This window comes from Notamacropus eugenii, chromosome 4 (assembly GCF_028372415.1).
Source record: "Notamacropus eugenii isolate mMacEug1 chromosome 4, mMacEug1.pri_v2, whole genome shotgun sequence".
Taxonomy (NCBI): domain Eukaryota; kingdom Metazoa; phylum Chordata; class Mammalia; order Diprotodontia; family Macropodidae; genus Notamacropus; species Notamacropus eugenii.
This window is the reverse complement of record NC_092875.1, coordinates 10,483,141-10,554,343: the sequence shown is the minus strand read 5'-3', so window position 1 is coordinate 10,554,343 and position 71,203 is coordinate 10,483,141. Positions and strand designations below refer to the sequence as shown.

At 45.1% G+C, this 71,203-nt stretch overlaps 1 protein-coding gene and 2 pseudogenes across 3 annotated transcripts; 1 reads left to right on the top strand and 2 right to left on the bottom strand.

Moving 5' to 3' along the window:
• Positions 1-6,267: 6,267 nt before the first annotated feature.
• LOC140502156 (catenin alpha-1 pseudogene) lies at positions 6,268-7,241 on the bottom strand (annotated as a pseudogene).
• On the bottom strand, positions 6,943-9,702 carry LOC140502155 (catenin alpha-1 pseudogene; annotated as a pseudogene).
• Positions 9,703-28,941: 19,239 nt separating this feature from the next.
• DGCR8 (DGCR8 microprocessor complex subunit) lies at positions 28,942-63,547 on the top strand. Of its 3 annotated transcripts, XM_072599762.1 has the most exons (14): positions 28,942-29,046; positions 37,629-38,623; positions 39,145-39,304; positions 41,090-41,232; positions 41,468-41,750; positions 47,978-48,175; positions 48,722-48,823; positions 49,561-49,659; positions 51,642-51,724; positions 57,170-57,270; positions 57,351-57,457; positions 57,628-57,755; positions 59,905-60,018; positions 61,014-63,547. In XM_072599762.1, exons 2-14 carry the CDS (start codon positions 37,904-37,906, stop codon positions 61,095-61,097), a joined length of 2,322 nt encoding a protein of 773 aa, XP_072455863.1. In that variant the 5' UTR covers positions 28,942-29,046; positions 37,629-37,903; the 3' UTR covers positions 61,098-63,547. The 3 variants fall into 3 exon arrangements, with proteins under 3 accessions (XP_072455863.1, XP_072455865.1, XP_072455864.1); XM_072599764.1 differs by lacking the exon at positions 49,561-49,659; XM_072599763.1 differs by lacking the exon at positions 28,942-29,046 and having other exon boundaries at positions 35,710-38,623.
• Positions 63,548-71,203: the final 7,656 nt, after the last annotated feature.

The window sequence follows — 71,203 nt, the reverse complement described above, 5'->3', positions numbered from 1 at the left end:
GAACTCCTGTTACAGTAATTTATGTTACTCCCATACAGGGAGCTCCTGTACTACCACCCCTCCTTCTAACCCTCATCACTAGAACTTTGAATAATGGCAGAAAGTTCTGCCTTCTCTTTATCCAATCAGAAACCTCAGAAGAGCTTACCAAAGGTAATCTAGTCGCTGACTGAAGAAAGTCTGGTGTAAATTATTGTATTAAAGGTCTTTCTAACCATTTAAACAGCCTCCTTCTTTTCCTAAAAACATACCTTTTGACCTGATCTTACCCCAAACTGCTTTGTAAGCCTCTCTATGGATCCTCAATGAGCTTTCCCAAACTCTCTGGATCCTGGAGCTCAGAGAAGTCATCCGTGGAACTGGAAGACACACCATCACTTACCTACGTGTTGTACTCGTACTCTTGAGTGGATAAATAAAACACGGTACACCTGTCTGTGTCCGGGACAGGATCTATCTATGCACACATACATGTGTGTATTGTGTGTGTATATATACATGTGCATAAATGTATATTGTGTATATATACATACACATGTGTATATGTGTGTATATGCACACACATATATGTTGTTGTCCAGCAATTTTTTTAGTTGTGTTTGACTCTTGGTGACCTCACTAGGGGTTTTCTTGGGAAAGATACTGGAGTGATTTGCTATTTCCTTGTCCAGCGAACTTTACAGTTGAGGAGACTGAAGTAAACAGTGTTTTGTCCAGGGTTACACAGTTAGGAAATGTCTGAGGCTGGAATTGAACTCAGGTCTTTCCTGACTCCAGGTCTAACACTCTATCCATGGTGCCAACTAACTATCTGTGTATGCGTGTGTGTGTATGTGTGTGTGTGTGTGTATCTCTCTCTCTCTATCTCTCTCTGCCTCTCTCACTTTCTGTGTCTCTCTGTCTCTGTCTCTCATCTCCTCTCTCTCTGTACATATGTATATGTATATATTAATCTATCCAGTGATAGCAAGGGCCCGAAAAATTTTTGCAACACTAATATTTTTACCAGAGATCTGGAATGGGTTCAAAAGAAGAGGATGGAAAATAGCTTGATCACCAGCAGAGTAGCTCATGATAGAATTCTAAGCATTCTAGAGGCAATAATTGGGAACCTCAGTAGTTTTCAGTCCTATGGAGAGGTCACCATGAAATGTTGGGGTTCACAGATACCCCAAAATGTTGGGGTGCACCAAAATGATGAGGAATAGACATGTAGATGGCAGTGTCTTGAATGAATTTGTTCAGACTGTCTCCAAGTTAACTAAAGGCATTTACTGGGGTGATGTACCCCACGGGCCTTGCTCCCTATGAGAGACAGAGCACTAAGCCAAGTTAGGTGTCTGGTCTATATACAGTTTGACAGGATGGGGGAAGGGGAGTGAGAGAAGGGGAGGAGGAGCCAGGCTCTGGAATGTCACATACAGATAAGCAAAGAGAACAGGAAAGGGGAAGGGAAGAGCTGTTCTGGAATGGCAGGTAGTTGGGGGGCACTTTGTGAAAGCACAGGGATAAATCCAAAGTGGGGGCTTCAAAGCACAGTCTTCTTGACCTCTTTTCTGGCTGGTCACACCACAAATCTTACCTCATATCTCACCTCATGCATCCTGCTCGCTCCATGTACGCTCCTTTCTACCTCGTCACTCCCTTTAAGTCTAAACACAGTTTCACCTTCAGTTGAAGTATACCAAATTCAATCAATCACTAAGTTATCAGGGACTATCAAGGCCTCCACGTTGGGTGATGTGGACATGCTCGGCAAAGCCCAGTTACACTCTTGCCTTCTGTTTGAACTATTTGCTTTCTGGCAAAAATTCCAAATGGTTCTCTGGGGTCTCAGGGGAGGCAAACATAACAATGTCCTCTCACTGGCTGCCCCAGCACCACACAGGAAAGAGTGAAAGTAGCTAAGTGTTGTACGATTGTTCACAACCAGTGGTGTCAGATTCCATAGAAACGGAGCCCACTAATCCATCCGTGAGGATCCCTTCAGGCCTCACAATGACTTAGTTTTCAAATGAAATATTTTCTACTTTTTATTGTAATTTAACTTTATGAAATCTTTCCCAGTTGCATTTTGATCTGGGTCGTGTCCTACTGTGTGCTGCTGCTGCACAGGCTGTGTGCTTGACACCTCTGACGTAATATTCCAAGAGCGCAGTACAAACCAAAATCACAATTATCCAAAAGGACAAAGGCTTTCCAGACTCTGCAAAACAAGAAACATTTCACAAAGTTTCCCAAGAATTTCTGCTTGCTTAGCCTTAACAGGCGCCTCACAGGGCCTTTCTCAGTCCCCAAACAAAAGACAGAAAAGACCAAGAACACTTGGTCCTCACTGACCTTTCTTTCCCTGCTACATGGAGCTCTGTCCACAGGGATCTGAGACCTGGGGATCGCTTAGGCATCTCCCTTCTCTGAGGAAAACAACTGGGTGAAAAACTCTTCCACGATTCCCTCCATGTATACACAAGTCCATCCAACTGGGGTCTGATCAAAGTGTCCTTTTCTACACAGAGCACACCAAAATTCTCTAGGGATCTGTAAGCAAATGCCAGAGAAGTTGTGGAAGAAATAGATATGGGAGAAACATCTTTTCCCCAGAAAAAATAGCCTTCAAGGTCAAAGAAAGGAAGCTATAGGGTTGTGTAACGACAGACTGAATGCCTCCCCCATCTCTTTATTTTATTCAACAACAGGATAAGCCCACTCCTTCTAGGTCTCCACTATTCTGGAGACCTGAATAAATGAGTTCTTTGGCAACTCCTGCAAATAACCAAATTAACAAACCCCAACCCCAAATTTAAGACATTCTCGACTTCCCCCAATCACCCGACACACTGTCCCTGTCATTCAACCTTCCAAATAAGGAAAGTGGTTGAGCAACCTCACCACACTCCAGATCCACAATGCCCTAAGGCTGCCTAAATGAGTATGGTGGATCTCCCTTGGTTTGGTGGAGTTGCTAGTCACTTGACTAGTCACCCATTAGCTGTTGCTAATTAAGCATTTTATCTTCTAACCTTGATTTTTGATTTATTAACCTCCCATCAAATGAACCAAAGTGGGAAGAGTTACTTTCCTGGAGAATTCTAGGCCCTCTGGGTAGAGAAATTGCCCAAGAAGGTCTATGCAAATTTCTTTTGGGTCCTTAGTCCAAAGAACACCCTAGAGTCTCCCATGGATCCTTGCTACTGCCAGAGTACACCAAATAGAATTGCAAACTCACCCATAGGGCCAGAAGAACAGTCTCCATTAGAGAAATAGCAAAGCATGTCAACTACTTGTGGGTTTTAGGCACAGGCCCCCTTACTCTAAGAAGGCACCGAGAATGTGGCTCTCACAAAAAATCGAGTCTGTTTACACACAGACAGAATGATAGGGAAATTTCCATTAGGCAGCAGTGTGCTAGTGAGGCAAACTTCAGATTTCTTCCCTTAAACTTAGTACTGATAACGTTCACAAGATTCAGTAATGCAGGAAATGTCAGCATGTAAGCACGCAAGCAATTAACAAAGGGAAAGGTCACAAAATGACTTCAATGGAGCAATGTGTGAGGGGACACAAACTGGGGTGGGAGGCGGGAAGGTCACTATACAATTATATCATCTAAAATATTTCATTTTTGTCCATTTCTCTAGGATCTCGAAATGTGGGGTATCCAAAACATAAATTCCAGGCAGAGAATCTCTCCCGGGGCCTCTGCAAATGTGAACGATCCGGTTTTATCCTAGACAAGACCCCCCCCCACCCCATGTAACATTGATGACCCTGGCCTCCACGATAGGCAATCTGGACTTACACAAAGCCCCATTACAGTAACAAAAATTAGATACATACTGGCTAAGCGATGATGGACTTTACAGGCTCTTGGCTTTATCATTCGTACAATGGAAATTATACTTGTATTATCAGTCTCGTGGAGTTATGATGAAGAAAGCACTTGGCAAAATTTCAGTCACTCCCATAGAAGTAAAAGATGCTACAGAAGTTAGAATGGCTGAGGATGATGCACCTGCGGAGAAGCTTGATCTCACTCTCGGGAACATTTGGGAAGGCACCAAACCTGCTGCATCTTTTCCCCTCTAATCTCCAGGTGGCATCATGTGACTCCAGAGAAGGGTAGAAAAATCTGGGTCCTTCTCAACTTCAGTATCATGACAGCCTTGCCCAAATGACACATATGCGGTGGCCAAAACTAATTAAGTGCCCTGGGCTCCAGACATGTCTTTGCCTCTTTTGTTTGTGCTTTCCTGGTCTTAAGTATTCTAAGGTAGACATTTCCAGGATCTGAGAAAACCTGATGGTTACTTTGAGAGGTCCCAAGGCCCTCTTAGAGAATCAGGGGAGCATCTCTAGACATTATTTCAATGCTTTTAGAGAGGATGTCTGCCAATAAGAAGACGACTGGCCCAAGCTTGGTTATTTTATCTACAGAGTTGTTAGGAGAGTGCCAAACTAAAGTGAAATGTAAAATGCCTTATTAGCAGTACTGTATACTGCAGTGTATTCTGATCAAGTAAAGTATCAATCTCCCAACAGATTGTAGCAGTACTTCTAAGTTGTTACTGAATTCTGTTTAATACACTCTGTGAATGCACGCTTGGGAGTGTTCTGTGTTTAGCATTCTTTTTGTGTGTAGCAATAAATTACCCTTTTCTACCCTGATTCATATCGTACAGTAAGTACTTTTTTGGGAAGAGCTAGACATGAGCTACTCTAGTCTTAAGTAAATTTTCCCAGGGGTACAGCAGTGGGGGAATTCCAAATCTATACAGTAAGAGGAAGGCGAGACTAATCCCTAATCCCCCTAATTAAAGACAGCACCCCAGCGATCCAGACTGCATGCCTGCTTAGAGATGGGGGAATGGCTGCTGGTTAGGGTCTCAGCCCTGTGAGCACAGTAGCAACACCTCAAGGGTAGAATTATGTACCAGAGGAAGCTCCTAGGCAGAAGAAAGGATGCCATGGCTCCATGGGTGCTTATGATTGGTGATTAATATCACAGAGTTCCCTGAAAGGATCAGCTAGTTGGGTTAGTTCAGGGGAGCTCACAAAGTGCTGAATAAAGGTTGTCCCAATTGTTAATATCACAGGATGTCTTCAAGGGGGTGGCCACTGCAGTGATTGGGACACCCCTTTAATCACGCCACACCTGCCTACCTACCCCCTTGTCCTGGAAAACTGTCAAGCACAAGAGGAAACAGACTCAGAAAAAATTGAAATGACACAGAGCTAGCTATTGCTACTTTAATCAGCCCCTGCTAAAGCTTGGTTAATGTTAGCAAAACTAAGACAGAAAATGAGTGCATTATTTTCTCTTTTCTTAAAGAGCAATTTTATTAATGTCCTGCAGCAAAGTACATTAATAATTTGTAACCAAGCATTAACATTCTCATTCTGTGTTCTAAAGAGAGTAATGAGTTTTCTTTGTAATGTATTACATTTTACTGAATTTCCTATAGATTGTCATTTTGCAGACTTACATGACATTCCTTTCAAAGGGGCTATGGACAACTTCAGTAGACACTTAGCTCCCCAAGATGCCCAATGGGCAGGCTGAGGTGCTTCGGGTCACTCTTTCATTTAATAAACTCTATCTATTTGCCTAACATGGTTTCTTTGAAGACAGCCTTCTCCACAGCAAAGTGTACTAAAGTGTTCTCCTCCAAATGTAAGAACTTTGAAAGGTATATAATAATGATATATTTTCTTAACTATTCCCCCTCCTGAATACTAAGAGTAACAGTTCCTACCTTTTGGTTCACTGACGAGAGCTCAGATCTCTCAATCACCATTCTAAGTTTCTGTCACTGAGACAGACATATCAAGATATATAGTGTTACATGCATACCCTATATCTGATTGTCTACCATCTGAGGGAGTGGGGAGAGAAGGGAGGAGGGCAACGAGAAATAGAGTTGGGAACTCAGAACTTTAAAAAAAGTTTTAAAATTGTTTTAACATGTAATTGGGGAAAAATGAAATATTATAAAAAGCAGGGAACAAAAGATATATGGTGTTAGCCATCTCTGGCTATAGTTCATTTTAATTCAAACTTATATTTTTAAAAAAGCAATTAGAAATGGTACTTCTGTTATCAAAAAGCATCCTTAACTGAAATACATACTTGTTCTCATATTGATAGCACATGGTTGGATTTTTAAAAAATCTACATTCCCCATAGCATCTAATATCAACATTATATTAAGTAAATACATTTGAATGAAGAGGAAATGTCCATGATTTACAGAATCACTTGAAGGAGAGTTAGTTTGGAGAAGATGATGGTAGGTAGTGAAAGTAGCTGAGGCTACTGAAGGTACTGTCCATGGAGCTGAACTCACCAAGGGCCTGCACAAGATTCAAATGCTTCTGAGATGCCCGCTTGATTTTCATTTCATCCTGCTTCTTTCTCTCTCTTCACCAAGGGCTTCTCTTCTGGGGTCTTCATTGTTGAGGACACAGCAGAAAAGGTGGGGGAGACATTCCCTGGGATTTCTGGTACTTGGTGGAGGCCATATATCAGGCTTTCACAGTCTGTACCACAGCATTCATCAGGTTCTTAGCTGCCTGGCTCGGGGACATTGCACCATGCAACCCCAGAGACAACAAGCTCCCCTCACAGGTTCTGACCTTCTGCTTTGACTTTGCTGGGATATTGACCTGATGGTAGTACAGAAAAATGTGTTGGAGATACACAAAGAGGTCTGGACAATAGTCCACAATAATTCTTCTGAACCTATCTATCCTTGATCCTGACTCAGCAATTTTCTTAGCTGAACAAATTACATCTGATGTATTTTTAAATGATTCTTTGCCTCTGGTGAAATTGGCCATCTCCATCATGATCATGCACATCTGTCTGGGCAGGACAATAATATTATTGCCACCCTTATCCCATTTGGAGATTTTGGCATCCCTTGCTCTTCTCTTTCTGAAAACTAGCCACTATTCTTGGGGAAGCTCAGCCCTAATAACTCTTTGATTATCCCACATGCCATCATAGACCAATTGAGAGGCATCAATAAATTCATTTTCATCCCTTGATTGGGAAGGATTAGACCTGAGAACTCTAGCTGTTCAGTAAAGCATGTCATAACTGTATTAAAAAGCATTCCAATGGCCTCCAGAATCTTTTCAGTCTAGACTCCAGGGTCATAGTTATCCATCTCTGAAGTGACAACATGAACGATTGGCTGCCCAACCCCAAGTGGCACCAACAGGATGGTCTGGAAGATCATTAACAGCTCATTCTTGGAGAATAATTAGGCACTTATCTCCATCTTCCAAAATGGGATTCTCTGAAATGGCCAGGAAATTATCAATGGAAGGCAACGACATCTGCTTGGTTTTCCCCACTGTTCTCTAAAAAGATGCATGTTCTTCTGGGCCAGTTTACTTTGTGGTTTTACAGCTAGAGTCAATGCAGCATTAGTAAATCGAGGATAGAGAGCTTCCAGGTTTCCAGGTGGCTTGCTGATATGGGAACCAGCTTTACACCTTCTTCACTGTTTGAAACAGAACAGGCTAAGTGAGCAACCTCAATTAATTTGTTACCGTATTCACGGAAAACTTGAACATACTCATTAACTTCTTTCTTATTTTCATTCTTTGCAGTCTCAATCAATAGTGCCAAAAGTGACATGTTGGGTTTCAAAAATGAATCTGAAATGGGGCCTGTAACAGCTTTGTGAAGCTATCCTGTGTAAATCTTTGGTCTTTTTTTGTCATTTTGTCTGTTGAAGAATTAAGGGCATTATTTCTTTCCTGTATCCAGCATTCCCCAAATATTCAGAGAGTAGATCCTGTAAGGCCTATCACATGTCATAATGGGTACCAGATGAATCTATCACAAGGGCTCCTCCACTAATGATCTCCAGGTGCTCCTCAAGGGAAGGCATGAAATGCTCTACCCTGAAGCCCAGAGGGTCAATAATTCCTTATTTATCAAAGTTATAGAGTGCACATGCCAATTCTGCTTCTTCTTCACCCTGCTGCTAGGAGGCATCACCAGAAATTGTGGCCTGGACTGCATTGGAGATCCCAGATAAAGCTTGTGCACCTGTTTGTATATCAAGTCCCTCTTGGCTTTATAAGCAACCACATTGGATACTAGAGGCAGTCTTGGACAGCTGTATATAGTATTGGAATTTGGGGGGTAGTTTTCCTCTGACTGCAGCCCATTTGATCCTGATGGCCCACGTTTTTCAGTTCCTGTTGTGTTTTGGCTGCCATAACGTTCAACTTTTTCACTTCAGCTTTTAGGGATATATACTGTATGCCTAAATCTTGCTCTGTATCCACATTTCTAAGTTTTAAGACACCATTTTCCACAACTTACAGCTGAATAAGAACTTTGTAGACTTCTGCCATGTCCACCAAAATAAGCAATCAGGTAGCAGCTGAGAACAAGGAGCAGGCAGCTTAAACCACATTGCCATGCTTCTCCAAAGAACAGGGATCATCTGCAAATTCTCCAGAGGCATTCTTCATCAAATCACCTTGTTTCCAAACATTTTCTACAACAGCCACAAAGTTCCTCCTTGAGAAACTGACTGTCTTTGGCAATTTTATCTTTCTCCTCCAAGAAATTCTCAGTCGTTTTCAGATCTTAGCTTGTCTGCTTAATGGGTTAGAGCTCCATGGACGCCAGAATGGTGAAGGGGGCCAGCTGAATGTTTCCAGCTTTTTGTTGAACAGGCCCAGGAGAGTGGCTAACAGTGCCACCTGCTGGTAGCCAATAAATGGGCCTTCTTAGAGCTACTTCTTCTTATTAGAGGGTCCCTGTTACTGGTCATTACCAATGTTGTAACCTGAGTAACCCAAAGTTCCAAAAGGCTTTCAACTACCCAGAACCCTTATCTCTAGACTTTTGGGGTCTCATTTGAAGTTTATGTTGCCTGCATGTACAGCAATCATTTCTGCAGTGAAGGAAATGGGAGCAGAGGAGGAGAAGAAAGAGGATCCCAAGGCCCCAAAGTCAGGTGCCACAGTGGCTGCTTTGTCTCCCACCTGATTGAGTGCATTATTTTCATAAGCCCTTGTATTTAAGGATGCACATAAAATGTGAAGATCTCTTTAGAGCTATCTTTAAGGTTTCAAATCATAAGGCAATTCTTTCTTTCTTTCTTTTGCTCATTAGCAAATGAACCCAGCTGCAATTAGGGGAGTGACTCAGGATGACTAATGGGCAGGGGGCAGCAGCATTCTTTCTCAGACTGAACAATTAGTAACCAGAAGAACAGAGGGAGATTTGGTGCCATAGAGAATGCTACATGGACTGAGAGGCCCAGCAGCTGCCATTCCTTGTGCCTTAAAAACCAACCCTACTCAGAGAGACCTCACTTCCTTCTTATATAAACATAATGCAAGTCACATAAAATCATTACCGGTGCCTCCTGACACCTTTGTAAAGGGTAACATAAAATGACCTCCAAAGAACAAGGTGCTCCGAATACTCTTAGAAGTAAATCCCTTTCAAGGGAGTTCAAGATGGAATCATCTTCCACAGATATCACAGTACTTCTTTTCTTCATTTGAGGTTTATTCTAGGTGAGGCTGAGCATTTAATTTGGAAATCTTGAGATTATGTGGAAACCCCAAAGAAAAGAGGTCTACTGGGTTCAGCATCCTCATGTAAGATCATAGATTAAATTGTTCAATTAAGAAGCCTTAATTAAGTGCTTACTATTTACCAGGCATCATGGCAATCATGCACAAAGAAACAGAAAAAGCCATCTCAAGGAGCTTGCATTCTAATGAGGAGGAGGGAATGCCACACATAACCTTGTGTAAATATAAGTGCAGTGGGGTGCTGGTCAATGAACCCAATCTTCATGAGTACATACCAAGTGCCAGTGGTATTGGGGACAGTGACCAGGGAACTTGCTTCCAGGAGAGTCATGAGGATATGAAATGGAAGGAATATCCTAGGGAGATTTTGGAGCATATTGTGTAATTGGTCCAGGCCTTCACTTTAGTGAAACCATTTTGAAAGCTGTGTGGGGGTTAGACTGGAAGAGGGAGATACTAGACACTAGAAAAATACTAGATACCTAGAACGCAGTGAATAGAACACTCTTTGATTGTCTTTCAGAAAGGCATGGGGTGACCTTTGCTTCTCTCTCTCTGTCTCTCTGTTTGTCTCTCTGTCTTTCTCTTTCTCTCTCCCTCTCCCTCTCTCCCTCTTTCTCTCTCTCCCTCTCCCTCTCTGTCTCTCTCTCTCTCATATCTCTTCTCTCAATTTGACTCTACTCAATGTATCTGGTGCAAGATCTTGCTATAAGGGAAGGGTAATTAGGGTCTCTCTCAAAGGCCAACAAAGTGGCCCCATAAATATGGGCCTTGGAGGTGTCTATGCCTCAACATTTGTTATTTCATTTTAGGTGAAGGCTCTGACTTAATGAGTTTCCAAAGGTCAAGAGAACATGCCTTAGGGAGCACAGGCACCTGAGTCTAGGAGTCAAGTGCATACCAGGTTTGGCAAGCAGACCAGCATCAGTGCCCCAAAGAGTAAAGAGTGACTGTTAAGATCTTTCTTAGCTCATGAACTTGGTGAGACCAATGTTATGTAAACACATCATTCAGCATGAGCCCACTTTCCCCAGAGAGGGTCCTGCCAGGTGTTAGAAAGAAATACTTGTACCTTTGTTCTTGTTAGGTCTTAGAAGTAAGCACCCCTATTTAAAAGCTAATTGATTAAAATGCTAATTAGTTAAATTGATCTGGAGCACAAGTCACTGGTGGCTAATAGTGGAGGGACGCACCTAAAAAAGGGCCTTGAGCTGATGGCATTTGAGAAGAGACCCCCACAACCCTGAGGGGGAGATGTAACTGCCTGCTTTTGGTATAATGAGCCCAGAGAGTACTCGCCTCTCAAGATACATCCACAGTATTATAAGAAATGATACGATCACAGACCTGGAGTTTGAAGGGATCTTTGAGGTTCCCTTGGATTGCGAGTTCCCTGAGGGCGGGGACTGTCTTCTGATTTTCCTTTGTAAAACAGTGCCTGCCCCATAGTAGGCCCTTAATAAATGTGAACTGACTGACTGACTGATTTGAGGTCATCTGGCCCAACCCTCACACGTTACAGTTGAAGAAATAGAAGCCTGAAAAAGTTGAATGACTTCCAAAGTTCCAGAGGTAGGAAGTGACCCTTGCCCTCAGATTCCAGACCCATCACTCTTTCCACTGTTCCACACAGACAGAAAGTAACCATATTACTGAGGAAGGACTGGCAATGGGTAGCCACTGGAGTTTACTGAGGAGAGTGAAAATGAAATCAGACCTTCACTCTAGGAAAATCATTTTGACAGCTGAGTTGGGGTGGGGTGGGGAGAGCCTTGAGGCAGGGAAGCCTGAACCTGGGTGGTGGTTGTGTGAGAGGAAAAAAGGAGAAATATCCAAGAGACATCATGGAGGCACAAATGGTAAGTCTGACAACTGGCTGAGTGTGGTGGATGAGTGAGAGTAGGGAGTCTGGGACAACTCAGAGGGTGTGAACCTGGATGAATGGAAGGATGATAGTGTCCTCAGGTGGAAGCAATGTTCACAAGAGGGGTGAGTCTGGGAGGTAAAACAATGACTTTTATCTTGGTACTGTTGAGTTTAATATGCTTGTGGGATATCGAGTTAGAGATATCCAGTATCAAGTCAGGACTGGCTAAGGAGTCATCTGCATGGAAGTGAAAATCGAGGTGAACCAGGTAGCCTTGGTGGAGGCTGCACCCCACTGAAGGTCATCCCAAGAAGCCCCATAGTAGGAGTGGAGTGGAGAGGAATGAGGAGGGAGACAAGCAGATACACGCTAACATTTAAACTGGTCTTTGGCTCTGAAATGTTCCCCACAAATAACATTCTGCCTCCTACCTTTGTGCCTTTGCAAAGGCAACATGCCTGGAATGTTCTCCCTCTTGGAGCTCCTAGTTACCATCAAGGACCAGCTCCAATGCTAATTCCTTCAAGACTCCTTTCTTTATCCACTTGGTTGTGGGTCTCATTCATCCTCTGAAATTGCTTGGAAATTTTGTTTATATGTTGTATTGGGTTACGTGTATGTATACACATGTATAAGTGTATGTATATGTTATGTATGTATATGCACATTCATGTATACACACATGTATGAGTACGTAGGTTCTGTTAATATTTAATATAAATTTTAGACTTTAATAAGGGCCAAAGTTTGAATTAAGATGAGTCTGAACCTAATAGTCTCCTTTGTTTAGAGGATGCCTACACCTTGGGTTGTGAATAAACAATTTCAAAGGCCTGTTGAGGACAGGATGTCTGCAGTCTGGGTGATGGGACTTTTCCTTACCTTGAATCACAAAGGCATGCTATGGAAGGAAGATGCCCATAGCCTGAGATCACAAAACCTAATTACAATGTGTTTACAATGTGAGAACTCCTTTCTCATGGCAAAATGTACTTAAGACAGTCAATTTCTGTACTAAGCCAGCCAGTTCTGATCCTGGCTCCATAGCGCTATGTAACCGTTTTCTTTATGGGGAATTGATTAATTAATTAAATCATAAAATGTATGCATTTAGCCTGTTGCCTTTTCTCTAACCAAGTTTTCAGGTCAACAGTTTCTTCTTAAGGATACAGACTACCTCACTTTTATATTTGTGTCGTGGAGCCTGGCACATAGCAAACTCAATAAATGCCCATTGATTGGCTGATCAATTAGCACAGCAAGGAAAGTGAGGCAGATGAACGATGAGGTTGGGAGCACAGCCACTGAAGCCACAGATCACAGAATTATACAATTTAATACTTGAAGGGATCCCAGAAGGCATCTAACCCAACCCAGAGCTTAACAAGAATTGACTCTTCATGTCTAATAAATTGGAATCTTCCCAGAGGCCACTGGTCATCAGAATCTCTCTTCTTGAAGCAAGATATTTCACTTTTGGACAGTTCTGATAACTAGGGAGTTTTCCCTTTGTGACACCCTCTGTGAGGCTACTTCCTTGGTTTCCACTTCCAGGCTGGGTAAAAGCAATCCCAAAAAGTCAGGTAACTAGTATTTGTCTCAAGGTTCTAACAGGTTCCAAAGGTGAGCCCCTACCAGCACACTTCCCACTGACAGTCAACTACACTTAATGGACTTTAAGAAAGAATATTTATTAGAATTAAAATGTCTGAGGCATACTCTCTCCTTGTACTCACCAGGTTGCTGTGCACAGTGGGCTCAAATTTAGAGAATGGTGGTAATGAACACATAGGGTCAAATGATAAACTCACAAATCCTTGTTATTGGAACTTCTTTCTCAAATCTAAAACTAACCTCCAAGCAGTCACACGCTTTGAAGGTGCTTCGTCTCTCTGATGACTATTCACTCAGTAAATAAACATTAAGCACCTACAATCTGCTAAGCACTGAGGATACAAAGAAAGGCAAAGACAGTCTGCTCTCAAGATGCTCACAAGCCAGTGGTGGAGACAACTTAGAAACACCTATGTACCAAGAAGATATAGACAGGGTGTTGCACCATCATTAGTCATCTTGACCTATGTTTTGCCATTGTACTCCCTAATGACTGGAGGAGTGAGGCTGAGAACTCTGCTTCATTAAAATGCAATTGTCATTGCTCCTCTTAGAGAATGAGAAGAAAGGATGAATAGTAGATGGGATAAACTAGAGTTCATCAACAGAGGGAAAGCATTGGCATGTCTCCATGCTTGTCCATGTTCATCCTCTACATACAGTCTCTCTCTCTTCCCAGGTATGGATTTGGATTTTTCTTTCTTGGGCTATTTTACTCTCCATTTATCTCTCTGCCATCTGCTAGATGCTTCTCCTGCTGACCCTTTGTCTCTGGTGATGTGGTCAATGGAGGGGCTGGGGTGGGAATAAAGAAGAGGAACAGAGTAATTATCTCTTTTTCCCTGTTCCCCAAGCAATTCATTTCCTAGCACCTGAACCTGGGGTGCTTCCCTTCTGGACCTGTCTAATGATTAACTGACTTACCACTAAATTGATTGCAATTTCTGTATATAGTCTGAGAGATGACTTGATCTTCTCAACCAATCATAAGGTATTTCCTGTGTGGCCCATCCAGTGGCCCACTGTCCTATGGTCCTTTCAGACAGCTGAATGGCTCATCCACACATCTCGAAGAGATGGTAAAAATAAAATCCCTTAATATCTGATTTACTCAGCTGATTGATGGATTGTGGTGTCTGTCTGTTCTGTGATTACATTAATTGGGGTGGGGGCAGAACCCCCAACATTACCTTTTATGCCAAGCCAAACAAAATCTCCAACTTTCTCCAATTTCTCCCAGTTCTGCTTTCACTGAAATCTAATCCCTTTCTTAAGACAAACTACCCAGTTCTTGAAGATAGCTCCTCATCTATATAATAGGTACCTCGGTGGTGTCGTGGATAGCAAACTGAACTGGAAGTCAGGAAAATATGAGTTCGAATTCAGTCTCAGATATTTACCAGCTGCGTAATTATGGGCATTAACTATTGATCTTCTTGATAAACTCAATTCCCTCATCTGTGAAAGCGGGATAACCTCCCAGGGGTATTGTGAGGATCAAATGAGATGGTATTTATAAAGTACTTTGCACTTAAGGTGCTATATAAATGCCAGCTATTGTTACAATTATCATATGGTGACCATGTTCACTTCATTTGATCAATCATAAAGGTGATTCTCTTTTTCTCAAATTGCCACTTCTTAAAAGACATTCAATTTAGGGGATCTCACTTCTTCCTCTAGGAGAACATTTTAGATCAGATAGTTTTGAGTCTTAGTGTTGAGGTTCAGGGGTGCTGGGGATCCCCGAAATACTGACACGCCGGGTCCTGCTCTAATGAATTTGACTCAAGCCTTCTTAAAGCCAAAGGAAAACAAAGTTTATTAAAGATTCGCCATACTGGGTTGACTCTTAAGGAAGCCTAAGCATTTGTTATGCTAGTGTTCACAAGCGGACCAGATAGAATCTCAGCTAGACAGAGTCTGAGCTGGATTGAACCTGAGTGCCTTCATGGAGGCTAGATGGAACTTATATACAGAAAGTCCATGGGGACGATCTAGAGGTCTGGGAGGAGGGTCTAAGGAGGATCTTGATGGGATTGGGGTAAATAGTGATGTAATCCAGGGTGGGAAATAGCTGGAAGCAATTGGGAGGTATCAGAAAATACAGGGCTGGGAAGCAGGTGGGGCAATCGAGAGGTTATTGACAGTGAAAGGTCAGGCTAGGCCAAGTGCAACACATTTGAGTATGAAAGGCCGGATTAAGTGGGAAGATTCCATGGGTGTTCAAGGAGGTTCCCAGAGTCTGAACCCTATCACTAGGAAGTTTTCCTTTCATAGCACCATGGACTGAACCCAACAGTCTGAGTAGAGGTCTGACCCCTTCACCTCCTCCTCCTGCCTTCCTTCAGTATTCAGCTCAAACCTCACTTTCCACAAGAGGTTGAAAGCCTGATCTCCCCCTCCCACATGCCCCTAGTTAGTGCCTTGCCTCCTGAATTGCCTCCCTTTCCTTCCTTCCTTCCTAGTCTATATTTTGTACTGTAGAGTCTCCCCCATTAGAAGGCTAGCTCCTGGAGGGCAGGGCAAGGATTTGTATCCTCAGTGCTTAGCAGAGGGTATGAGCTTGATAGTGACTTGCTAATTTTGTTGGGGAATTCCTATGGTCCTAAGATCCTTCCAAAAGGTAATTATTCCTACCTAGATCTCAAGGACTGGAGTTCCAAAGGGCAAGAGGCAAGACCAGAAAATAAAAGGCCTAATTAGCATCCCAGAAACAAAGGGAGAAAGCCACCTACAGAGTCATACACTGCCTTCCCAGGACATTACTGAGGACAAAAGGAGTCTCTCAGATGAGGCTGCTCCATGGCCACTTTACTTATTGGGGAAACCGAGTCATAGTGGAGGGTTATCCGGTGATTAGAGAGAATGCATTGCCTTGGGGCTTCAGGTTGGCTCTGGGATGCTTTCTCTGCAGTTAATCTCATCACCTAGGGAGTGGACTCCCTTACCCTGCAATTGAATGAAATACTGCCTCAGGGTCAGTCTCTATTCATACAACCTACTTCTTTGACCTTGAAAGTTACTTTTTCTTTTGGGGGCATGTTTTCCCCATAAACTCATAGCACACAGGTTTTCTTCATTTCCTCCACATTTGATTGACCAGGGCAGGGTGTATTATGGAGGTTATCTTCCTGTGAATGAATGATAAGCATTTATTAAACTCTCACTATGTGCCAAGCACCTCATGAACCTGCCCTGACCCTCCAGGCTTACTTTACCAACACAAATGGAGGATCGGTGGCCAGGGAGGGGGATTGGGTGGGTGCAGAAAGTCCCTTTACCACAGAGCTCAAGCAGTTCAGCCCCACACTAGCGTCGGCAGAGAAAGACCAAAGCACTAGGACACTCCTCCACAGCCACACAGCATTCAAAGAGTTCCTTCCTAGTCCTCTCCCTCCCACGTTCCAAGTGTCTGCTGCAGCAGGAATTCCAAGGGCTCCTCATAGCTCAGCTTTCTCCGGCTCCAGCTGCAGACAGTCAGCTCTTGAGTGAGAGGGGGAGGGTGCCACCGGTCAAGGTCTAGGCTGGGTCAGATGTCCTCACAGTTACATTCCCATTCTGAGATTCTGGGATGTGGGGCCTTAGCTGCTACCTTTCACCTCCTTCCCCTAGCCCAACAGCTGAAGGCGCAGCCAATCTTCCTTCCTTGCTATGCTAGTGACTGATTCTTCATGTCTCCTAGTGTCGGGGCTGCACACTCCACAACTGTCCCCTTTGGCCATCTCTTTGCAATCTCCCCCCCCCCCCCCCCCCCCCCCCCCCCCCCCCGCATATCTAGTCCAGAGCACCCCTGGAGCTCCTGACATCATGCCCTGGTATCTTAAACCATTAAGCTGTGGAACCTATCCCTCAGGCACAAAGCCACAAGACCCACTCTGCCAGGCCAACCCCAGATCCTAGACCCTGTTTAACTTTTCACATGACCTCCCATAATGCCCTTGCTTTCTGTGTCTCTATCAGGAAACAGTCAGTACTAGCCAGGCAAACGAGTGGGACCTGTCAAAAGAGAAGGACCTCGGTCCCTGTCTCTGGATATTTAGCCATTTCAACAGAACCCTCCTTATAACCTCCATAAAGTATCCAAAATGCCCCCTGGTCCTTAATCCAATGATTGAGAAAACACATGGAGTAAGACCAAGAAGAATCAAGAAGGCTTGGGTCAAATTCATTCAGGCAGGACCTGGGGTGTAGATATTTTGGGGCCTCGAGCACCCCTAACCTCAACATATGGTTTCCTGACCTCAACAAAAGGGCTGCTCTTGAGGACCTAGAGGGCCACGTGTGACTTCGAAGCCACAGGTTCCCTACCCCTAGCCGTAGTCTCTCAGAGACCAAGATCTCCCCTTCCAGGTGGTAGGGGGGGCCTCTTCTAATGCCACAAGCAAAGTGGCTCCCTCATTGTTAGGGGTCAATCTCAGTTTCACTTAACTATTTAGCATCGATTAGCTTACACAAATCAATCTTTACTTGCAAGGATTGAGGTTAGAGGAAAGTACAAACACTTGTCTCAAAGCTTTTGGACACTCACACACACACACACACACACACACACACATCTCAGTCCCTAGTGAAGTCCAAGGCTCAAACTTACCTGGATTTCTACATAATATCAGTCCCACCAAACTCATGTCCCAAAGGCAGCTCCCCTGTGGCCACACAAATCCTTGTTTTAGCTTCTGCTAGGACAATCACAAAAAGTCGCTCTTTGCTCCTCACTCCATCAATTCTGGGGGTGCTGCCTGAGACCCAACTTTTGGAATACTGGGAGGGGCACCCTCTTAACAACCCTTTGAGCTTCTGGGGTTCTGTCTTGATGTTCCACTCCCTGTACCTAGAACTGAAAAAGTTCAAGCCACGTGGCCAAGGACCATGGCCTCAGATTTCATACCATGGTATGATTTCTTACCAAGAGACTTGAAGGAAGGAGTGACTGAACTCCCACAGATGCAAAGAGCTGACTCAGCCTTTTTAAAGATGGCTGATTGTTCTGACTTCTCCCAATGACATGGTCAGCCAACCAGAACTAGGGGTCCCAAGGCACCTCTGCCATACTTTATCACCCTTCTGGAAGCAGACCCTGAGCATCCTCCATGTAGAGAAGTTGCATGAACTAAAGACACTCCTGGTGTCTAAGCATATGCCAGATCCCCCTCCTTACATGTATGTTGATAAAAACCTCACTAGAGATGCTATGAACAGCTAAGTGGCTCTGTGGATAGAGTGCCAGTCATAGAGTCAGTAGGTCCTGAGCTCAAACCTGGCCTCAAACATATACTATTGGTGAGACACTTGGTAAGTCACTTTACCTCATCTGCCTCAGTTTCCTCCTCTGTAAAATGAGCTGGAGAAGGAAATGGTAAACCCTTCCAGTCTCTTTGTCAAGAAAACCCCAAACAGGGTCACAGAGAGTCAGACAGAACTGAAATGACTGAATAATGCAAATCAAAACCATAGACACAGTCTATATTAGCTTATTTCAGGATCTGGGCTTCCTCCATGTGCCCCTACAGCCCACAGATGGGGAATCCCTGTTCTAACATTGAAAATAGAGTATGATCTGGTCAGGGAATTTCAGAACAGGAAGAGACAACAGTAGCCCCTAGAAGGAATCCCCACTATGATATGCGTGGCATGTGGTCATTCAGCCTTCACTGTAGTCCCTCAGTGATGGGAACCCTCCCTCTGCTGAGGTTGAGGGGTGCTGGGACCCCAAAATAGTGACACACAAGTCCTGCCTGTGTGAATGATTTCCATGCGAGCCTTCTTTCAGCCAAAGATAAGATTAATTAGAACACAATAGAGGGTGGGTGTGATTCTAAAAATCTTCCATATCCACCAGACTCTTAAGGAATCTGGGCATTTGTGATACTTGTAATGACAAGTGAGGCAGACTGAATCTGACCAATTTAATAGGGGTTAAGATGGACCTTCTACACAGAAAGTGGGGGTGGTGGTTGTCCTTTGTTCTCCAAGAGGACCAAAATGACATCACTCTGCTAGAGTCAAGTTTCAGTGTGTACAGCTGTGGCTGATCAGATCAATATGAATGCTCTACCATAGGTCGGGCACAAATAGTCTATGTAAACCTTTGGGATGGATTCTCTAAATTTGTGCATCCTGTGTTTCCTTTGAGCTATTTCACTTCTGCTTTGCTCATAGAGCTCAGCACCCTTGCTGATATGGGCACGTCATGCTGAGCGGTCCTGTGCCAATGTCTCCCATGTCGCACCATCAATTTCAAAGTATTTAACAGACCTTGAGAGGGCCCTTGTGTGACTACTTCTGACCGCCCGCCCAGTGTGAGTTTTCCATAATATGGTGTTTTGGGCAAGTGTACATTTTGCATTTGAACAATGCGGCCAACCCATCGGAGTTGTGCTCTCTGAAGCATAGTTTGAATGCTTGGCAGTTTACTTTGAGAAGGGACTTCAGTGTCTGGTACCTTATCCTGCTGAGTGATCTTCAGAAACTTCCTAAGACAATTCAAATGGAAGCAATTCAGTTTCCCAGCATGGTACTGGTAAACTGTCCAAGTTTCACAGGCAATGAGGTCAGCACCAAGAGTCTATAAACCTTCAGTAAAAGTTGTGGGAACAGAATAGGGGTCTAGATAGAATTAAGGGAGTGGTGGTCCTCTGGTGGGACCAGGTGCAGACCAGGAAAGGACAGTTAATTAACTGGGAAGAGGCGATTGCCCCAGGTGAACACCAGGGACCTGGACCACATGGGAAAGTCCATGGGGCTTTTCCTTTAGTGGGTCCAGATCCCAAAGATATGATTTTTTTCCTTTTGAGGTTCAGATTTCATCCCCATCATATCCAGATGGGAAGATAGATTGATAATCACAGAGTTCATTCTGGCCTTGGTGCCTTGAACCAGATCCTCTGACTCTCCTTGACCTACCTTTACTGTCCCATAAAGCTTCTGGTCCTCACACAACTGCCTGGCATTTTAACCAGCAGCCTGACCCTGCCTCTGATCCTTGGGGCCTTTATGTTCCTGTATCTCTGGGTGCTTTGGGATCCCCTGTTTGTCCTGCCCTCTAGTCACTGTCTGCTGCCTCCTGGGAGGGATCCCTTCCTACCCAGGGGTTACTGGCACCTCCCTGGCCTTGCTCTCTGCTTTCCCAGCTCTCCCTGGCTCCCTGTTCTGCCTTTCCCCTCCACTGCCCATAGTAACAGCTGTGATGTTAGCTAGGCATGAGAAATAATATCCTCTCCCCTCAACAACCATTAGCTTGACAATACAGTTTTATTGCAACTCTGTAAAGGATTCAAGAAGAGGCCAGTAAGAACATTGCCAGAGGGAGAATGAAGAGCCAGCTCCACTGAGTTTTATGTAAAGGTCAAATCCAATTATCCTGGTTGTCCAAATGGCTGCTCTCCATGAGGAGGGGCTTCCTAAAGGACATTTGGTCATGACAGCCAAGCAATCGATTCACAAGGACTTTTTGTGTGCTGGAGATACAGAGACAAAAGTAATATAGTTTCTGACCTCCGGAAACTCATCTTCTAAGGGGGAAGGCCACACATATAAATCCAAGTAGATACAGAATTAAAACCTTGTATGTTTGTCCTTCATTCGAAGAAGACTGTGACATCAGGGAGATGATGACATGACTTGCAGTTGACTTGGATCTGAGTGAGGGAGGGCTGTGCAAGGTCACCAGTCTCACTTTCTTCTCCTGAGCCATCTAGATCCATTGGCCAGATATTTATCAGGATGACTGGAGATGGCCCAGGATGCAATGGGAGGCCCTGGCTCTTTTAGGCTAAGGCCTTTTCAGGTTCTCACTTTGAGGTGCCTGGAAGGATGGCAATCCCCTTAACAGAAACAAGAGTGTATGAAAGTGGAATGCTTGGCATGGAGGGGAGGGAGGGAAGAATCATGAGCTCTGTTTGGGTTCCCAGATTTACACTCCATTGGTTGTTAGAGGTCATCTGCGCCAATCCCTTATTTTATAGATGTGGAAATGGAGACCCAGGAAAGATACCTCCCTCAAACCATACTACTAACCCATTAAATCACAGGCATTATTCTAATAGAGTCTTGAGGGGAGGGGCTACAGAGCCAACTCAGTGGACCTTATTCACCAGTGAGGGGCTGAGCTAAGAGAAAACCCCCCTGAGCTTATACAGGCTGCAAATGGAGGATGGAATAGAGGTGTCCAAGGTCACACAGACAGCAAGTGGGAGCTGGGAGGTATTTTACAGAAGAACGTGGCCCTGAAAAAACCTGCAGTCATCCCGAGATGGTCACCTCCCATGCCAAAGCAGGGGCTTGGAATTTCTAGAGGAGCTAGTGAGCCAGAGGTTTCAAGGAGAGAAACTGAGTCCTGGAGAGGTCCTGAATGATGTTTGATCTCACACAAAGTCAGTTAGTGACAGAGCTGGACTCCAAACAATTCCTCACACTCCCAATCCTGGGCTACTTCCAAAGGATTTCCTCATGATCCTCAGCCCAGGGACCCACTGCCTCCAGGCCTGCTGCCTCTCCTCACCCCCTCCATAGACCAGGAACACGGATGACAGCGGTAGGGAGGCATGAAGAAGGGGAAGCTAGGAAAATTAGGAAGACCAATAGGAAAACCATTCAATTTGTAGTCAGACCAAGTTTAGAGGGAACATCCCTCCCTTCATCCTTTGCAGAGGTGGTGGACTATGGGTACAGGACATAGCATATTCTCAGACCAGGTAGAAGCCATGGCCAGTTTTTCTGAACTGCTTTCCCCCTTAATTTCTTTGTCCCTTTTTATTACAAAAGGTGATTGGGTGGGTAGGCGTGGGGAAGGGACATATGCCTGTATATATATTTGCATATGTATGTATGCCTGCATTTGTAGATGTGTGTATATTGTAGATAGATATATATAAATATATGTATATATTTGCATATATATAACACATATGTATGTTACATATCTATCTATATATTTCTCCTATGATCCTCACAGCAGCCTTCCAAAGAGATACCAGAGACATTGTCATGTATCTATCACTCTCTCTGTCTGTCTCTCCATCTTCTCTCTGTCTCTTCTCTGTCTCTGCCTCTCTCTTTCTGTCTGTCTCTTTCTGTCTCTATTTCTCTGCCTTTTTCTGTCTCTCTCTTCTTTCTGTCTGTCTCTGCCTCTGCCTTTTTTCTGTCTATCTCTGTCTGTCTGTCTCTCCATATGAAAGTCATGTGATAATAAAAGATAACAAAAGATTTGAGTTTGAATACTAGCTCTGTCACCTGCTGCCCATGTGATCTTGGATAAGTCACCTCAGTTCCACAAGACAGTTGGTGATGGGGGACTGGGGCTCAGGAGATAGTCTGGGGCTGGATCTATAGATTAAAGAGTCATCTGCATAGAGATAATAACTAAACCTTAGGTTTACTGATGAGATCACCAAGTAAGAGAGCATAGAAAGAAAAGACAGCCTAGAAGGCATCTCCACAGTTGGGAGAGTAGCTTACATGAAAGATTCAGGCAGGGAGACTGAGGAGCAGACAGATAGAAGGAGATCCTCTGCAGGGCTAGGCCAGGGGCTGAAGAGGGGACCCTTGCCCCCATGCAGACTGGACTACGTTTCTTGGGTTCCTTCTATCTTGGAGATTCTGGGTGGAATACATTTTTTCCCCTTTCTCCTTGCCCAGTCCTGTGATTTCATGAACTTCTAGGTGTGAGAACTCCCTCCACCAATGCAGATGCAGATAGAGGACTCCTCAGTAACTTACCTTCTTAAGAGAGCTGCCTAGGGTGCAAAGAGAAAAAATGACTTACTGAAGGTCACTCAGCCATAGGGGTCACAGGCAGAACCTGAACTCAGACCCCTAGGACTCTCAGACTGGCCTTCTCCCCATTAAGCAGCCTGGCCACCCGGTTCTTCGTGGCCTCCATGAGAAGGAACAGCCTGGGGCCTTCCAGAGCCTTGAGCTCCCAGAAGGAATCCAGCCCCTTCTCTTCTGTTTTCTGGGCCAGTTCATTCTTTGTAAGTCACATGACTGAGTGTTCATGGTTTTCTAAGGATCACGAGATTCTGAGCTGGAAGTAACCACAGGAAGTATAGAGTCGAGGGGTTCCCAACCTGGGGCTTGGCTTGGTCTTGTTTTAACCACTTTGATCATTGCATGATCCTCTAATTGGTTTCCTTGCCAGTTCTAAACATTAGAATTACAGGCCTCTCGTCTCCCCACAGAACATTAGACAGAACTGTGGCTTCGAACAATGTTATCTTCTTCCTTAAGAAAGTAAAAGGAGGGGAGAGGGGGACTCAAGGTGGGGGGAGAGGACAAAGGACCAACTCGCCATCTGAGCCCCCCCACTCAGACCCTCCTCTCTCTTCCAGCTGTAAGATCCAGAACCTCAGGCCCCCTGCCCCTGGTCCCTCTAGGTGACACCATCTGAGGAGCCTCAGTACTTCTGAGTATGTCCTCTTTGGGCAGGAGAACCTACCTGAACCTCAATTCTGGGAGCCAAAACGGAGGCCTAGAGGGAGCTGCGGCCTGCTTTTCTAGCTACACGCTGGTAGGTCTGTCTAGCCCGGCAGAAGCAGCAGATGCCATCAGGAGCCCCATTTTACAGATGGGGACTCAGAATAGGGTTTAGACAAGGTCACCCCAGCCAAGACTTGAGAAAAGGTTTTCTGACCTCAGGACCATGGATGGCTCCTACTGCAGGGAGTTTTATGGTCCAGGCTTGGAAGGTTAGCTCTCCTGCTAAATCTCTTCTCTCCTCAGCTAATTTCCTTGGAAAAGTTGTCTACATTCAGCAATTCTTTCTCAAACCTTTGGAATCTGGCTTCCCAGTCTGTCACTCATCAGTGTCACCACTAATCTCTCAATGACTAAATCTAAAGGCCTTTTCTCAATCCTCTTTGTCAGCCTTCCTGCAGACTTTGACATAGTTGCCCACTCACTCACTCTTTCTAAGCCTTTCTTTTCTCTCTGAGCTTTTACTCTCCTCTGGACCTCCTATCTGTCTGCTTCTCAGTCTCCCTGCCTGAATCTTTCATGCAGGCTACTCTCCCAACTGTGGAGATGCCTTTTAGGCTGTATTTTCTTCCTATGCTCCCTTCCTTGGTGATCTCATCAGCAAACCCATGGTTTAGCTATCATCTCTATGCAGAAGATTCTAATCTATAGATCCAGCCCCAGCCTTTCTTCTGAGCCCCAGTCCCCCATCACCAACTATCTTGTGGATTTCTTGGACTAAATATCCCATAGGCATCTCAAATATAACATGTGCAAAACAGAATGCATCTTTCCTCCCCCACCCCAAACCTGCCCTTCCTCTACATTTCCATGTTACTGTTGAAGAAACCACCAATCTTTCCAACACCTGGGTTCACAACCTTGGTGGTAGTTGTGGGATTAGGAGAATGGAGCAGGAGGGAGAGATGTAGAAACAGAATTTGACAAGACTTGGCAGCAGAGCCAATGAAGGGGAGGAGAGAGCTAAGGATGAGGCCAAGATTGATAGCTTGGGAGATTGGGGAAAGATGGTGGTAATAGGGAAGGCTGAGGAAGGGCTGGGTGGGAGGGAGGCAAGGGCAAGCTAATTAATTGTTTGGGGAATGTTGCATTCTAGATACACTTGGTAAACCCAGTTCAAAATGTCCAATAGGCAGTGGGTGATTTGGGACTGATGCTCAGGAGAGAGACTGAGGCTCCCAAGAATTGATTTGGGGATTGATTACAGAGATGATAACAAAGTTCATGGGAGAGAGTATAGAGAGAAAGAGAAGAGCCCCAGTTACAGCAATGGGGATTCAGAAAGACTAGTCAACCAGGTGGGAGGAAGAGTGAGACAGAAGAGTTAGGACAACCCAGAGAGGAGAAAGTGATCACCTGAGTCAAGTGCTACACGAAGGTGAATGAGGATGAAGATGATCAGATCTGGCAATTAAGAGATGTTGATGACTTTGGAGATTGCCTAAGAGAGAACTGAAGGAAGGGGAAGCCCGGGAGCAGGGAGTGGAGCTCACCAGTCTCAGCCTGGATGTGTAGACACTGATATTATGGCAGTCTAGGAGAATGACTTGTATATTTAGGGGTAGTAGGAAGGAGGTTTGGAGGGGGATTGGTTCATGTGCATTGTGTATCATCAGCACGATTGACTAGTGCAGATTTCCCACATAGACAATCATGATGACACAAATATAATAGAAACTTGAGCATGTGTAGACATGGAATTGGATCTGGTCTGCAAACTACTCAGTAAGGCGAAACCTTTTTCAACTGGCTAGGTAGCTGGCATGAGTCGCATTCTTCAAAAGGCCTGAGAGCCTTGGCCCTGTCTGTTTAGCTGCATTGCCTTGATTCGACTCCTTTGTAGACCATTATTTGGAGAGACAAGAGTGTAAGAGAAGAGACCTTGGGGCCTCTCTCCATCTAGGCCAGGTGCCCTTGAGAAACAAATCCTAATCTTTGATCCATCCTTTTTTCAGGCAAAGGGGTTGGAGCCTCTGACCTTGTAAGTTCAAAAATGACAGAGAGCAAGGCTCTGAGCTTTCCAGCACCTGGATTTTGTAGCCAACTCAGAATAGGAATAAGAAGGGACCTTCAACCCCTGGAGAAGGACTCACTGACCAGTGGTGCCTCTTCCTGCTGTGAACTTGGTGGCACTAATGTCAGACAGGAACCAAGTTACATTTAAACACACTTCCTAAAGACTGAGGTGGTATAGGGAAAAGTATATCACTGAGGCATTGGGAATATTTTTGTCATTGCTATATATTTGAAGTAGATATCCCCTCCTAAAAGCTCATTTATCTGGAGGATAAATGGAATTGAGTCACTGGCACCTAACAGTGGAAGGAACATACCTGGTAGGGGATGGGGTGAATGGTATTAGAGAAGTAATACCTACTAACACCTCAGGGTTACCCTAGAACCCAGAGAAATGATGGAGCAGGCTGGGCTCCAGGACAAGAGGTCAGCTAACAGCTCCTATGCAGGTATATACAGAATTAAATAAAAGATCATTTCGAGGGAGAAGGCGCTAGCAGGTTGGGGGGGGGGGGGGTGTCTAAGAAGGATTTCACATAGAACCAGGTCAGATACTGAGTTATATGACCCAAAGCAGGCCACTCACCTGCAAAATGGAGATAAAAGAAAGCCCCAGTTTATGAGGCTGTTTGTGAGGCTCCCATGAAATGTCTAGAAGGTGCTTTGAGATCAGGCAGCCACAGGATGGCTGGAGGCGTTAAGAGGAGGAAGAGGAGGTTTATACAGGGAGGACAGTGAAGAACAGGAGGGAGAGAGGGGAGACTGGAGGCAGGGAGGCCACTGAGGAGGTTCTTCAATAGAGAACTGATGAAAGGTTGTTAGGAATTGATTCCATATCATTAACTAGGTGGGTCCGAGCTCCTACTTCAGCCCAAGGACCAAAACCTGGAATGTTCTAGGCCTAACTTAAAAGGATCTCAGGATCACAGAGTGAGAGTTGTCAAGGACCTTAGTGGCTGGGTCCAAACTCCTGATTCTACAGATGAGGAAACTGAGCTCCAGATAGCAGGCTCTCTGACTCCAAATCCAGCACTCTTTCCATCCCCCCATGCCCTTCCCTAAATCCTACATGGACTGTATGAGCAGTGTTGCAGATGCCTTCTGGGGTCCACAGATAGATTTTAGGGAACTCAAAAAATTGAATGAAAAAAATACACCTTTATTTTCTGTGACCTTTGGTTGCCTTTGTAAATCTATATATTTTATTTTATTCATTTGAAAATGTTATCCAGAGGAATGGCCATCCACAGGCTTCACCAGATGTCAGGGAGTTGGAGGTGTCCACCTCAAGCACATGAAGACTTCCCAGGGGAATGGGTGGATGAGAAAAATCTGTTCCAGTGGCCATATAGGCGGCCAAAGTAGGTGCCGTGGAGCACTTAGAGCTTGGTCAGACATCAAAGATCCCAAGGTCATCCACTGTATCCAGGCCATAGTCATCATCTTGGACTTGGATGACTTGGGAAGAGAGAGTGAGGCTGAAGACTGTGCAGCTCCATCTCACTTAAATCCCATTCAAACAGAAGTCACCCTGTGAGGTCACTGGTCCTCTGAATCAAAGGATGAGGGTTGTTACCACCCTGCCAGGTAGGCCTTGGAGGCAAAGCCAGGGGGCACCGGGTGGGTGGTGAGGCACCTGGCCCAAGGGATTGCCTGGGATGAAGGATGATGAGGCACTACCTTCCACTCCAACAAGTTTCTGAATCTTCTCAGATTGCTTAGAAATGGTAGCCACAATATCCCAACAGAGTCCGTCACCTACTTTCCTTTTTCTTCTGAGGGAGGCAGTACGAGGATTATTAAGCCCCCATCCACTAGGACCCTGGGCTCTAGCTAGGGATGCTTATTTGAAATATGGGAATTTTAGGAGGGAGGGAAGAAAAGGGGGATGGAAGAGAGAAGAGGGAGGAGAAAGGAGCAGGGACTGAGATGGGAGGAAGGAGAGAAGTGGAAAAGAGATCTACGGGGGTGGTGGAGTGGGGAGTGAGAAGAAGGAATTTCCCTAACTCAGAATAAACAGGTTCCAGTCAGAAACCTGTGTCTAGACTTAGTTTGCCCACCTACGAAATGGGATGAAAGCCACAGGGATGTTAGTGGAGAAAGGCCAGAGAAACTAAGGCCACAGCATCATGGAGGGAGCCAAGAGTGTCCTGAGAAACCATCCCGGGCCATGGGAACCTAGACCTGGCGTTGGGGCCATCCAGGGCGACCCCCATTTTACTGAGGACAAAACTGCTGCTGATGGGAGGCAAGGGGCTTGGCCAAGACCTGGCGCTGGGGCCATCCAGGGCGACCCCCATTTTACTGAGGACAAAACTGCTGCTGATGGGAGGCAAAGGGCTTGGCCAAGACCTGGCGCTGGGGCCATCCAGGGCGACCCCCATTTTACTGAGGACAAAACTGCTGCTGATGGCAGGCAAGGGGCTTGGCCAAGGTCACTTCAAACTCAGGGCCTTCAGATTTCTGTGGATTATTGATCCCCAGGAGCAGGGCCCCAAAGCCCTCCTGGGCCCCGTAGGCTGGGCAGTGGCTTAGAGCAGTGGCTCTGGGGCGGCTGGGATGAGCATTTAAGCACCTACTGAATACCAGGCACTGCACTAACATGAGCCTCCCTACCACCCTGCAAAGCAGGGCCATTATCCCCATTGTACAGTTAAGGAAACTGAGGCAGGGGGTGAAATGACTTGTCGAGCTGGTGTCTGGGAGACACTGCCTTGGAGACGGAGGGACCTCGGAGAGGTCTAACCCCTTTGTTTTACAGAAGGGGAAACTGAGGCCCAGAGCCGTCACGTGACTTGCCCGGGGTTCCCCAGAAAGTGTTGGCGGCAGAATTTGAACTCGGGTCCCCTTGACTCCACAGTCACTGGTCTCCTTGCCTCCCTCTCCCCGCTCAGCGGCTTCTTCACCTTCTTTCCCGTCTCCTCCCCGCCCTTTCCTTCCCCTTCCCTCCCTTCCCCCCTTTCCCCCTTCCCCCCTTCCCCCCTTCCCCCCTTCCCTTCCCTGGTTCCCTCCCTCTCTCCCATCTTTTCTGCCCATCCCCCTCCTCCTCCACGCGTCCTCCTCCCTCCCCCTCCCCCCGCCCAACGGTCCACCAGTCCCCCCCCCCTCCCTTCAGCTCCGGCCCCGCCCCCTCTGCAGCAAACCCGCGCCCGGCTCCCCCACAGTCCCATTGGCTACGCGGCCTGCCACGTCCCCGAAGGGACCAATGAGGGGCGGCGGCTCGCGACAGCGGCTTGCGATTGGCGGAGTCGGCCCTGGGGGCCCGGTGCGTCTCCCCGGAGGCTCGAGCGAGCCCCGCCTCAGCCTGGCTGGCGGTTTAAAGATGGCGGCGGCAGCGCTCGTGCCCCGCGTTCCCTGACGGACGGACTGGGGGGGGGGGGGGACGGACGGAACGACGGACGGACGGACGGGCGGACGGGCGGACGGGCGGACGGGCTGAGGAGAGGAAGGAGCGGAAGGAGCGAGGCGGCGGCGGCCGGAGCGGAGCGGCTCCTGCTCAGGTGGGCGGCGGGAGCGGCGGGAGCGGAGCTCGAGGCCGGGGCGGGGAGAGGCGGGAGCGCGAGCGCGCGGGGAGTCGGAGGGGAGCCGGGGAGGGGGAGGGGCGGCCGCGCCCCGGGGCCCACGCCCCTCCCCCACTGCGGGAGCCCGGGGCCAATGAATGGGGGCGGGGGGGCCCCCTTTGTGGGTCCCGCCACTGCCCCCTCCGCCCTGCCCCGGGGTGCCCCTCCCCCTCCGGCCTGCCTCCCGACCCTCCCCTTCCTCTCCGCTGCCCCTTCGCACCCCCGCCCCGCCCCCTCCCTCCTCCCTTTCATCCGCGTCCTTTGAGTTGATTTGTATTTCAATGGATTTCTCCAGCCGGGGCTGCGGGGGCTTCCTGCCCCAAGGGGCGGCCGGGGCGGGGGCGGGGGTCGCGGGGGTCCCGCGGGGGCCGGGAGCAGGCCGGTCTTTGTCCCGCTCTCCCGCCCTGAGTCCATGGAGAAGTTGTGGCTGGTGGGGGAGGGGCCGGGGGCCGGGCCCCCCGAACCTGCGGGCTCCCCTCCCCCTCCTCCGGCCCTGCCGGAGCGGACTCGGGCGGGGAGAAGTTCTTCTGCCCCAAACTTGGTTCCTCCACGAGAGGGGGCGGGGGGAGCCTGGGGCTGCCCGGGGCCCCCCGACCCCGTGCTCCGTGCCCGGCCCGGCCCGAGGCGGCCGCCGGAACGTCCGGGGCTGTTTGCGGTTGCACGGCCCCTTTTGAAGCCTCTCTCGCGTTCTTTCTGCCCTCCAAACGCTGAAGCCCCGTCCCGGGGGTCCGCTTGGCCCCTCGTGCCCGGGCCCTCGTCTGTGCCTTGGTAGGCCCCCCAACGAAAAGGGCGCTCCGACACTCCCCGGAGCAGCCCTGTGTCCCCTCCGTATTTTAGAGTGAGTGGTGGAGCTCAGATTCTTGGTCAGTCAGTAAACATTGATTAAGCCCCTTCTGTATGCCGGCCTCTGTGCTAAGCCCTGGAGATACAGAAGAGGCAGCAGATGGTCAACCCTAACCCCCCAGGAGCTCGCAATCTAATGGGGCAGACAGCAAAAAAACAGAGAGGTACAAACAAGCTACGTGCAGGAAACAAACAGGGAAAGGCCCGGAGTTAGATGGTTTGGGGAAGGCTTCCTGTAGAAAGTGAGAAGTTAGTTGGAACTTAATGTTCCAAGCATGAGGGACAGCCAGAGAGAAGGACCGGAGCTGAAAGTTGGAGGGTCTTGTTTGAGATAGCTGGGGGTCTGGCCTCCCTGGATTGAAGACTACAGGGTGGGGGGGAGGGTGTAAGAAAGTGGAGAAAGCAGGGGCCAGCTGGGGAAGGGCTTTGAATGCCAAAACGAGCGGTTTACATTTGCTCCGGAGGCAGCAGGGAAACGTTGGAGTTGGTTGCACTAAGTTGCGCTTAGGTGGGTGAATGGAGGACGGACTGGAGTAGGGAGAAACTTGAGGCAGGCGTTCTCCCCAGCAGCTGTGCGGTGATCCAGAAATGAGGGGGGGCAGTCAGGGGAGAGGGGTGTCCCAAAAGTGAAACTGACAGGCCTTGGCACCATATTATAGGGTGTGGAATGAAGAGCTAGAGAGGAATTCAGGATGGCTCCTAGGTTTGGAAGGATGATGTTGCCTTCCGCCGTTGGAGGTCAGCAGAATGTTGGGGCAGGAATCGTCAGCATAGAGATGATACTTAAGTCCATGGGAGTTCACAAGCCCACCTACTGAAGTAGAAGAGAAAGAGCGTTCAGGACAGAATCCTGGAGGTACCTGTGCTTAGGTGTGAGACAGACAGATGTGCGGATAGTTAGGAGAAGAACCCTGAGAGAAGAGAGTATCAGGGAGTGATCATAGAGGTCATGGAGAAAAGGCTGTTGGATTTGGCAACTAAGAGATCATTAGGAACTTTGGAGAGAGCAGCTTCAGTAGAATGATAAGATTTAGAAGCTGGGATGTAGGAGGTTAAGAAGGGAGTAAGAGGACAGAAAGTGGAGACACCTATTGTAGAGAGCCTTTTGGAGGATATTCGCCTCTTAAGGGCAGAAGAGACTAGAGCCCAGGTCTCCTGATTCGGAAGGCCAGTATTCTTTTTACATTCTACTTCAACACTGATATCTAAAATTGCAGTGCCAATGCTAATGGATACCTTTGGGTCTGTTTAATGAAGTTTACAGTATTAGTTTGTTTTGCTTCATGCACATAAGGTGAGGGATCGGGTTTTAGCACCAAATCTTGTCAGTCCAGACTGTACAAAAGAAATAAAGCCTTTTTCTTTCTGAGCTCCTTTAATGAAAACTATGTCTGTCTAAATTAGGGAAGGCCTGCTGCAGAGACCAAACAGTCTCTGGACCATCCAAAAGAATTAGGATCATTGGTTCTGACATAGGCTAAGCAGAATAAAAAGACCTTTTAGCCCACTGATAATAAAACATCATTTTAAAGTCGTCAAAACAGGTTTGATGTTTGTACCTTTTGGCATTTGTGTTAAGCTGCTGCTTGGGTTGGATTGGCCCTGCACTGGGCCCATTTGACCATTCCCATGTAGAAACCTCTCTGTATGGGGTGCTACTGGATGTATAAAAGCTAGTCTTACATCTCTAATGATGGAGAACAGCCATGGATTTGTAAAAGGTTCTGTTGTTTGTATTGCTAGGCTCAGAGAAGATGCTGTGTGGTTATTGAAGAGGCAAAGGCTGTAAGGGAGGGAGCCTTGATCTATGGGAAAGCTTTGGAAGGGTGTTTCTCATTTAGAATAACAGCTTCCAAATTACTGACATGAATGGGGTTTGTGTTCATCTGAATCTCACTTTGGTGCTAATGAGGTGTAGCTTTCACAGATTTGTCTTTGGCCCAGGTAGAGGGATTCAGGTAGTTCAGAACTCTTGCTTGATTGACATCTCACTTGGAAAAGATCTGTGTGCTGATCCAGAATTGCAGCCCCTGAAATAGTCTTTTTGAATTGCCCATGGAGAAAAAAAGCAATCATTGCCTGCCTGATAGCTAACCTGGCGATAAGCCTCCCCCACACATTCTTAGGGTGGGTTGGGAATTACTTGGTATAAGCAATAATGTTGAGGGCTTCATTTTGTGTCAGCAGGGAGCTTGCCACTGCTTCTCCTGACACTAAGCTGATTCAGAAAGGCTGCTTTTGATCAGATGAAACTAGATTGAGCTGATTTCCCACTCTGAGTTTTCTGTCAGTTGAGTGCTGTATTTCATGCCATACACATGTTTTTCATTCCTCTTGTGTTTTTAATTCTGTGGTTTTTAAAGAAAGGCTGTTAACTCTGGAAACATGCAGGAGTTACAGCTCTCAAGGAGCACACTTCCATGACTGTAAGAGATATCATGGCAGCTGTTGGTGTGGGAAAGGCAAACATTTCAAGAATCATTTACCTAACCCAGTTGAAAACAAAAAAGTGCTAAAAACTGACATTGTGGTAAAACCTGATTTTCAGAAAACAAGCAAAGGACCTTTCTAGGGACTGGGATGTATATATTTTTTGAAGCCTCTATAGTGTGACTGTAGCATAGGTTTCTTGAAGTTAGAAGAACATCAAGAAGACCAGTATAAATAGCTGCTAACCGAGGCAAAAAATGTTTGTCTTAGAAAAGACAATACAAAGACTGGAGTACTATGACTAGAAAAAAGATTAATGTTGATCAGTAACTGGAAAAAGAGTGATTTTCACTGTGATAAAACTCACTTTTTCATTCACGATTGTACCAGAAACCCTTGTCAGAAGAAATCCAGGTGAGATTGTAAGATCTTGTCATCTTTATCAGGTTGTATTATATCCACCAACTTTTTGTTCCCAGGAAACCTAGAGATCTTGTCCCCAAGGAAGAGAAGATGATCTCAAATGCATATATCAATATACTTTCTGAGAAGCAGAGTGTATCCAGGATATTCTGAAATGGAGATGGATCAGCTTCAACATGACCTTGAACTAAGCCATGCATTACATTCATATAGCACTTACTGTATTCCAGGAATTGTATGCTAAGCATTTTTACAGATATTATTTCATTTAATCCTCAGTACTATCATGATCCCCATTTTACAGAAGAGGAGACTGAAGCAGCTAGGTTAAGGGGCTTGCCCTGGGTCACCCGTAGGTAGTGTGACCGGATTTGAACTCTGGTCTTCCTGACTCCAGGTTATATCCTGCTCTATCGGGCTCCCTACTTTAGAAATTTATCCAGGAGATATAGGCAAATGTATTTCATTGACTTAGAAACTCACTTAATTTAAATCCTATTGAATACATATAGGCATCACTTAGAAAAAATGTACTTTTCACGCAAGTGCCAACTTGAGTTCCAGAAACTGCTAAGCATTGGGAATTCAAAGCAAGGCAGCAGACACTCAGGAAGCTCCCAGTCCAGTGGGGGAGGCAGCATTCAGATAACTGTGGACACAAGCTCCAGATAGGATCCATCCAGAGAAAATCCGCAGAGGGAAGGTCCTAGTAAGAAAGGGAACTGAGAAAAGCTTCTCAGAGAAGATGAGGTCCTAGTTGAGGCACTGCTGACAGCTAGTGATGCCAGAGTCTGGGGATGGGCTAGCTTGTGGGCAGTACAGGGTCACTGTCAGAAGGCTGGCAAGGTGTGAGAGGGCCACTCAGTGCCACAGAAGAAGATCTTGGGGGTATTAGGGATTAATTTAACAGCTAAGAGGCTCCCAGCAGTCAGACCCCCCCCCCCCAACTATTGTAGTAGTCTAGGCATGAGGTGAGAAAGGCCTGTACCAGCATTGGGGCAGTGCCAGAGGAGAGGAGACCTATTCAGCAGATGTTGGGAAGACAAAATCAACAGGCATTGGCAACAGATGAGAGATTAGGGGTGAGAGCACAGGAGGATTCTGGAATGACACCTAATCTCAGGATTCCAGGGCAGGTCATGGGGAGGATGTTGGCCAGGATTATCCTGTGGAGTAAGGGAGAAGTTAGGGAGAGGAGAGGGCTTCAGAGGAAAGATAAATTAGTCTAGTTTGGGACTTGACAAGTTTAAGAGATCTATAGGGCATCCAGTTTGAAATAGCCAGTAGGCAGTTGGAGATCCGAGTCAGGAAGTTAAGAGGGAGACTAAGGGTGGATAGGTCAGTTCAAGAATCACTGGCATCGAGATAATTAAATCCATGGAAGCCTATGAGATCACTGGAGGGAGAAGAGAATAGGGCCCAGGACTGAGCCTTAGAGGAGACCCACAGTGCTAAGGTTGAGACCTGGGTGAAGGGCCAGCCAAGGAGACTTGAGAAGAGGAGTCCATTAGGTGAGAGGAGAGTGTGGTGTCCTGGAAACCTCCAGAAAGCATCAAGAAGGGGGTGATTTGCCAGTGAACCCTGCAGGATCTTGGGATAGAGCAGTTTCAGGTGAATGAGGCCAGAATCCAAACAATGGAGGATTGAGAGAGAGAAGAAAGAAAGTGGAGATTTATGTAATGGAGATGACCTTTTCAAGGAGTTGAGTTTTAAGATGTTTTTAGAATTCCATCTTGAGACATTCATTAGACATTTGGAGATGGAAGTCTGAATATCTGCGAATCATCAGATTATGGATGATGGAGAATCATCACTGATTGCAGATCACAGCAAAATGAGGTTATTGATAATAAATTTTTTAAATGTAAAAAGAAAGTTTGTGATAAGATAACATGTTCAATTAGTTTATTTTGTTCCAGTCTCTGGTCTCTATTTGAAGCCTCTCCAGGTTGATAGAACCTGCCAGTGTCTGTTTGCTGGGAGATTTAGTCTTCAAGAACCCAGGGTCACTTTTGTGTCCGGTTTGTCCTGGCTCATTAGATAGGGGGTAATGAGGCTGCTGGTTTCCCAGGCTTCCTTGACCCTGCTGTCTCCTCTCATATCCCAAACTCCTAGCCTTGCCTCCGCTTGCTCTTGTCTCCCTTAGTTTCTTGGCAGTGTGGCATCCCATCTGATCACTCATATGAAGCTGATTTTTTCAAAGTTACCTGTGATGTCTTAACAGCCACTGCAGAAGATCATGGATTTAGAGCTGGAATCTAATGGCTTATTTTCATCTGCATCCTTCTTCTCTTGGCCACCTATTCTTTCTGGATACTGCTGGGTCTTCATGAGCCTGCCCCTGTCTGGCTGTTCCGTCTTCATCCTTCTCAAATCCTCTAAGTGTGAATATCCCCCAAAGCTCTCTCCTAGCCCTTTTCTCTTATCCTTTCTGGCTTGGAGATCTCATCTGCTCCCATGGATTCATTTATCTCTTTACCATGACCTCTAGATTTGTAGACCTAGATCTCTTCTGAGATCCAGCCTCAAAAATCACCATTTGCCTATTGGACATTTCCCTCTGGATGACTAAAGGCGTCTCCTACTCACCATCTCTAGAATAAAACTCACTTTGTCCCAATTCACTCCACTCCAGAACTTCCTTATTTCTGTAGACTCCTCACTGGAGAGAGCCCTGAGAGCCACCTTTTGGGAAGCAGCAGCCCCTGTGGAGATGCGTCTTGGAAGCTGCTTATGAAGGTGCCACCACCTGCTTCCTCAGCAGCCACTGGGACTTAACCAATTGAGCTGCAGAAGAAGGTTCTTGGGCCTAGCACAGGAACAGAGTGGATCCAACTTTCTCAGTGGAGACGTTCCCTCAGGGGTGCTGGTCCCTGCCCTCTAACTTGGAGCTGAAGCCTATGGCTTCCCTTGAGCAAGGGCTGTCTTTTTTGCTTGTGTTCCCAGGCCCCGGGGTAGCACTTTGTGCTTATTCCATGCATTCATCCTAAGCTCAGGCTCATTCTGAGCTCCACTTTTTCCTTTTCCCCATATATCTGGTCAGTAGCAATTCTTATTCTGTACCCCGTACCCTAGTTCATGCCTTCATCTTCTCCCTCCTGCCTCAAGTCTATCCTGTCCTGTCCTCCCTCCCCACCCTAAAGTACCCATTGATGTCACTCTGCTTATAACTTCCCCAGCCCCTAGAATGAAAAATAAACTGCTATTTGGCATTCATAGCTCCTCATGGCCTAGTTTGAGCCCACTTTTCCAGACTTGTCACTTCCCTGCGTGCACAAGGTGCAGCCCACCTTGCTGATCCTCACACAGGGTGTTCTAGGCCTGGAATGGGCTGCCTTCTCAATTCCTTCTCTTAGAACTTCAGGCTTCTTTGAGAACTTGGCTGACACTGAAGTACCCCATCCTACCAGAGACCTTTCCTGATTCTCCCCCAGTGTGTGACTCCCCTCATTACCTTGCTTGTACTTTGTACAGATCCTGTATTTAGGTGGGTTCACATCCCCTGTTTCTCCCCATGGAACCTCCTGGGGACAGAGGCTTTTTGCATCCCCAGTGCCTGGCGCTTGAAATTCTGTGGCCATAGACTGTAGCCCAAAAGTTCACTGGAAACTGAGGGAGAGAATGGGTCTGGGAAGCAGCCTTCCACCTCTGCTTGGCTCTAGAGGAAACTGCCTCCCAGAGGACGCAGTAGCACATCTTTGTTTGGCTGCTTGGTGCCTTAGTTGAACACAGTGATACAAACAGTGGAGGAATATAGGTGTGTGCTCCCTGCTCTTGAGGAGTTCCCCCTTAAATGGATCACTTCTTATTCCTCCTAACTCTTTGTACAAGGACTTGTTCATAACTCTCAGATACTCTTAACCATTCTGTCAAGTTGAACACCTTTACTTAATGGCTGCTATGGCCCACCTCCTTGCTAGGCACTGCTGGGCAGTATGAAGGCTTCTGAACTCTGGCTTGCATAAAACCTAAGTTGGGTGTGGGCTTACAGCTCTTTTTCTGTATGAGTATGGGGCAAGAGCTCAGTTTGGGAGTGTAGCCTATATTCACATTGACTTTATGAGTGTGTCCCTTGCCCTCAAGAAGCTTGAGGTCTGACCTGGAAGATAAATGAGATACACACATGCTAATTATAGTTTAAGACAGGGATTATATGCCAGGGGCCAATACAATCATGAATGAAATGATAACTGTGCTCATTTTTAGGTCTTCCAGGTGACTTTGACAGGCCTATTAAATGACACTTATTAAACAATGTGCATTACTTAAACCAAAGATTTGGCTCAGGTTGTCAATATGAATCCCAAAATTTTTTTTATCTTGGGAAAGAATGCATTTTTGTCCCCTCCCCCCCAATTATTTTGTAATGTTATCCCAGGGAAATGTGAAGTGTGACTTGAAACTGTTCTGCTGCTATCTGCATTAAACTCCTGGAGTGTTTTAATGATTTATTTTCTCTTTCCTTTTCTAAAGTGTCCTAAGGTTTCCTAGTGCCTTGTGAGTAAGAGACAAAGTAATTGTAACTTTGGACTTGGGCTGTAATCTGTGTTCTGGAGAAAGAAGAGGGAGGGCTTTCTAAAAATGTTTTACTTAACTAAACACCAAATACTGTGAGCATGTCCATGTGCCCAGAAGAGTGTTAGAAGGTGCTACTAGGACTCTGTGGGTTGGCTGCTTAAGAGAACATCTTGGACAGGGATGAGGTTAAAACACAAATCCTTGTCATTAGCAGATGGCAAGTACCTGTTGCTGTTGTTGGCTGGGTGGCATTCCTTTTGTTAAATATTTCAGCAAAGTGGTGACATTTTGTAACAATTTCTTTGCAGGTTGAAAGAAGAAAAGGAACTTAAGGACTGAAGCCCTGCTCCCCTCCACCTCAGTCTTCAGCTGTTTAAGCTGAATGCATTGTGATTTCCAATAATTGAGACAGTGATTCTAAAAGCTGTCTACATTAATGAAAAGAACAATGTAGTCAGCTTAGCTAAGTCGTCAGTGTTGCCTATTGACTAACTTGATGGATTTTTGCATGTTAGGAGAATAGATTGATATAACTTTTAAGTTTTTGTTCTTTTAAAGTGGTCATTTTAAGAGTATTTAAGATATGGAGACATTGGAAAGCATAGCTCCTCTCCAACAAGAGTTGACAAGAGAATTGATTGTGGAGAACCACCTTTATCTCCCGCCACTGCCTCCTAGCGAAGAGCCTCCACCACCTCCCCTGCAAACGTCCAGTGACGCAGACGTAATGGACGTTGGCTCTGGTGGTGCTGGACAGTCAGATACCCCTGCTGGGGACATGTACGCCCCCTTCGGACCCCAGCTTCTCACCAAAGGATCTGCTCCCTACAAGAGCCGCCTCTGCATAGACCCAGACAACTACGACTTAAGCCCAAGAACAGCTCGCCATGCCCCGTTAGTTCGAAAATTCATCCCCGATCTTAGGTTGCTTAAGGATGTCAAGATTAGTGTGAGCTTTACAGAAAGCTGCAAAAGCAAAGACAGAAAGGTTCTCTATACTGGAGCTGAGCCAGACGATAAGGCCGAGGCAGCTTTTAGCATAAACGATGTCAAAGGAGATTTTCATGTGTGTCCTTTTGATGGTAGTCATGGGAACATAGTAGGAGTAGTGGGTGAAAGTGTAGACAAGAGGGATGAGGAAAATGAGATTGATCAGGAAAAGAGAGTAGAGTATGCAGTGCTGGATGAGTTAGAAGATTTTACTGACAATATGGAAATAGAGGAAGAAGCAGGAGGGTTCACAGCTAAAGCCATTTCTCAACGAGATAAAGTGGATGAAGACACCTTGAATTTCTCCTATGAGGTATGTCCAATCGCTTTTCTGGCTATTAGCGAAATCTGAAAAATCATTTAGGCTTTGCAGTTATCTTTCAGAAGCCAACATTGCAGAGGGAATCAAATTTTCCCTACTCTGCGTGATGGACCGATTTCATTTTGGTAAAAAGAAAATGAGAGGAAGGATTGAAGTTTTATTAAACACTCCTAGTAAAAGTTGTCACTAATAACCTTTCCTTTTTTGAGCCAGTTTAACAAATAACCATTTCAGAAGGCGCTGCTGTGGACTGTGCGTCTGTGGGGTGTTTAACCAATTTGTGGCTTGAGTGTGTAGTGAGAGATTTCATTCAGTTTGTTTTTCAGATGATCTTGAACCCTTAAATGGAGATCCAGTGACCATATTTGAAAGCCACCCACTTCTTTTTCTCTTATTTTGCTATGATTTTTTTAAGAATGGTGTTACATTGCCAATGGAATAGTCAGTAGTATCTTTTCTTGAGGAGATGGTAGCCCTGGGATAGAATGTCTGATTGATAGAGTGTTTTGCAGGATGATTTTGACAATGATGTGGATGCGCTCCTAGAAGAGGGTCTTTGTGCCCCCAAAAAGAGGAAAATCGAAGAGAAATATGCAGGGGAGAGTGATCACCTGTCTGATGGAGAAACGACTGTGCAGCCAATGATGACCAAAATAAAGACTGTCCTTAAAAGTAAGCTGCTCTTAGGTTTAAAATTTCGACTGGCGGTAGCAGAGAGTACACAACTGGCTGTAATTAGGAATATTAATGGGGTGATGTGTATGGTGTGCTTACTGTGTTCAGTCACATTAGACCAAGAAGACTTTTGTTTCTAAAATGGCGCTCCAGCTGGGTTGGAAGGAGGATCACAGGCTCCAAGATTGAGCGTTGATGGGCCTCCAAGTCCATCTAGTCGAACTCATTTTACAGATGAGGAAACAGAAGGCCAAGAAGAACATTAAACAGGTCAGAGCAGAAAGATTTGAGCATGCTTTTGTGCTTTTTTTTTTCCATTCTGCCCTACAGTGCAGAGATGGACTTGAGGCAGTCCAGCACCTTATTTAGGAGAAGAAACTCCACCCTTGCAGAGCTGCTGGAGGCTCCTTAAAGGTCCTTGAAGAAACAGGCACTCTTCCCTTTAACTGAGATGCTGACTCATAGCAAACAGGCTCATTAAATACTCTTGGCCATTGCTTTTATGAGGTCTTGAGAGCAGCTACCAAAGTCTGAATTACAGCCCACAGATGAAAAATGGCTCCAGAAAAAAGGTTCTTTACGTTCATTCTGTGAAAGGAAGTTAAAGCTGGGGAGGATGCAGTTATATGGGCTGTCAGCTGATGGGTATGGGGGGAGACAGAAAGGCTAGCTGGAGTGAGAGGTGAATCCTGCCCATGGATCTTCAGGTTCTGATTTAGTGTGCTCTTGTCCTTTGAGCTTTTCCCTTATTAGTCACAGTAAGGCAGGTGATTCTTAAAATCTCTCTTCTCTACCAGATCTTAGGTTTCCTAACCTCATTTCAGAAGCACAAATGACATCATGTGATGTAAGCATACAGGAATGACAACTCAGAGGTTCCTAGCTGCAGATCTACTTCTTGGGGCTGTGTTATAGGGAGCCTCCATTCAGTGCAGTAGGCTTTTCTCCCCAGTTATTATGGTCCTTGTTTCAAAGATCTTCAGAATGGCACTTTAACTGAAGCTTTCCTGGGAAGTGTTAAATATTTTCTGTGCTTCTGTTCATATCCTTTGCTGTGCCAGTGAAATTCGTTCTATCAGGTCTGGCCCGACTGGAATGGCTTGGATTTGGGGTCCAGATTTTATGTTGTCTAAGGACCCAAGTGATGAATTTTAAGTGATTACTCCTGAGATGTGGAGGGCTGCCATCTATGTAGCAAATAAAAGGGATATCTGCACTAAGGAAAAAACGATCAGTAAAGTAAAATACTGCCGTCATCCTAACCTTTGAGGGTAAGGAGATGGTGTGTGTCAAAAGCAGAAACATTTGAATGAGAAATATTATGGTTTAGAGTAGTGGTATTAAACATTTCCCAATTACAATTTAATGTGCTTGGAGCTTTGCCTGAAGCTGGGGCCTGGCCAGGAGTCTGATACCTGGTTAGGGGCTATAGGGCAAACCAAAAGAATGTTGAGATTGTAGTCAGAAGATTTTGAGTTCCATTTCTTTACTAGGCACTAGCTATGTGGCCTCAGTTTACCCTCATCATTGAAGATCCTTGGGTCACTTATCCTCACTGAGTTGTCAGGTGCGCACTTTGTAGACAGAGCACTCAGTATGAAGACCCATTGTGAAAATCAGTAGGTATAGGTTTTTGGTTTGATTAAGGGTGGGGGGAATATTTTTGTTGGGTCTCTCTACAAAAATTTTAAAGTTCTTTTTATCAGATTTAATTAAATGAACATTTTCTTTCAAAAGCTAAAGCTTCAAGTAATTGCAGGATTTTCTTGTCTTTTTATAAAGGCCGTGGCCGTCCGCCTACAGAACCATTACCTGATGGATGGATCATGACATTCCATAACTCTGGAATTCCTGTCTATCTGCATAGAGAATCTAGAGTTGTTACCTGGTCCAGACCATACTTCTTAGGAACAGGAAGCATAAGGGTAGGGGGTTCGTTGGTCAATTGGTAATGTAAGAATTTAATTTTAACTGTTTAGAAAGACTGAAATCACCTTGGTTATTAGTTTTTGAAGTTAGATCTGTAAATGCTCAAACTTAGAATTGCATGTCTTGGAAATTTTTCGTTTGTTGTAAGACAAATCAGATTTTTTCAGAACTCGGTTTATACAGATTGTGTGCTGGAATTCATGAAACATCACTCTTTTACTGTCTGTCCAGAAACATGATCCTCCCCTGAGCAGCATTCCTTGTCTACACTATAAGAAAATGAAGGACAATGAGGAAAGAGAACTCAGCAATGACATCACCCCAATTGGGGATGCCTCCCCGATCAAATCCATGGAGAAGGCTTCCGAGCTGGACAGCCAGACTGAGGAGCCGGACTCCACAGCGGTGGACTCTGGGTCGCTCGATGAGAAAGAACCTCTAGGGGGAGACACAGCCCAAGGAGCCTTAGGACAAGTTAAGGCCAAAGTAGAAGTGTGTAAAGATGAATCTGTTGGTAAGTCTCTGGTCAGTCTGTGAGCATTAATAAGGGCCTGCTTTTTGTAGGCACGGTGCTAAGTGCTGGGCAGAGGAAGGGAGAATGGCGTGTCTGCAGATGATACAAAGTTACTGGAGGTATTAGAGGGAGGGGGCAGCCTTCACTGATAGGAAGGACAGAGTTTTACTGAGATGAAGCCTGCACAGGAAACAGCCTAGGTGGGGAAGGGCTGGGAGGGGAATAATGTGATGTAATCCTAGGAAGGTGGGTTGGAGTCAGATATTGAAGGAGTTTGTGTTTGAGCCCAGAAATGATAGTGAGCAGTGGGGTGATGTGGTCTGATTTATACTTTAGGGAAAGAGTTTCAACTGTATAGAGAAAAGAATGGAGAGGAGAGAGATCAGAGCAAGGGACCAGTCTTCCATTAACAGCAGAAAGAAGCAGTCGAGGAGAGGTGTCAAGGGTCTTTTATTAGGAAGCATGGGTAAGGGATGTTGCAACTACGATTTAGCAACTACATACGTTCTGCCAGCTTACTTTTTATTCCTACCTCTTTTATCCTTTTATTACAAGGAAAAGCTGGTAGGTTAGGGAAAGAGGTATGTGATATATTTGGAAAAGACATTCTTTTTTATTTTTATGTTCAAAAAACTTTTTAAATAATGGGATTAGGAGAGTTGAAAGCTTCAAGGTTATACACTGGATGAGTGACTTGGAAGAATGCTGGTACTCTTGCCAGAAATTGGGAACACAAAAGGAGGGATTTGTTTGGTGGGGAAAGAGGAGTCCTGTATGGTGAGTTTGAGATGCCTACTGGATCTCTGCAGGAGCGGTGCCCAACCAACAGTTGATGATGTGAGACTGGAGACTTGTGCTAGGCATAACCATTGTACTCAGACAGGTAGTATCCATGAGGGAGAGGCCCTGTGAGGGGCCTTTGGAGTGCACATACCCACAGTTAGATGGAACATGGATAGTGATCCTGCAGAGGAGATGAAAGACACACGAGAGGAGAAGTAAGCTTGTGGGCAGCCTGTTAACCATTGGGAGATGATGTGGGTGTAGGGCACATTTCTCTAATGCTGTGGAGTTTACCAGAAGCTTCCTTCATAAACCTCTAAATTGAGTAGAAATTTTGCTGAGGCCAAGGTTACAAGCAAATGGCAGAAAATAAGATTTAAACCTTGGCCTTCTGGCTTCGTGGCCAATGATCTTTGCACTATTTATCCTACTGTGTCGTCTGTCATTTGGAAATATGAGATTATTGATTGGGATCAGATCATTGTCCCTGCAGGGAGATGGAATGTCAGGGTGAATGTGGTACCCCCAGAAAGAACTGTCTACCGTTTTGGAAAAGTGTCCAGTGTGGTCCTGGCAACAGGTGACGGGTGAACTTTTTGGTGCTGGTTGTGGACATCCATGAAACAGAAGAAAAATCCAGGATGCTCTTGCTCAGACCCTCTTTGAGACTCTAGCCATGTCAAGAATGACCACAAATGTGTTGAAGCTTTTGGTGTTCTAATGGTGACCCTCGCGAGACACCGGCCCTTCGGTCTGGGCATTGTCACTGTCAGTGAGACCAAAAGAGAGAAGGGAGTTGCAGCGAAGCAGAAAGACGGCTCGTAGCCTCTCTTTGGACACAAGTAGAAGATGGCAGAGCTGGTTTGTTCATGAATCCAAAGGGAACAAGGACCATTATTGCAAAAAATAAAAATAAGTTTCGAAAAATAAACTTTATTCCATGGGACTCCTCAGATCCTGTTGTGCTGGTCGTGCTGACGGCAGACATCTCCAAAAACCACCATCACCAACTGCAGCCCGTGTACCAGTGTCAGCTGTAGAGATGTTGATAAGGGGGGAAATTCAATGAATGATTGGCTAAAATAAAAATCTACAAGAAGACATGAGAGGAACAGTTGAGGTGTGCTGCTGAGACAGTACCAGCTTGACCTGTTTAAAGAATATATTGATGCTAAAACAGGAAATGGACAAAGAACAGACACTGACAAAATGCTCATTTCCTAAGAAGTTAAATAGGTCAGTTCAAGAAGAATGTAGAAGCTGCTGGTTAATACTTACTCTTCTCTTCAAGTGGAACGATAGCCTCCAAGGGCAACAAAAGCTTAAAACATGAGCTTGTTTGTTTAATCTTACAGAGGAGGATATTGGAAGATCATGGGTACTATTGCCTAATGAAGCAGTGGTGGAGAAGACAGATCTCTAGAAAACTTGTTGTTGTTCAGTCATCTCAGCTCTTCCTGACCCCATTTGGGGTTTGTTTCTTGTTATGGTTGTTTGGCAAAGATCCTGGAGTGGTTGGCCATTTCCTTCAGCTCATTTTACAGATGAGGAAACTGTGGCTAACAGGGTTAAGTGACCTGCCCAGGGCCACATAGCTCATAAGTGTCTGAGGCCAGATTTGAACTCAGGAAGATGCACTTTATTCACCGTTGCCACCTAGCTGTTCCCAAAGACATTTAAGGATGAGGTGGAAACAAAACCAAAAAAAGGAAAAGATCTGCTGAGTTCTATTAAAAATACATATTCTTCATTAGCAGCAGTAGAGCCACTATTTATGACCAGAAGTAGAAACAGAATTAGAGAAAAGAAAGATGGGAAGAGCAGCTGAATTGATTTGACCAAATATGGAGGAAGAAGGGGGATTGATTTTTCATGGTATTTGACAGGGAAAGGACAGTGCTTGGAAAAGATTATAAGCCAAAAAAGGCAACCAAGAAAATAATTAACTCATCCATTCACCTACTTTTTCATCCCTACAAAGTCTTTGAAAATAGTCTTCATGTATCAAATGCATCCTGGATAAAGGCTAAGGAGAAAATAGACAGGTTTTCACAAGTAGTGTTTAAAGCATTTGACCAAAAGGATCAAAATACAAGATCCCATTGGGCTTTTTTAGCTATGAAGAAGAACTTGTTTCCATAGAACAAAATGTCCCATAGAAGGCCCTCCAAAAAGTATCTCATGCATAAGTCAAAATTATACAAGGTCTTTTGAAGGTGTTAAAATAGAGAGCCTTGTTTGACAATTAGCTCCTGAACATCAGTGGAAGAATAAAACGAGATACTTGTTTGCCAAAGGTGTTTGCAAGGAAAGAGTCTGGAGCACAGTGGACATTCCTCTACTTTCTCCATCTAACACCCATGGGTCCACCTGGATCTTTATGTTAACAGTTCATATGTCTGTGTGTGCCTCTTTAGATACATACCTGGCTGACAGATGACCCTGAGTGATAGCTGTGTGCTGTGTTTTTATAGCGTAATAGATTCCTTATTTTAGGTTTGGTCTCTGACAGATTAGGTTTAGCGGACTTTGAGGTGACCTGTCTTCTTAACTCATTCACCATTTTAAACTTAATCATTCACCCATTTTAAAATGGTAAAGAGGGAAAGGTCATTTACTTGAGAGCCGTCCTGGATATAACATGTTTGTACCACAGAAACTGCTGCTGTTTCCTTATTTAAATTTTATTAATAATTCTTCTGTCTTTATATAATTTTCACTCCATGTATTCCTCTCCCTTTCCACTACCTGCCCTGCATCCACGTGCAGAGAATTCAACAAAAATGCCATTTCCAACGTGTCCTGCCTCCCAGCCCTGCAGAGAAGAGGGGCTGGAAGTTCATTCACTTTCTGTCTCTTCCTTAGCTATGCTTGGCCACAATTTCAGTGTTCCCAGGTTCCTTTGCTTCAGTTCGTGGAAGACTCATGCTTCTCTGCATTCTTCACTTCTAACCGCAAAATAATACTGCAAGTACTACAGTCTGTTTAGCCATTCACCATTCAGTGGGTATCTCCTTTGTTTCCAGTGCTTTCACTGCAGTAAAGTAGTGTATACAGTCCTGGCTGTTTTTGTCCTTCTTGGTTGTATAATCTAGTAGTGGGAACTCTTATGAAATTGGGCTGGATAGTCTTGACTGTGATGAGAGTCTCCCTGTAAGGGAGGCTTTAGCTCATAGAATCTATCTGTGAGAACCATTATTGTAAGATAAGGCCTCATGGCAAGACTCTTGAGGCCATTGTGACAGTCTCCTCTTAAGGGAGACCGTAAGCTTTTAGACTCTACTAATGGGAAAAAATTGACAGTAATGTTTTAAGGTTAATGTAGCTTGCGTGCCTCAAATAATATCTTGTTCTCTACCAGTTTGTCTTTTTTCCCTGTACCTGTGTATTCCAAAATCACCTGTGTCCCCTGAACCTTGACATATAAATTAGACAGTCCTGCGTGGTCCACTCTCAGAAAGGGCACTTGGGAGCACATCTGTGTCCCTTCCCTGGGAGCACACCTGACCCTCAGGAGGAGGCCTTCCCAGTTGTATGGGCCCAGGTTTCTATGTTCCCCTACTCAGCACAGTTCTTATGGGACATAATCGAAGTCATCTGTTGGATTTTGGTTTCCTTTTACCTCTTTCTCCTTCCCACTCTTCCCTGTCACTTGCCAATAATGCTTTACATTGAACTGCTCTCTTGCTTTTACCTCTTTTTGGCATCTGAACTTGTGAAGCTGTTTGTTTTCCCCAATGTCTCTGGCTGGCCCATGGGCCTTTGTTCAGGTGTGAACTGGGGTCCCTGGACAGGAACTGTTTTTAGTGATACTTATACCTTTGGTGTGGAAACTGGCCTGTGTGAGCCTGGTCTTAGAAAACAAGAGCCATCCGGGACCCCGAAGTCCTCCCAGGAGGGGCTCCCTTGATTATGCCAGAAGTCTGTCACAAAGGTCAAGGATGCTTTAGTTACTTTCTTAGCCTAATTCCAAATTACTTTCTAGAATGAGAAGTTCATTGCATCCCCAACTAGTGTATGAGCATACCTGTCAGTCCGTACCTGACGTTTACTGTTTCCATCCTTTATCTGGGTTTAGTTGTTTTGATTTGGTTTTTCATAATTACTTGTGATTTAGAGCAGTCTTTGATCTAGTGAGTAGTCTGTAGTTCTTTTTAAGAACTACGTTTCTTTATAGCCTGTGGACATAGATATATCAGTCCCCGTAACTCTTGCATCTCAGAGTCAAAGGCAGGGCTTCCCTTCTTAACCTCGTGTTCATACAAAACTTTGCCATTTCACGTAACTAGAGTCATTTTACCTTCTGTGATCTCATCATTCAAAACACTGCCTTGTCCGGGTCTTTTCTCACTTTTTCTGTGGGGCGATCTTGAACACTTAGCTTGTGACTGTTTTGGATTCGATGTAAGGTATTGATTTAACCTTTCTCTACCAGACCGATTTCTGACTTTCCCAGCTCTTACCGGATGGGTTAGTTCTCCTTTAAGGACTTTGGTGTTCTTGGGTTTCTTGCATATTGAGGTTATTGAATCTGGGCTTGCCTTTGATCCTGTCCTTGTGATTGAGTTGTTTCGTGTCCTACTCTCCGTGACCCTGTTTGGGGTTTTCGTGGCGGAGATAATGGGGTGGTTTACCACTTCCTTCATTTTACGGATGAGGAAACTGAGGCAGACAAGGTTAAGTGACTTACCCAGTGTGTCCGAGACCAGATTGAAACTTAGGAAGATGAGTCTTCCTGACTTCAGGATTGGCGCTCTCTCCATTTCCCCACCTAGTGGCCTTTTTAGTCTGCTCTACTGAGGTCCTTTCTGATTTTTTCACCAGTGTCATAGTTTATTCTGACTGCTTTGTGGTAACAACTAGTTACTCCTTATTCTCCCTTGAGCCTGTAGACCTTTTGTTCTTCCAAATGCATTTTGATTGTTCTGTGGCTTGTTCCAATATCCCTTTAGTAGTTCAAGATAGCACTAAATCTGTAAGTCAATTTAGGGAGTATTTTCATTTTTATTGTATTAGTTTGACCAGTCACCAATTGAAGATCTGTCCATTACTGGATTTTTTTCTTTTCATGCTGTAGAAACAGCATTTTGTGCAAGTACCTTAGTATGTTGGTTGACTCAGTTATTTTATGCATTTGTTAGTTTTGAATGGGACTTCCTTTTCTTATTTCCTCTTGGATTTTGTTACCTCTGTATGGAAATGCTGTTGAGTTTTATGCGTTTGTTTTATATCCTGCTACTTTACTGAAGCTCTTAATTATTTCTTCTAGTCCCTTTATTGTTTCTCTGGGTTTTCTAAACAACCATCATATTATCAGCAAATGGGTGTATATTTTTTTTCTCCTTTTGCCTCATGTTTGTGCTTTTAATTGTTTTTGTTTTCACCAAATAGTCATTCATAATTTGATAACTAGAAACTACTTTTCTTTGGCAATTTCTGCACAGATCTTGAGGACTTTCGAAACTATCTGGAAAAGCGTTTTGATTTTGAGCAAGTTACTGTGAAAAAGTTCAGGACTTGGGCAGAAAGACGCCAGTTCAACCGTGAAATGAAGCGTAAGCAGGCAGAATCTGAGAGGCCCATCTTGCCAGCCAACCAGAAACTCATTACTTTATCCGTACATGATGCGCCTACAAAGAAAGGTTAGCCTTATGTTTTTAAATGTTAAAATTGGTGGAATCTAACCACGCTAACTGGAGTTGGTCAATTTTGTGTTGTGAAATGTGCCTCTGCTGCCTTTATTAATGGTCCTTTTGTGAAATAAACAATTTGTGCCTGAAACACTTCCAATCTAAGTAACATAATACTTAGGTTACTAAAGCTTTGTATTCATATGCTAATTTGTTTCTGACAGACTACTAACTGACATTTACATAACATTTAAAGATGACTATACACATTTTCATTTGAATCTTGAATTCAAATATTGTAATCCTTGTTTGACCGATAGGAAAGTGAAGGAAATATTAGGGATTTCTAATCACTCCTCATAATAGTCATTTGGTTAGAGTGGGAGAGCTGGGTTTGAAACTTGGGTCTCCTGAGATTCCGGGGCTCCTTCCCACTGTCCTCTGCTTCTGGCTTCCTAAATGTTGATTTCTCTTACTTTGGTGATGGCCACATGTCCATTTGTGGGGATGGGGGGGGGGGGTTGTCTCGTGTTGTCAAATATTTCTTCTTTATCACAGAATTTGTTATTAATCCCAATGGGAAGTCGGAAGTCTGCATACTGCACGAGTACATGCAACGAGTCCTCAAGGTTCGCCCTGTTTACACTTTCTTTGAATGTGGTAAGTTTTGTTCCTTCATTTAGGGACTGTGCCTACAGCCTGTTCTTTGTTAACTTGGTAGACACAGAGTTTGCAGATAATATGGGATCTAAGGGAGCTGACCTTAGTGCTGACTCTGCTCTAACCTGTCCTGTACCCACTGCCCCTAGGTAGGATCCTAGGAGTTAGAGATCCTGTAAAGCTGGACTGGACCTTAGAGATGTCTCCTCCAAACACCTGAGACATCATCAAGGTGGGGGCGGGGTGGGGAGTGACATGCCCAAGGTCACACCCACACCCCCACACACAAACACATACACAGGGTCAGTAGTAGAGGGGATATTTGAACCCCAGATCCTCTGATTACAAATCTGGTTTTCTTTCCACTGGACCATGCTCCCTCCTCAGTAATCTGTGGTCAGCCTCTTATCAGTACAAACCCAGTTTGTATTGATTTACACTTGGTGGGTTTTGTGAAATTTTCTCCTCGTGCCTGTCCTCCTTTGCTGGATTCTAAATTCCTTCAGGAAGAAGGTGGCTTTTTTTTCCAGTGCTTTTTTTTTTTTTTTTTTTTTTTTTGCTTTTTTTTTTTGCTTTTTTTTTTCTAAAAGTACTTTAGAAAATGCTATACATAGTAGGCACTCATAAATGTTTGACTTATAATTTAGTGGATTTAAACCCTGCATTGTGTTAGGGGTTTTGTGAGTGGTGTTTCATTCAGGCTAAATATTTTAAAGAGAATGTTTTCCATTTTTTAGAGAACCCAAGTGAGCCTTTTGGAGCCTCAGTGACTATTGATGGAGTGACCTATGGGGCTGGAACTGCAAGCAGCAAAAAGCTTGCAAAGAACAAAGCTGGTAACGTGCGCGTTTGTAACTCCCACTGCCCCACTGCCCATCTGTTTACTGTCCCCGCCTCTGTCTGGGGTTAAGGAAGGCAGCAGTCTTGGGTATGGAGAGAGAAGGCTGATACCCTTGGATAGCTTAAAAGTGGTAAAATTCCAATACACTTCGTTTTAGCATCGGAATTGGTCATCAGACTGTATTTCCACTTTTCACACAGTGGGTTTTTATTGTGTTTTGAAATTTGCTTTGCATTGTTGAGCTTTTTTCATGATGGAGGGAGCCATGGCCTAGTGGATAAAGAGCTAGCCTTGAACCCCTGAAGTTTCGAATTCCCAGCCCCTCCTGAAGCATCTTGGCTTCGTAACTCTGGCTAGAATCACTTTCCCTCAGGGCTAGAAGCAGCTTCTTAATGAGTTGTACAAAAGGGGCCGACCTGGTCTGCTTTTGTAGAGGGAGTTTCCTTACCCAGGAACTCCTGGTGCCAGTCACATTGCGGGTCAGGTCCCTCTCCCTGTCCCTTTAAGGATGATGCCAAAATCTAGAGCAGTCATCAGTAGCTCTTCAATTGGAGTAAGTTCCTTCTTGACTGTCCTCGTAATGTACTCGATGAAGATTGCTAATGCTTAGCCCTGTATCAGGTTTAACAGTGACTTGGTCATACTATATTCATTACTTCACTGGGCTCCACCCAGGAGGGCACAAAAAAAGGCACCTGAGTACACATACACATCCATTGGTGCCAACTAAGTGCTCTTCACTCTTTGGGGAGCCCTTCAGGCTTCTTCGCTGGGTGTTCAGTTGAGCCGTTTCCAGACCACAGAATTGAAACAGCAGCACATTCATAGAGTGGGGCAGGTGGGGGCAGGACAGTTGTACTGGCAGCATTGACAAAGGAGAGAAGACAGACAGTCTCGTGGGAGGTGGAGACAGAAAAACAGAAGAGTAGGCACAAGAGTTTTTACACTACAGACAAAAAGCCATTTCATGAAGGCCCCAACAGTCTTCTGTGCCTCAGTCACCTTTGCAGAGATCATTTGAAGTTCATGAGACCTTGATGTTGTCATCACAAAAGGGCTAAATTGGGCCCAGGACCAATTCAGCAAACATTTAAGTGCCTACTATGTACAATGCACTGTGCTGGGTAGGCACTGGGAGTAGGAAGATGAAAACTAAGGCTGTCCCTGATCCCAAGGCCTTTACAATTTGCTTACAGAACCAGAAAAGGGTGTGGTCCAGCTTAAGAAGGTGTCATTCCAGAATAGTTGGGAAATAAAAGCTTGCCCAGTGTTGCAAGGAGAGAGATTGAGTGACTCCCCTGTGTCACGCCTGTTTTTCTTGGCTGGGAGGTTTGTGGGGGCAGCCTGTGGTAGGCCAGCCTGGTTCTGCTTTATTTCTGAGTGCCTTGAAGTGGCAGCTTTTGTTCCTTTGAAATTTTAGCATCAAGCAAATTTGGACCAGTTGAAGTAAGAGTAGTTTGGTGTAGTGGAAGGAGCATTGGACCTTAGCTTGAATCCATAATCTGCCACTCACTAACTTCGTGTATGACCTTGGGCAACTCACTTCCCTCCTCTAGGCTTTAGCTTTCTTGTCTGTAAAGTTAGAGCAGTGGCCTAGCTGATCTCTAAGGTCCCATCCACTCCCCAAATTCTGAGATGATGATGAAGACCCAGACCCAGACCACACAGTGAATGAACACTAGAAATTTAGAGGGGAGGAGGGGTATGTCCATAAGGAAAAGGGTGACCATTGAATTGTAGGTCAGGGATTAAATCCTTTTCCGTAGATGGACGCATGAGCATGTAGAGACGTGCACAGAAGAACAGCCCACTTTCTTATTTTTAATTGTTAACTTGTTGATGGGTTAATGATAGAAGAGCACGTGTCCCAGCGTTGAGGCATTGGCTGCCCCAGTCCTGCAAGCCAGTTGGTTTTGGAATCTCTTTCCTCTTATGATCATTAAAAATGAGCACAAACTAAAACAATTACTCTTTTAGCCCGAGCCACACTGGAAATCCTCATCCCTGACTTTGTTAAGCAAACCTCCGATGAGAAACCCAAAGACAGCGAGGAACTGGAGGTAAGCCCACTCAGCTGCCCTTGTCCAGAGATGTTGGAGTTATTAGCATATTTATAGTGCCAAGATGACAGAACTAGAAGGGACCTGAAGAGATCCCACGAGTCTGTATCCTGCCTAGATGAAAGTTTGGGATGTTAGCACCCTGTCCTTGATGTGGAGGATACCTCTCATCCCAGTCCCTCATGCTGCCAGTCCCCTTTCCCAGTGAGTTCCAAAATTCCTTGGCCCTTTTTCTGCTCTGTCTTTATCAAAGGGAAGTTCTACTCTCATCCGTGAATTCTTCAGTGGGCCCTAGAGCCATCTTCGGCAGGCTCCTACTGGGGGCACTTCATTGTTTCCCTTTGGCCTTACAGGTACTAAGAGGCTCTCAGAAAGCAGAAAGGGCCAGGGATAGGGCATCTAGAAGTGAAGGGTTTGCCTGGGGAAAAGGGTGGCCTTGGTGAACTTGGAGAATGCACAAACTTTGAGTCAACCTGTTTGCAGGGGAAAAGGGGACATCTGAGAAGCCTTGGTCTTGGCCAGTTCCTCCAAGGTACTGTATATGGAAGGGGCCGTGTCTCAGATGATAACACCATGTGCAGGGCACTGGGCTAAGAGCTAGAGAAGAAAAGAAAATTGGGGAGATGGACATCCCCCACTCTCGAGGAGCATACTAGAACCTCTTAGGTTCTAGGTGTAAGTCACATGGAGAAAGCAGTTGTGTGTGTCTTTCAAATGTTCTTTCTCCAGATAAAATCGTAGCAGATTGTGTCAAGAAACATCTTCTCTGGGTCTGCATGGGATGTATCTGCGGCAGCATCTGCAGAAATAGTCAACCATTTCTCCATGGTTTCTGTCCCTAATTGTTCAGTGATTAGTTCGTGGTGGTGGTGGTGAAGTCATTTCCACAAACATTTATTAAATGCTCTTTATAGCAGGCACTGTACCAAGCTTTGGAGATAAAGGGGAGGCAAAACCAGGTTCTGCTTGTAGGGGAGGATATCAAGAAAAAGGCATGTGAGGGGAAGGGAACCAAGGGGGCCTGATAGACAGGCGGTCTAAGTGGAGATGTGGAAGCATCAGGAGGAAGATGAGTCAGGGCAGATGCCAGGCATCGAACAGGTGAGCAAAGGCATTCGATGCTGGGAGATGGGTGTGTTCTCTGAGGCCAGTGACCATGGACCTGAGGGAATCCTCCTATGAATGTAGAGAAGAATAAAGGAGAAGACAGGAAAGCAGGGATGGGGCCAGGCCTTGGAATTAGGAGGGCCTGGGTTTAAATCCTGTCTGTCTGAGCTAACTTTAACCTTTCTGGGCCTCAGTTTCCTCATCCTGTAAAATGGGGAAATAATAGCATTGACAATGGAAGAAGATGACAGAAAAGAACACTTTGTAAACCTTAAAGTATTCCTGGAACGTTAGCTATTATTATCTTCTATTGGATCTTGGAGGTAATAGGGAGCCACTGGAATTTACCTAATAGGGAAGATGATGTGGGTCTCATCTGTGCATTATGAAGAGCATTTTTCCATGTGAGTGGAAGATGGACTGGAGTTAGATCAGTCTACAAGCTGCTACCATGATCCAGGTGTGAGGTGATGGGGACCTGCTCTGGGCTGGGGTCAGTGTCAGAGGAGAGGAGATTGGATGAGATGGGGAGGGAGGGAATGAGGATGACGCTGAGGTTGGGAGCCTGGGTGTCTGGGAGGATGATGGTCTCAACAGTAGTAAGAGAACATACTTTAGTTTGGGGCTTGTTGACTTGCAGGGCATCAGATCTACATGTCTCATAGGCAGTTGAAGGTGTGAGGCTGAAGGGAGCTTATCAAAAGGTCAAGGCTGGAGAAATCAATCTGAGAATTGCATCCCTGGCTGCTGTGGAGATCACTGAGCGAGAGGCTGGGCCTGAGGACCAGACTGGGAGCAAGGCCACTGTCTGAGGCGGCTTCTTGGGCACAGTCGGGTGATGAGATGAGGGTTCCATGGCCCCTTCCCACCTGGAGCTGTAGTGGGAACCTTGGAGTGGTCTTACTACGTAAAACACACCTTTGGCTCAGGGTCTCGGATGTTTTCTAGCCCTCTTTCTGGGGTTCTTTTGGTTTGCGTTTTTCTCTTAGCTCAAGTTGCAGTGCTTTCTAACAGGTCTTAGTGAAAATAGGTGATGACTTTCCCCAGGGAAGGTTGTTGAGTTCTTCTGCTTCATTGTTGTTTTGAATTTCTGTGATCCATACTAGGGTATATTTGTACATAGAGGTGCTAAATTCAGTTCATCAGGTGTCATGGGCAGAGCAGGAAGCCTCACCTGTGTGCTTGTGGGTTCTCTGCACCCAGGCCCCCCCCCCCCCCCTTTAGGCTGCAGAGGAGGTACTGAGGGGGTGCTTGTGCTCACATGTGCTAAGGATAGTGGGTCTTACTGAATATGATTCCAGATTTTATGATCATTGATAAGAATATCCACTGTTACAGGTTCCAAGGGAGATGTCTGGAGAATATTTCCCACTGTTAACTGTCCTGAGAATGTGGCCCTGAAACTAGTTGTCTTTCTGCCCCCCAGGCCAGAGGCTCTTCTCTATGTCTAGTTCCAACCCAGGCCTGGCACACTTGTGTCACAGGCTTCACCTTTTTGTTCTCAGCTCACAAACAGCTCATGCCTTCCTCCTCTAAGCTGGGGGAGGCTGTGGTCTCTTTCTCCTCTCTTCCTGTGGATGTGTCCCCCAAGGTTAGCTCAAATGGCCACCTCTGTCTTTGCCAAGGTCTCTCCAGTGGGACATGATTGTTCCCTCCAGGGGTCTCCATGGACTCCCCAGGTACCCTCTTAAGCAGGCTCCTGAGTCCTCCTGTCTTAGGTGTTGACTATTTATTTCTTCCCTTTTCCCATAGGAATAGGGTCTCTTATCTCAGTATGGTCTCCCCTGTATTGACAACACGTCTGTAATAACCAGGGTCATTCTTGTTCCCTTGTTAAGGTTGGAGTAATCTCCCTTGTGCCTCCCTTTCTCTTTAACCTACGTCTCCTCCTCTTTCTTGGGTGAATTCTTCCCAGTCTCCATTTGGAGGAAGGGCCCAGCCCAGCCATCCTCGTTCTCCAGACCAGGCAACGCTTCCACATCACACTTCCGTCCCTGGCTCGTGCGCTCCCTTTTGTGGGGTGGCCTCCCCTGTTAGAATGTAAACCTGAGGGCACTCTCTGTTTTTCTTTTTGCTTATATTTATATTTCCAGCCCCTAGCACAGGGTCTGACACGTAGTAAGTGCTTCTTGTCATGACCCTTTCTTTCCACCCCAGGTTGGTAATTCTCACAATTATGGAGCCTTGGAGGGCTTTAACTGCCTGACGATGCCACTCTTGTGCTTTGGTTGAAAACTGTCAGGTTGGGTTGTTTTTTTAATCAGTCCAGGTTTAATCTCACCTTATAGAGTAGACATATCCCTGAAAAATTGGGGATTTAAGTGTGTCATTCGAAATACTTGGAGCTTGTTGCAACTTGCTCAGTTTTTTTGTGGTTCTTTTGCCTCATTAGAGACTTTTGTTACAATTGGCAAGGGCTTTGAGCACATCCTTTTGCCATGTTAGCCTCCCTGAGTTCCTACCAAACTGTGCCCAGGCTTTTTGGTACTTCCCTTTCTTCACCTCTGCAGCTTGAGCCTATTAACCTTTTTGATGATGATAATGAAATGCCTTATTCTCTTGGCAAGCCTCCCTCGCTCCTCAGGGTCCCAAATGTGATCCTCCTTTGAATGCTTTCTCCAGAGTTGTCATCCTCTCCCTTTCCTCTCAGTTGAGAGAAATCATTTGATGGACCAGCATTCAGGAAACTCCTGTCCAGAAAGAGTTCCTCCCTGTCTTTATTCCTCTGCTGTCTGCAGGAAGGAAAGGTTTGGAGATTTTGACTTCAGAGGGCCTGGGCTCCCATGTCATAGCTTTAACTGCCATTTTGGCTTGGGCCTCTGTTTCCTCTGTAGAACAGATGGGGCTGAATTAGTTTGTCTTCATGGTCCGTTTTATCCTTTGGTAGTCCAGAGAATTTATGACTTGCCAGATTGTATTTTCCTTGCTTATTATCTTCATTCCCTACATGGACCTTGGTGAATTAAACAAGAAAAGTTGCCACATTTGGAGATTTCTGATTTGGAAGTTTTTCCAACCCTTTTGGCCTTTTTCAGACTCAAATTATTTGAGGGTGGGAAAGGTCCTCGGTACCAATCTAGTTCAACCCCTAAACCAGAGGAATTGAGAGAGTCCTTGAGGGCAGCCTTTTCCTTTCACAGATGAGAAGTGACATTGGAGGCCAATGTCCAGACCACAGTAAGTGACAGGCCAGATCCTTGGACTCCAAACGTGGGACCCTCAGTCTCCACCTGTCACCCAGCTCTGCTTAAGGGCCAGTCCATTGCCACTCCAACTCCCTTGCTTAATGTCAGGAGCTCTGCTGACATCCAGACTAAATTGGCTTCTTGCGACCTCCTACCCATTACTCCTGGTTCTTTGCTTTGGGGCCAAGCCTTTCCACTACTTAGATCCAGTTCTTCTGCTTCTCTCTGGGGGACAAGCTAAGCACACTTCATCCCTCCTCACTCATATTCATGGTACCTTCTACTCTGGTTCCAATCATCCTAGGAGTGAAGGTGTTTGACACTTTCTAAGGAGCTGAGGGGATCAGGGCACAGGCCTCACATGGTGTTTGCAGGAAAGGGGGGAATTCTCCTAGGTCAGCAAGGAATGTTTTCCAGGCATGGGAGAGCTTTGCTGCAAACAGAGCAACAGGAGATGGAGTGAGGAAGAGAGAAGGCCAGTTTGGCTGGACCCGGGTACACTAGGGGAAGTGATGGAAATGAAGCTTGGAAGCAGGTCAGGGCCAGGTTGTGAAAGGGTCTTGGAGTCACACAGGATTTTGTTTTATCTGAGAGGTGAGGGAGTGTGGTTGGGGGGGGAGGGGGGAGAGGTAATGCAGTCAGACCTGTACTGTGGGAAGGTTACTGCCAGCAGTGGGAAAGATGATCTGTCCTAGGCAGAGGCCAGTTAGAAGCCTCTTGCGTTGTAGAAGAAAGGTGCTAAGGGCCTGAACCAAGTTAGCTGTGACTGTAGAGAAGGTCACACGCAAGAGATGGCGGGGGTAGAAATGGAAAGATTTGGCAACTGATGGGATGTATCCCAAGATGCAGAGCTCTCTCCCTCCCCATGTTACTCATCCTGTTTCAGATGAGGTAACTCTATCCTGAACCATTCATTCACAGTGATTTGTAAACCCAAATTTGCTTCCTTGTGCTAGGGCCTCTGAGCACAGATGCCTCATAGTGGACGAGGGAGATTTGATTAGAAATTCTAGGAAACCCAACAGCTGTGCTTGTGGTAGCCTGTTCTGCTCAGTCTTAAAGCCTCACGTGGCTCTACCTGAAAAGGAACAGTTGTATGATTACTCGTTTGTGCTTGTTCCCAAATTTAAGAATGGTTTTTATTTATTTGTAGTATTTCAACCATATCAGTATTGAAGATTCCCGGGTGTATGAATTGACCAGTAAGGCGGGACTTTTGTCCCCATATCAGATTCTCCATGAGTGCCTTAAAAGGTAAGAGGAAGCTCTAGCCAGCTCACTTGTCCTGGCGGCTGCAGGTCACTGAGTGACCGATGTTTGTCTTTCTCTTAAAGAAATCATGGAATGGGCGACACAACCATCAAGTTTGAAGTGATCCCTGGAAAAAACCAGAAGAGTGAATACGTGATGACGTGTGGGAAGCACACTGTGCGAGGCTGGTGTAAGGAGAGCACATGGCCTTGGGCTGTCTCACTCACCTTGTCCCTCTTTCTGCTCTTGAATTAAGTGATTTCCTACTTAAGGAGTTTACTTTCTGCTGGAGTGCATGTGTCCACTGTGCTTTGTGTCTGCTAATGTTCCTCCCCATTTTCTCCTTCTCTTTTTTCGTAGGTAAAAACAAGAGAGTTGGGAAACAATTAGCCTCTCAGAAAATTCTTCAACTTCTGCACCCACATGTCAAAAATTGGGGCTCTTTATTGCGCATGTATGGCCGGGAGAGCAACAAGATGGTGAAACAGGTAATTGGGAGCACTCTGTTCACTTCTGGGTCATTAGGTTTCATTTTTGTGGCTACAGCTGAAAACCTGTGCCCCTTCCCCTGTTTGGAAGCACATTCTTTCCTGCTCCTCTAGGCCCAGAGTTCTTTCTTATTTGGACCCCACTGAGGCCAAGTAACTCAAGAGACTTTGACTGAGGATTAATTGAGTGTCTCAGCCCAGATAGTTTCATCAGAATCTCAGTGTTGAAAAGGCACGATCTTAGTGGTTCTGTCACCTCTTTTGGCAGCAGGAATCCTTCCTACAACTTCCCCCAAGGTAGCCATGAAAACAGGATTCTCTCTAGCCTTAGGAGGACCTTTCTTCAACCTGGAGTCCCCCATTCCCTGAGCCAAACCAAATCAAAGCCTTTCTGGATTAGTGATTTCCTACAGCAGAGACTTCCTGGCTTTTTCAACTGTGCACAGTTTTGAATGTTGCTCTGCTTCCTCAAAGTAATCCTCATGCTTGACAGACACCAGGACGGGGAATCAGATGTTCCATGCAAGGAAGTGTTGGTGGAGGATCTTCAGGGGAGAGGGAGTTTGTGAGCCTGACTTGGGCAGGCTTTCCCTGCCAAATCCAGAGTTGCAGCACTCCACCGAAGAGGGCTTTAAATTGGAAAATGTGCTCGAGTCTTAGAAAAGGGGCATATGGGTCTTTCTTTGCCTTCCTCTGAGGATGATACCAGGTCAGACTGGCTGAACATGAAGGGGAGGTGGGCAGAGAAGATCATTTTGGACAGTAAGGGAAAGTTTCGTTAAATTGTTACTAATCAGGCTGATTAATTTGGGATAAAGGCTGAAGGAGGTTTCCATATGAGTTTACAAATAAATAAGGGGGTTTCTACATCTCTGCTAAAAATATAACTGGAACAAGTTTTCATTCAAAAAATGAGGATCTGAAATAGGTCCATTAAAGTCTATTCTAGCTCCATTATATGAAATGAGCCAGTAGGCATTTACTCTGCTGTGTCTTGTCAGCCTTGGCTCATAGGCAAAAACAAGGTTGTGTGTTCTCGTGTGGGAGGGGAAATGAAGGTCAAGGGGTTGAGTTCAGACAGGGAAAGAAACCAAGGGGATAACAAAGGAGGTGATGGTCCTCCCAACCCATTGGGATGGGTTGGGTCAGTTGTAGAATTCCTTCTTCTGTCCTTTGTGGGAAGGGATCTGCCCAGTGTCAGGTCAGAACTTGGCATGTATTTTCTCATTTTAAGGTGGCTGACTACCTGGGGGTGGAATGCAGGGGAGCTCACTTTCCTCACAGCTGTTGGTGGGAGGTCATGGGGAGAATTACCACTTCCCTTCTAAAAGGAGATAGGTTCAACTATTGAGCTCCTTTTCAACACTGAGATTGTGGTGGAGTCCACTTATACACACAACCTAATTAGGGAGAGTCCTTGAACCCTCCATAACCCCTGAAGGAGGTATAGACAGCACAAGTCTTCTCCTTAATTTGCCAGTGAGATCACTTGAGAGACTTATGCAGACCTTCTGCCTCCATATTTCATGATATTTGAAGTGCTTCCCTCTACTGTCAACCATCACCTCCTTTGTTTTCTCCTTGGTTCCTTTCCTTGTCTGAACTCAACCTCTTGGCCTTCATCCACTCTCCCACATTTGAAACTTCTCTACCATAAGTCCACTGGAAAAGTTTGAGCCTGTACTGCAATACGTGGAACTTGTGATAGAGCCAGGCAGCAGCAGCATTTAAGAGGCACCCTCTGTTTGCCTTAGCATGTGACCTACGTGACCCCTTGATCCAGCTTTGCCCCTGGCAACATCATCTGGGGCCTGATACTGGGAATTAAGAGATGACAAATCAAACAAAGAAGAAACCGAGGCTAAAAGTATCAGCTGGAGCCACAGCAAAGTGGAGGCCACTCGTGACCCACATTTCTCTCTGTCCCTTTGATGCAGAAAGCACATAACTTTGCTGAACCTCAGTTTCCTCATCTGCAAATTAGGGATAATCCCTCCAAGTAGTCACCACACACCAAAAGCACCTGCAGGCTTCCCCTGCCTTCGTTCAGCAAATACACTTTTCTGAAATCTGTCCCCAGTCCTTCTTGGACCAGGAAGGGAAGGCTGCTTTGCTGTTTAACACTCCCTGTCACTGTCTTGTTCAACAGGAAATGTCAGATAAAAGTGTGATTGAACTTCAGCAGTACGCCAAAAAGAACAAGCCAAATCTCCATATTCTGAACAAACTGCAAGAAGAGATGAAAAAGCTGGCTCAGGAGAGGGTGAGCTGAGGGGCAGGACTGGGGGAGGGGTGCCAGGCACACAGACTCCTCCAGAGCGGGGGAACCTTACATGCTGGAGGCCTCCCTGGCTTCCAGAAACCTGCCCAGAAGCCAGCACCTGTTGTCAGCTAGTCCCAAGACCTCCTTTTAAACAAAGAAAAGTGAAGCCCACAGGACTGAGGGGGCTCACCCAGGCCCACCCCCCACTTCTGCCACGCACTCTCCCCAGATCCATCCATTCCAGTTCAGGCACCCTCTGTTCGGTGACCCCAAAGTCAGCCACAGGATCACACAAGCTGCCATAATGCTCTGGGAACACTACCTATTTTCTGTAGCCACGCGTGCACTGAGTGCAGTCCTCTTCACCCTCCTTTGCTTTCTTTCCTCCAAGTTTCTCCACTCCATTTGTTGACCAAAACATGGCCTTTGCCTTTCTTTCTTGCTTTGTATGAGAGCAAAGTTAAGTAAAATGTATCCAGAAAGGAACGATCCCTAAGTCCTTAATAGAAAGTGTACAAAGGTCAGCTAGATCTCTTGCCCTCTGATGTCTGTTACCTTCCCCCAGCCTGCCATTTCTCCTTCTTAGGGGGCGTGAAGTTTCTTTGAGGGAGGTTTAGGGTGGTCTGGAAACAAACTGCTGGAAGGAAGTCACAGGGAGCTTTCCAGGAGCAGGCCAACACAGGAGTCGGGCTCCCTGGATTTCAAGTGCCAGGTGACGGAGGTGCTGCTGTGTCTGACTTTCTTATTTGATTGTTTCTGGGTTTGGGTGGTTCTCTCCGCTGAGTTTTTAATGACTTCTGTGCATTTCAGCCACATTCAGAGCCAGATTGGCCCCTCAGCCCTGAAGATGTGGCTTCTGCCAGACAAAGCTCAGGAGGGGCCAGGCTAGCTTTTTGAGAGTCTGTGTCTGTAGGTGATTTGAGGCAGCTTGGAACTGTTCAGTTAGTTACCCACCTTTTATTGAAAATCTCCTGTGCTTGACTTTCTATTTGTAGGAGGAAACTCGGAAGAAACCTAAGATGACCATAGTTGAGTCAGCTCAGCCCGGCAGTGAGCCTCTGTGTACGGTCGATGTGTAACCCACAGCCCAGGTGGGGAGCAGTGAGACAAGCGGCCTGCGGCCCCTGGGCATCGTGCGCAGCAGGCTGCTCTTCAGAGACAAGTCCTTCTGTTTCTGCCCCATCGGGCCCCTGTCATTCACCCCCAACTTGTTACCTCTTAGGAGTCATGTTTAAATGATTGATTAAAAAAGGAAAAAAGGGCTCTTTGGGGGGGGCCCAAGCAGAGATGCTAACAAACCACCCTTCACTACAGACCCTGTAAAAGCAAGCACTTTGTCCTGACAGTCATCCATGGCATCTGCATTGGATGGGTGTTTCCGCATCAGATTCAGAGTATATCCAGTTTGGAGCAGATATATTAGAGATATATGAAGAGATGCAGGCTTCTGTGTATGTGCCTCAGACTATTTTTATGAAAGGTTTTGTTGCATTTCAGCTTGTAATGGTATGCACTGGGAGAGACCATTTAGTACCAGAGAATCCGCGAGGAGCCATATTCCAAAGGGAGGCTAGAGCCCGTCAGAGCCCGCTGTGCTGGAGGCCAGGCCTTGGGCATGGGGTGAGCTCGGGTCTTCAGATTCCAGACCAAAATGACTGACTCACAGTAGGAGTGAGTGACAGGTTTGAGTCTTCCCCCACCCCCACCCTGACCTTTCTTTGAAAAAAAGCATTTGCAGAAGAACTGTGATGAGTGATTGATTGTAGCAGTGAAGCTCTGGCCCTTTGGGCATGAAAGCCACTTTTTGGATCTTGGAGGATGAACATTAATTGACAACATTCTTTTAACTGAGCTCCTCTGCCAGTGCATAACAGTTACAAACTGAAGCTGCGATTGGCCGATTTTAATAGGGTTATTGCCTTGAGTGCATTTTATTTGTTTTTTTATCCAAGTCTTAAAACCCTTAAAGAGACTTTTTTAAATACCAGTCTCCCCCTTCTCTCCCTCTTTTCTTTCTGGGTACCCAGCAAAAGTTTTTAGGGAATTGGTTTTTTTGTGTGTGGCTGGCTGTAGAGCTGTGCTGTAATGCTTTGGTGAGATTTTTGTAGCATTCTTGAAAAGCAGCTTTGGCCTTGATATGTGGAGCATGTTAGTGACAATGAATTAAGGCATTGGGCGGTGTTGGCCTGGTTAAGAGGTAACCAGAGGGAGTCCAGTCTGCTTTGACATCCATGCAAAAAGCTGGTTTGAGGCGTAGGGGTTGTCTCCTCAGCTCCAGAGGCAGTGAGTCTTTGTGGCATGTCCCCAGCGCCTGCTGTTGACTGGCTTCTTTTGTCAAACAGTGGAAGTGTTGCACCCTCTGTACCCCCAAAAGCCCTCAGTCATGCTACTTGTCTGAGCAGGAACCCCCTCTTTCTTAGAGCTGGGGACAGAGAGAGGAGCAACCTGTCCTGTCCCTCTGGGAAAGGTTGACACTCTCTGCTTTCCAAACTCTTTGCCCTGCAGTTCTGTGGCGCCAGGCTATCTCGCATGGTCCTTTTTTAAAGGAGAGGCCTCCATCTCCACTAGCAGACAGGCTGTGGGCTAGAGGACTCCCGACAGGACTTAGGAGAAAACAGATGTTCTCATTCAGTTAAAAAACTCTATGGTCAGCGTTTTTAAGAACCACAGTCTGTTTTCAGTGTAGAAAAGGAGACAGGAAGGTTAGATTTCTCTAAAATGACTTCTCCTTTTAACAGAGCTTTAATGCAGGAGAGGGCAACAGTCTTTGAAAGAGACTTGGTGATGTATTGAGCCGCCACAGCTCTTGGCAAAGATCCTTGCTATCTTCTGGGAAAGACAGGGCTGACCTTTACCTTTAGGCAGCTCTGTCCACCCCACCACTCCCAGGACCACCGCAGCCCACCTGGGCCAGAACCTCAATAGATTTGCTTCCCCCTTTTTGTTGCCAGGGGCCCAGAGCAGACTCAGACCCTGCCCCAAAGGTCTCACTCACACAGACCTGATGTTGCCTTGGAGACAGGTGAAAACCTCAGGTGCCACCTTGTTGCTCTAGCTGGCATGTTACTTTAGTCATCCCTCAGCCCCTAGCTCTGAATCATGTGAAGGTTACCTGTGCCCTTAGCAAGTACAGGCAGACCCATGACCCAAAGCTCCACCCATATTTGATGTTAATGCGCACAGCCTCAAGCAGACCAGAGGTGGCCTTTCATGCTCTGGGTTGACTTGGGGGTCAGAGTCTCACCTTTAGACAGGACCGGGTTCTGCTGGGCTATCAGCTTATAGCGAGGTTGCTTGTAGGTCGAGGGCTGTCAGTCACTGAGTGAACATCCACCATCTGCATGATAAGCATTTGGCCAGGGGCATCCATGAAGTAGACACGTGTGCCAGGAACCAACCATGGACTCGCTGCCTCAAGCAAAACTGCGGGGGAAGCTGCCACTCCTGCTTGCCCTTGCTCTTGGTTGGATGTGTGTCCTGGGGTCGTGGGCTTCTCAAGGTACTGTGTCAATAAAGTGGGACCATCCTCTTTGCTTGCCTGCCTTTTTACTCTTCAGCTTAGTAGTGAAACACAAATTCCTGTCCTCCTGAAGCTTAGTTAAGAGGGACAGGACATGGAAGAATGATATTACTCCAGTTATCTTGTAGTTGGAGGGTCTGGCCCAGGATGACCAGGAGCATGGGAAATGCCTCCACATTTATCTTTGATTCTGTGGGCTCTGAGCACTCACCATGGGGGCCGCAGGGACTCACTTGCTTATGAGGCAACTTGGCTCTGCCAGTGAAATTTCTCGTGCGCCATCTTGTTATGTTAAAAGGCTGGGCCTGCCGGCACTCAGCACAGTTTGGCAGACCTTTACCAAGTGTCTGAAGGGGTGGTTGGCACTGGGAAAACAAGCAGTCTCTGCCTTGGAGGCTGATAGCAAATATGAGCTGCCTGAGGCTTCTTTCTCTTGAGTGGGAAAGAAATAGGAGCACTAGAGGACACTGGGTCAGCAGGGGATAAACACCTGCAGAAGTGGGGTGTAGGGAGCATTCATGCAGGGGACAAGCTCCAAGCTCTGTGCTCTCTGAACCTCTGGAAGTTCCTTTAGCTGTGAAATAAGGGGCTTGAAGCCTTTCGGTTATCAGAGATTCATCCAGTCGTATAGCTCTGATCTGCAGAGGTTCGAGGGGTTTCATAGACACTGCAAAGATGCCAAAGATCAGCTACCTTGTGGTTTCAGGTGGCATATGTTTCCAGAATGCAAGAGCCAAGCCGATTTGGTTCCTTCTGGCTGCTGGTTGGACCACACCTAGAGTGCTGTGCTCATTTTTGGGTTCCACAAGGGGCCCAATGATCAGGGTGATGAGCCAAGAGCCCCATGAAGAGATTGCCAGTACCCGTCCTCAGAAAGCCAGGGTGTTTTCAAGTCGTTCTCTCCCAGTGGAAGTGATGGGATGCCCTGAACTGAAGACTCCCAACAAAGACTTTCTTGGAGTGGAATTCACTGGCCGTTGCTGAGGTCCTTCTGGGCTTGGCTCCTGCCTGAGGAGGCACAATCTGAGCTGTGAAGAAGGCTGAACCCAGAGGAATCTTGATCACAGTGGAGAGTCTCCATGGCTCAGTTTCTTCCCAAGTTAATTATGTGTGGAGCACAGTGCCAGGGCTGGGTTTTAAGTCCTGACTCCCATTTGGAGAGCTTGTTTTTTTAAAAAGGAAGTGTCGCATTCTTATATTAAACCTAAACACTAGTTGTCCCCCGAAGTCCAAGCTTCAGTGTGACAGCCCTTCATACTGGTTCTCGGGATCGAAGATTGGAGAAGGAGGGGACTGGAGCAATCAGATAGCTCATCTTGCCTTCATTTTACACAAGAGGAACCAAGCCCATGAAAATTGGTTATTGAGGTGTTGCAGTCAGTACCAGGCCCGTAGTCAGGAAGACCTGAGTTCAAATCCAGCCTCAGAGGCTTTATAGCTGTGTTACCTTGAGCAAGGCACTTCACTACTTGTCAGCCTCAGTTTTCACCTCTGTAAAAGGATAATCCAAAGCTGTTTTGAGAATCAAGTGAGACCCTGCTTGTGAAGAGTTACAAACCCAGAGAACCTTAGGACTCCCAGCTGTAATTATTCGATGTTGGCTGTTGAAGTGATCCACGCTGCCTCCAGCCTTGGGAGACAAGTTCAATCCTAATTGACCTCTGGACACCACCTCCCCATGCCAGTGCCCATCTTCATCTTTATCACACCCCTGACTAGTTTGGTATCCCCCAACTTTCCTTGGGTTCCTGTCCTCTCCATGCTAGCTCTCAGTGATCTCATGCAGATGATTACTAGGTTATGTATCCAGCCTTAGGCTCCCTCCTTGAAATGGCTATTCCCACAGATTCCTGAAATTCAGCATATTCAAAATGGAGCTCATGCCCCACCCTTTGATCCTCTCGTCCCCCTTCTTCAGTCATACATCCCCCACCCTAGTTCAAAACTAAATGTAGCTGGTACTATTAAATTAATATTCTAATTGGTCTCCTTGCCTCAAGGTTCTCCCCACGCCAATCTCCACACTTTCCATGGAATTCTTAGTAGCATTTCTTGGGAAATCATCTGTTGTCATGAATTCTGAATCCCAAGAAAAATCAGTTAAGAAATTGTGGGAAGGTATTGTCATTTTGTGAGTTGACAACATTGAAATGCCACTGGCTTGAAGGAATCTTGACGTCTTTACCAAAGCAGGGCACACTAACAAGGAAGACAAGGTTAATGAACTTGTCTGGTTCAGGAGCACATGGGAGAGAATCCAGTGGGCGTCCTTGTCACTGTTGTCATGTTCTAACTCTGCTCGGTGGTCATGTCTTCTGATAGTGGTGAGGCATTCTTGGAATTCAGTATCGTTAAGTATCTACATGTAGTATATTTTATGCAAATCCTGGGAGTTCCAAGAAATAATTATAGGAAGTGAAAGAAGTCCCTGATTGGTGATCTTGACCCATGCTCCTGTGTAGTGGTTAATCCTGTAGAAGAGCTGAATGGGGGGCCCAGATAAAAGTAACAAGCTGGTCCAGAATTGGACATCCTAGGTCAGTGGTGGAGGCAGATTTACCCAAGCCCCAAGAGACAACCTCTTGGAGGGGGAGGAGAGAACCTGTTTCCTCTGCTCCTCTGCCCTTTACCAGAGGGACACCTTGTGCACTTCAGAAGGCAGGAAGATTTTGAATTTCTTCTGAGTTTTTCAGAATGGTAGCACCCACACCAGGAGCCAAGAATAAACTAGACATTTGGAAGGAAAACTGCTTTGGAGTCTATACTGGCAATGTCACAAGGATCCCAGAAAGAGAAAAAAGATTTCTAATAGCCAATACCCTTCACTATGTGACTCAACTTTGCCTTAGCCTCTGTATGTACTTGTGGGAAGTTGTGCCCCCAGTTTTCAGGGAATGCTTTTGTATCAAACTGTTCTTAATTAAACCACCTTAATACTTCTGAAAGATGATAAAGTCAAACATTATTAAACGCCTACTATGTGCCAGGCACTGTACTAATTACTGGGGATATAAAGAAAGGGGAGGGATGGGGACCTAGTCCGTGTTCTCAAGGGGTTTACAATCTGAGAGGAAAGACAAGAAAATTATGTCCTAACAAGATATTGACAGAATAAATTGGAGATGATCACAGAGGAAGGGTGCCAAGATTGAGCAGGGAAAGGCTCCTTGAAGGAGATGACATTTTAGCTGAGACCTCAGAACTGAGAGGGAAGAGATGAAAGTGCTCCAGGTGTGAGGGGTGGCAGTGAGAATGCCAGGAGGTGGGACGTGGATGGCTGTCAGGAACAAGTCAGAGGCTACCATCGCTGGATTATCTGGAAGGGAGAGTAGGATGTAAAGAAGACTGGAAAGGTAGGAAGGGTTCAGGATAGAAGGCCACATAAGTCAAACAGGATTTTTTATTTGATCTGGGAGATAATGAGCCACCTGAATTTCTCCACCTGATCATGAGTGACATGATCAGATCCAAGCTTCAGGAACATCAGTTCCATGACCTAGTTGAAGATGCTTGAAGTGGGGAGGCCAAACAGCCTACAATCCAGGTGTGACCTAATCCTAAATGCCCTATGGTGCTGGCAGCATCTTGAGGGAAAGGGTTGTACCTAAAAGATGCTATGAAGGTAACATCAACAGGACATGACAAATTATTGGATGGGGGTAGTTGGGAAGGCAGGGCAGAGTTCAGCATGACATCTAGATTATAAGCATGGGTAACTGGGGGTATGGTGGTGTCTTCAACAGAAATGGGGAAATTTGGAAGCAGGAGGGTGTAGGGAGAAAGTTAATGCATTCAGTGTTGAACATTTTGAATTTACAACAAATACAGTTCAAAACATCCAATAGAATACATTTTGCATGACTTCCAGTGTTTAATGTGTATCATTAAAGCCTTCTCAATGAGTTGGGGAGGGGCTAGGTGACAATTTGGAACTCTAAATTTAAAAATGAATGCTAAAAGATAGTCCACAGGTAGTTGGAGATGCAGCGTTAGAAGTGAAGAGAGAAATTAGGGCTGGACAAATAGATCTGGCAATTATCCACAAAGAGATAACTGAATCCAGGTGACCTTTTTGGATCACCATTTAGAACAGTATCACTGGAGAAGAGAAGAGGACCCAGGAAAAAGCCTTGGGAGTCATTCACTGTTAGATGGTGTGACCTGAAGATCCATCAAAGGAGAATGAGGACTAAGGTTAGGCTAGTAGGGGGGAACCAAAAGAAAACAACCTCATGAAAACCTAGAGACCATCGATGAGAAGAAAATGATTGACTTTGTCAGTGGCTGCAGAGAGGTCAAGATGGACAACGACCAAGTCAGCCTGGCTAATTGATATCACCTGATAATCACTGAGGGAGCACACCGATAGGGGTCCATGAGCAATTAGAAAGACACCTCCATCCTCTCAGAGTTGCTTGTAGAGCTTTGAGGAGAAAAGTAGCCAGACACCCTCTGAGGACCCAGTCTGCCAGTATGAACAGGGGTTTGGGAAAGTAGCCCCCGAGCCTGTGCTAAACTAGGCATAGTGATAAAATAAACAAAATGACAAAGAAAGAATAATCATATTCAGAGGAGGCAACAATAGTTCTGTTTGTGAATATAATGTTTTATGTAGAGATGCAAGAAATTCAATGAAAAAGCAATAACTTGAGTAAAGTAACAAGTTATAAAATAAATCCACCAAAATTACTAGCATTTCTATATATTAACAAAAACTAGGAGTAAATATAAAAAGAATCTCCATTTGAAATAACTACAAAATGCATAAAATATCTGGGTATAAACTTACCAGGACATGCTTTGTACCTATATAAACAGGACTAAAAATACTCTTTACAGAAGTGAAGTAAAACACAAAATAAATGGAGATTCACTGCTTATAGTTATGCTATGCCTATTTAATAAAAATTACCTAAGTTAGTTTATAGACAGTGCATGCCAATCAAACTGCCAGAGTTAGCTTATAGATCTAAACAGGGTAATAATAAAATTCATCTAGAGGAGGAACATATCAAAAAGACATGGGTAATAACGTTTTTTAAAAGTAGAAATCCTAGGATCATTCAATCTCAAGCTATCTTATAAAATAGTATTTATCAAATTATTCAGTACTCATTAAAAAATAGAAATCTTTAACAATGGAACAAACTAGATAAGCCAGACTCAGAAGATATTAAACAATAGCCTAATGCTTCAAGAAAGAGATGGTTTCACTAAAACCTGGGAAGACTTACATGAATTAATGCAAATGGAAGTGAGCAGAACCAGAACATTGTACATAGTAACAGCAACCTTGGGCAACGATCAATTGAGAATGACTTAACTCTTCTCAGTAATACAATGATCTAAGACAATTCCAAAGAACTAAAAATGTTCCCTGCCTCCATAGAAAGAATCGATGAAGTCTGAATGCAAGTCTAAACATACTTTTAAAACTTATTTTTCTTATATTTTTTGTCTGTTTTCTTTCCCAACATGACTAATATGGAAATATGTTAATTGATGTCATAATGCTTGCCTTCCAAAGTAGGGAGGAGGAAAGGTTAAGAGAATTTGGAACAAAATTTTAAAAAACTGAATGTTAAAGGTATTTATTTTTACATGTAATTGGGAAACATTTAATGAAGTAAATGAAAACATATAATAGCCTAGTGTTCAATAAGCCCAGGAACACAAATGACAGAGGAAAAATGCTTTGTTTGATAAAAACTGTTGCAAAAACTAGGAATTAGTTTGGCAGAAAATGGATTTAGACCAGCATTTACATCATGTACCATAAGAAGCTCCAACAAGAGGTCAACTCATTTAAAAAAAAAAAGAGACAACTAGAAAATGGTTAGGGGGAACTTTATTAAATAATGGACCAAGGTGCCCACAAAAGTTAAAATAGTAACTTTATTTAGTGTTACGTGTTTTATTTTATTTTTTTCTGCTTAATAGCATTTTATTTTTTCCAATTTCAGGCAGAGATAGTTTTCAGCATTCACTTTTATAAGATTTTGAGTTCCAAATTTTTCTCCATCCCTTCCTTCACTCCTCCCTCCCCGAGATGGCATGAAATCTGATATAGGCTATTTAAACATATTTCTACATTAGTCATGTTGTGAAAGAAGAATCAGAACAAAAGGGGAAAAACCACGAGAAAGAAAAAGAGAAGAGACAGAGAGAAAATAGTATGCTTCAATCTGCATTCAGACTCCATAGTTCTTTCTTTGGATGCAGTTAGTATTTTCCATCATAAGTCTTTTGGAATAGTTTTTGATCATTATATTGCTGAGAAGAGCCAAGTCAGTCATAGTTAATCATGCACAATGTTGCTGTTGCTGTTACTGTTCCAATGTTCCTGTTACAATGTAGCTATTACTGCTACAATGTTGCCGTTACTGTGTACAGCGTTCTCCTGGTTCTGCTCACTTCACTCAACCAATGACGAAAGTCATTCCAGGTTTTTCTGAACTCTATCTGCTCATCGTTTCTTATAGCACAATAGTATTCTATTCATATATCATGACTTCTTTAGCTATTTCTCAATTGATGGGCATCCCCTCAATTTCCAATTCTTTGCCACCATGAAAAGAGCCGTTATAAATATTTTTGTATGATCTTTTTTAAAAAATCTCTTTGGGATAGACTTAGTAGTGGTATTGCTGGATCAATTCGGACATAGTTCCAAATTGCTCTCCAGAACGGTTGGATCAGTTCATAACACCAACAACAATACATTAATATTCCAATTTTCTGACACATTCTCCAACATTTATGCTTTTCCTTTTCTCTCATATTAACCAATCTGATAGGTATGAGGTAGTAGCTCAGAGCTGTCTTAATTTGTGATTCTCTAATCAGTAGTGATTTAGAGCATTTTATCATATGAATAGAGATTTAATTTCTTCATCTGAAAACTCCTTGTTTATATCCTTTGACCATTTATCAACTGGGGAATAACTTGTATTCTTATAAATTTGATTCAGTTCTCTATATATTTGAGAAATGAGGCTTTCATCCAGAAACAATGGCTGTAAAAATTGTTTCCCAACTTTCTGCTTTCCTTCTAATCTTGGTTGCATTGGTTTTGTTTGTGCAAAACCTTAGTAATTTAATGTAATAAAAATTATCCAGTTTGTATTTTATAATGTCTTCTATCTCTTGTTTTGTCATAAATTCTTCCCTTCTCTATAGATCGAAACTATTCCTTGCTCTCCTAATTTGCTATTGTATCACCTTTTTTTGTCTAAATCATGTACCCATTTTGACCTTATCTTCATATATAGTGTGAGGTGTTGATCTATGCCTAGTTTCTGCCATACTATTGTCCAGTTTTCCCAGCAGTTTTTGTCAAATAGTGAGTTTTTATCCCAGAAGCTGGAGTCTTTGGGTTTATCAAACAGTAGATTACTATGATAAACTGCTATTATGTCTTGTGTACCTAATCTATTTCACTGATCCACCCCTCTATTTCTTAGCCAGTATTAAATAGTTTTAATGATTGCCACTTAATAATATAATTTTAATCCACTGAGCTAGGCAACCTTCCTTTGTATTTTTTTCATTTATTCCATTGATATTCTTGCCCTTTTGTTCTTCCAGATGAATTTTCTTATGTTTTTCTATCTCTATAAAACATTTTTGGTAGTTTGATTAATACGCTGAATAAATAAATTAATA

Coding starts and splice junctions, on each gene's coding strand:
- DGCR8 (XM_072599762.1), top strand. CDS start 37,904: ATGGAGACATTGGAAAGCATAGCTCCTCTCCAACAAGAGTTGACAAGA. Junction 41,233..41,467: donor TAGGAACAGGAAGCATAAGG/GTAGGGGGTTCG, acceptor CTGTCTGTCCAG/AAACATGATCCTCCCCTGAG. Junction 57,271..57,350: donor CTCCATGAGTGCCTTAAAAG/GTAAGAGGAAGC, acceptor TTTCTCTTAAAG/AAATCATGGAATGGGCGACA.